Source organism: Chanos chanos, chromosome 12, assembly GCF_902362185.1.
Source record: "Chanos chanos chromosome 12, fChaCha1.1, whole genome shotgun sequence".
Classification (NCBI taxonomy): Eukaryota; Metazoa; Chordata; class Actinopteri; order Gonorynchiformes; family Chanidae; genus Chanos; species Chanos chanos.
This window is the reverse complement of record NC_044506.1, coordinates 10,434,735-10,504,450: the sequence shown is the minus strand read 5'-3', so window position 1 is coordinate 10,504,450 and position 69,716 is coordinate 10,434,735. Positions and strand designations below refer to the sequence as shown.

Genomic DNA, 69,716 nt, shown 5'->3' with positions numbered 1-69,716 from the left:
CATGACATTAAAAAATACACCAAGGCTGCATTAAACATCATAGACGCATGAAAACGCACATCACAATGAATTTCGCTTAGTCGTCTGCTTTCAGAAACATGCCTTCTGACGCAGCACAAACTGCAAGATCCCAACAACTAGAGGCTGATAAGAAATTACTCTAGGATGGTGAATTTGAATCTGTAAATTTTATCAGAGGCAACAGGCAAGAATGGCAGCGTTCACTTACACGAGGGAAAACCGTTCGGGTGCAACCTTTCCTCTAATGTACCATAAGCGACAAAAACCCACAGCCTGTTTCCTGGTTAACGTTCAAATCTTAAGTCATTCTTATTTTTCAATTCTCTATTCCTTTTCCTTTTTTTTTTTTTGTCTCCGGGACACAGATTTGAGGGCGAGGCGGACTTCTTAATTAGCACTTACAGTGTGATAACAGTGCTCTGATGTGGCAGGATCTGCTCCACAGTGCACATACCTCTTCTCATTGTCCCTCAAATCACACAGGCAACCATTACCATCTCCTCCAATCCCTCCTTTTTTCTCATGCAAAAGGGAATTAGAGCTCAAATTAGCAGTTTGCAAAGCGCTCGTTCGTGTACCCGTGTGGCACCTACATTTGCATCTAGCCAACGTACAGAACCACATTCCCTTGAATGGGGATACTCAGACAATTGTAGTGTTCTTGGCATGCCTTTGAGACAAAAGGTTTGAAATCACAAAGATACCGAAATTAATATTTGAAATAAAAATATTTTGTGAAACACATGACTTTCAAAAAGTTTGAAATACTCTCAAACCACTCCGGGGTTTTCTGTTGTTGTTGTTGTTGTTGTTGTTGTTTTCTTCTAATCATGGAGAATCTAGGCCAGCTGAAACACTGCAGAATGCATTAAGCATTGTTCGCTTCAGGTCACAGATGTTCTGTGGTCATTGGTAATTTTTGACCCCCTCGGTGTGAGAAATGAGTGGATATCTAACAAATGTTCTGCTCGTTCTGAAACACTGGTTTGCCAACCTGGTGTACAGGAGTGCCACTGAAATGCTTGTAAATGTTGTTGAGGAAGATGTGGAATAATCAGTGCAAGGGAAATTACTTTTTTTTTTTTAGCACTCAGACATTGTTCACAGAATGTCAGAGTGTATTCATACTGGCCTTGATTCAGTCCCAGCTCCCACACAGATTCAAACACACATGCATACAAAAAGCCTGAAACTTTCTCACTGAGAGAGAAGCAGAGAGAGAGAGAGAGAGAGAGAGATGGACAGACAGACAGACAGGGTGCATTTGCCTTCAGATTTTTCTCTAGGGAATGATTGATAACCTTTAAGTTTTGTTGGAGGAGGTGTTAGACTGTTCTCAGTCTTCCCCCCACACCGAGCCTTGAATGTGAATGTGTCACTAAGCTATATGTTTTATTTACCGGTTTGTTCCCCCCTCATGAATATTCTAAAAAACATTATTATCCATAATCACTATCATCAGCAAATATCATGTTTCTAAAAATACTGATAATATTTCAGTCAATGATGAAACACTACCTGCAAATGAAACCTTAATACCTGTTTATTCTATTTCAATATGATTCAGTATTTACTCTGACTGCTTGTTATGGTTTGGGGGTCAGTCACACCTTACTGTCAGTCTTTTTCATGGTGCTTTGGGTTTACCAACAGTTCAGGAAAATCACATGTAAGTGTTCATAATATTATGAAGATTTTGTTTAATTATACAGCATAATAGAAATGTTAACAATGTAGACATAGATTTTTAACTCTATGCTTTTACAGCATTTGTAACTTATTCTTTTAAACAGAATTTGCTGCTTAATAGCGAACTTAGAGACTGCGACTTTGGTAATGTAACCCATAATTACACAGAAACATTTTATGCTCAGACTGGAAAAAAGGGAAAAAAAGAATAATGATTATACAAAGTAGAATAATGATATACATATGTAATGTGTGGATATGTGTTCACGTCATTGTGTGTGTGTGTGTGTGTGTGTGTGTGTGTGTGTGTGTGTGTGAGTGTGTGCAGACGCGCGCCTCTGTGCTCTAAAGGCAAATTCTTTTAAGACATATATGACACATTTTATTTCTATAGGATAATTTGAGAGTTCCTAAATTTTGAGTACTTTCAGTAGTTTCACGATACACGATACACAGAAAATATTAAACCTGATATCAATTGCCCTGTTACACGGCTGAGGCATGCTCTCTTAATAACACTGGTACGTCAAAAGATTTTTTTTTTATTTTACGAGGAAATTTGGATGTCAACCAATATCAACATAAAACGGTGTGGTTGTTCCTGTTGCTTTAAATAACGGGCGTGGTTTACTGAGTATTACCCGCCTTTTATGCAAATGACAAACACTCTTTCCCGGACAATATTGTGCAGTAGTCGGTTAAGTGTTCATAACGAGGCTGAGCCACGACGTGGGTTGGGAAGACTTAACGCTCTTTTCCTACATAACAGTGCAGTCTTATTCTCAAAATTCCAGACTGAGATTTAGCTCCCGTCTGAATACATGTCAGTGAATAGTTGTGTGAATTTTAGTTCGAAACGACTTAATGACGAATGATATCGCACATATTTGAGTGCAAAAAGGATATTTGCTGAAGGAAAAATATCTTTGCTGAAGGAGAACTTCTCTGATTTTGGGGGGCGTGAGTTCATTCATGGATAAACGGACACTGGAGGAGTCTAATTCAACTGAATTTAACAAACAGAGCTCAACACTTAACTGAACACACCATTGAATAATAGTGTTGAATATCGACATACATCCATGCTGTGTAAGATCGTGACCGTTTGCAGCATATTACGGTAAGTGAAAAGCGTACGAACTTCACTTCAAGAAAAGATTTTTATTTTTAGTTGTCCGTCTTTCATTTTGCTCTTAATTTCACCTCTTGTGAGGAAGGAACTAACCCTCAAGTACTACACCGGTGCAGAGTAGGCTGTCACGGTGCGTTACAACGTAGTGTTATGTAATGCAACTATATTGCGAAACTTCAAGTTTCCTATTCTCGCATTGTAGAAGTTAGTTGATATGTTAATTGAGTGTGTTTGCTTCAGTACCAGTCTACTCATTATGCTGGTTGCAATTAACTGTATACATGGCCAAATTATTAGTATTCTGAAACGGGATTAAGCGATTTCAAAATGACCACTCAGAGTATTATTAAACATGTTGTGTACAACATGGCTTTATCTGGTCTAACCTGTTTAATATTTGAAAATTTGCTCATGCATATATGGTTTGTAGTCTGCGATATCGCTATAGCTTGGTCAGCGGTCTATCATGCATTAGGTTTAAAAATAGATTCGCTGATTGCTATTGTAGTACTTTGATATTGTGAAGCAGTTGATCGGCTGATCTTGGATGTAATTAGATGCTTTCTTTACATCCCTCTTTAGATCGTGTTATCTGTAACCAGTTTGCACACCTAAGTTACGCTTTAAGAACACAGACAAATGCCGGGCATCAATTCAAACGCGTCGCGATGCGAGAGCTGGGAGATGGAGGAATATGACCACTATCAGCATTATTTCTACGACGACCATAACCCGGACGAGGATTTCTTTAAGTCTACGGCACCGAGCGAGGACATTTGGAAGAAATTCGAGCTGGTGCCAACCCCGCCCATGTCGCCTATCAGGACACTAGAAAGTACCGGTGGAGTAAAGTATCCATCGCTAGGGGACAAACTAGAGTGGGTGTCCCAGTTTTTGGGCCAGGACGAGGAGCAGGAGGGACACTGTAAACTCAACGCGGATGAGAATTTTGGAAACCTAAGCTCCATTATCATCCAGGACTGCATGTGGAGCAGTTTCTCGGCCAGTCAGCAGCTGGAGAAAGTTGTCAGTGAGCGGCTATCTTACACGGGCCAGTCGAAACTTCCCCTCGCACTACAAAGTGGCTCTACCCACTCCAGCAAAGCGCAGTGCGTCCCCGTGGACGCGCCTGTTCTCAACAGCTTGGCGACAGATTGTGTGGACCCGGCGGCTGTCCTTACCTTCCCCCTCAGTAGCAGCTGCAAGAAGCAGGTGTCTTCGGGGTCAGAGTCTCGCACCGACTCATCTGGTAAGTATTCGGTGGTCAGTCAAAATTTAACTCGTGTGAGAGACACTGTAAAGCGAGCAGTGTTCGTCAGTAAAACTGCCGAAAGCGTAACGTAACAGCGAAAAGTGTAAAAGATTACTTCCCATTTGTCACTCTTAACTGGCCGTGGTCCAGGTCCAGTAAACACTGTTTCCAGTTCGCCTGCAGAAGGCAAGGTGAGGTTTTCTCAAGCAGATGTTTAATTTAGATAAAAATGTATTCCAGTACGAATTTCACATCAGTAACCCTCTCGATGCTTGCAGTAGCATCAAGTCTTTTTGTGATTATTTGTGATCATTAACCCTTTTCAACACATATTGTATTCGACATAGCTCGATGTTTTTGTTGCTTTTAAACTGTGCCTTCGTCAATACCAGACATGCCAAAAGTTAATGTTCCGCTGACGCTAAGTTGACCTGTCACAGTGGTCTGTAGTGTGTTAGGATTGTTACAATGCGGACTTGTTGCAGTGCCGCGGTTCCACATTCCTCAACTGATTCAGCACAAATTGTCTCAGTTATGGGCGGGTCTAAAGATGATTAGCTGCATTAGACACCAATAAGTACAGGGACTGGGTTCGTCGAGTGTCTGGGTTGGCTAGAAATGCCACAGATGCGGTACATTTCAATCAGACAATAAAGAGCCTGGGAACGCAGCTTGGTACAGATTTGTTTATTAAAAAGTATATGTAGGGAAAGTGTATCTCGTATTGATTCAGAAATCTAGTTGTTTTAAGTTGGTTGGAAGAACAAGGACGTCGTAACATTAGTGCGAATTGTTTGATAAACGGATAAAACGTTCTGTATTGTATTAATTATTCAGAATATTAAAAGATGTTCTTTATTGTCCACCTTTGAATCATTCACCCATGCTAAATTCAAAGCCACGTTCTGTCTATTTGCACTTCTAAGGGGGAACCAGATTAAAAGGGAAATAATTACTTTCCACTTTCTTTCATCGTAGTACAGAAAGACAAAGAAGCTCAACTTTTAAAGAAACTCTAGAAAACTGCCATTTTATTGCTCTCTGTATACTAGAATGCAGACCAGTTAATTGGGATGAAACACTTGAGCTAAGTGCATTACACTGTTCTATATGTGAATATGCTTTGAACACACTTAAGGTATTCAAAGTGCTTTCAGATTTTCAGGCAGTTAACTGATCAAGAACAAAGTCTTTAAAAAAAACTTGGCTGAAGGATGGTGACTTAAAGTAAAACATTAAAAGGTTATTGTATGCCCCTCCCTATTCACTTGATGTAAGCTGTTATGTGCACCTCTCAGGAATCTGAAGAGAGGGAATTTCCACGTGGAGAGCAGAACAGATTCTGCTTTTTTTCTTTTCTTTTTTTTTTTTTCTCAGAGGCTTCTCAGAGGTCATTGTTACAGAACAAATTCTCCAAGCATCTCGTGGAAGATCCTTGCATAACTGGCTACTACTGCATTAAGTGCTTGAAATGGAATCTTTGACATGCATTTGCTCTCTGCATTGACCTTCTAATCAAATTGTTGGCTCTGAATCCAGAACAAATGTGGGATTTTATCCTTGCAGAATCAATGATGCAGACTGTGTTCAATGTCAAATGAGAAAGCTAGTCATTATCAATCTTTTTTTTTTGTTTTTGTTTTTGAATTGTTCATGCATTAAGACGTAACGTGTTTTAAGTGATGACCAGAAGTGATGCAGGACTTCATTCTTGGCCATTTTTGTAGATAATTCATGTGTTAAATGTGTGGTTGATGTCAGTCATTGATGTGCTGCCTTGCTTTTTTGCAGATGATGAGGAGATTGACGTGGTGACGGTGGAACACAAGCAGAACAAGCCGAGACTGGTGAGCGCCCGCAAGCCTGTCACCATCACGGTCCGCGCTGATCCGTATGATCCCTGCATGAAGCGTTTTCACATCTCAATCCACCAGCAACAGCATAACTATGCGGCCCCCTCCCCAGACAGCTACCTCGAGCCGGAGCCCCCACGCAAGAAGGTACGACAGGAGCCGCTGCAGCCACGACCTGGATCCACTCCCCAGACCCCCGAGAGTAAACCCAACGTGGCTACCCCCATGGCCCCCGCCGTTTCTCCAACCATGGCCGCCCCCTCTCACCACTGTCCCAAATCCCAGCCCGCCAGTCCGCAGAGCTCAGACTGTGAGGACACGGACAAACGCAAGACCCACAACTTCTTGGAGCGGAAGAGACGCAACGACCTACGCTCTCGCTTCTTGGCGTTGCGTGACGAAATCCCGGGCCTCGTTGACTGTCCAAAGACACCCAAAGTTGTGATTCTTACCAAGGCGACAGAGTATCTGCGCCTGTTGCACGCCAGCGACAAGCAAAAGGCACAAGAGAAGAAGCAACTCAAGAGCCGACAGCAGCAGCTGCTGCGGAGATTAGCGGACCTAAAGCGCACCTAAAGACAGGCAAAGCTCCGTATTGGCAGCCAAGTCAAAAACCTTAAAAAGAACTGTTTTAAAAAGAGCCAAATGTTTTGCTTAAACATGGACATTAAGGGCCTAGGCTCTTTTTGATTTATCATAGAGCTAATTGTTCTTTCATTATTTGCACAGTCCTCTCTGCAATGATGCAGAGGCAAAAAATTCAGACAGAGACCCTATTTACATTTTCATGACAAGACCATCCCCTTGGGACATTACTGGCATTGAAAAATAGCATCATGAAGATCTAGTACCCACCTTTTCATTCACCTGTATAAAAACTATTCTAAACATTCGTGTGTATTTAGGTGGGTAGTGGGTACTTATTATGATATTACATTAGCATGCCAGCTAGGCATTGTTTGGAATGTAGTGATGACATGCACGTATAATTGACCTAACTAATTAGCATTTAGGTTTTGTGTGAAAAAATGATCTGAATTAATACATTTGACAAAACCTGATTAAATCTTTCATTAAATAGAGCCGCTGTGCTGTTGAAAGTATTCAAAGTTACTTAACAATATCTTCAATTCAAGGTTGTTTTCCTGCATCACATTTGCCAGCTTTGGAGTTTAACAGATTGGGATTTAGATTGCTGTTGTTTTGTTACTTTTCTAAACATTTCATATTTGTTGGTGAACAAATATGTTACCCTTTCAGCAAATATTTGAAACAGTGTCTAATGCAGCCTTTTGTTGTATATAAAGTGTCATGTATTCATGGATGTTTGTATATAATAGCCCTGCTGTATAGAACCTAATGTAAAAAGATATCTATATATATATATATATATCTATATATATACTTTCTGTTAAATCAGCATTGTTGATGGACTTTTTCTATTTTTCCCTTATGTCTGAAACTTGGCAAATAAACTCTCAAGGGGATCTAAAAACTTATATTTTTGTTAAAAAAAAGTTCAAAAAAATTCAAATAAAATAACACTCTTAAAGGTAACTTTCAATCACTAGCCACTTTGTGATGCTGTTTTCACTGCCTGCACGCTTGCGTTATCGTGGGCTTTTTTTGTTTGTTTGTTTGATTGTTTGTTTGGGTTTTTTGTGTTCCTTGTAATATGAATAATGTCTTTTTTATAACCTATATTTTCGATGTGATTTCATACTTCATTTGTAAGAGAATGGTTTCTCTAAGGCCATTGAAAGTAGTCCTTCTGGTGGCATTTTCTTTATAACTCAGACCATTTTTATCTCCCACTTCTGTATTCCTTAGTTTCATGTAGGCAAATGTTTGTGTCATCTGCATTCCAGTCCAGTGGCTCCAGCATTTATTTCCATGTCTTGTTCCAAAAGAATTCTTCTCTCACCAATGTTAAAATAATAGTGATTCCCATAGTCACCAATAGTGACTCCTCGAATTCTGCTCTTCCCACCCCATCCCCACTCCACGGTCCTAATATATAATTAGTTATCTGTAGCTTAACCTCATCATACATCGATAAGGGCATCTTTTATGTGTCTTAAAAAGTTAGGACTTAGTCTGAAAAGTTGGGATTATATCACCGGCCCCACGTAGTCCTTCCTAATTACTGCAATCACTTCTTGCTCATGGGGTGATACCTTATTGTATCGCCAATATTGGGTTATAGAAGTATATTAACAAAACCAGATTTAGTTAACATGTTAGAGGGCTATCAGTCTCTTGACTATTTACTCTATTACTAAAAGCTTTAAACATTTGCCACATATTTTCTCTACTTTTCTTCATTCTGCAGTCAGTGCATGCCACCAGTAAGACGCATCACTAATGCTTCAGGAATGAAAAGTCCCCTTTGTTTTGGTTTCGTTTTTTTTTTTTTTTTAAATCCGTTTTTTAGCATTTTGTTCTGTTTTTGGCTTTGTCATAGCCACTGTGGTCTGACGTTGAAGATAGTGTCAGCATTAATTAAGCACTTTGTTTTCCAGTACCTCATAAGCCTATATATTGAAAAATCAGGCTAACAACAAATAAATTCAGTTGAAATATCACAGTTTGTCTTCTTCGTTGCTCTTGTAGTTTGTAACCCCCCCCAAACCAGAAAAAACTTCACAGGAGCAGATATTGGATGCCTCAGTGTGCATAGTAAATAATGCTCAAAATAATTCACTCTAAAGCACATAGACATTTGTCATGTCTACTGTTGTAAAGACACGATTAATGTGTAAAATGTGTAGTTGTCACAACACATAACAATCATAACAATACTGATAATAGAACAGAACTTTCATTAAGGCTGTTTTTTAATGCTGACAACAACAATTCTTGTAACTGACTTGCAGAGACCTCATCATACAGATTTGCTTACTCAATAGATCAATTATTCATTTTGCTCATGGAAAGAGAGCACCATTTCTTACTTGCTTGCTCTAAAGTGATGGGAGACAAGATATTAATAAAACATCTTCATCCAAAATGGGAGTAGAGACTTGCTATATCTAAAGCCGTGCGGTTTTATGCCTCCCTCTAGTTGAGAACACATGAATATTATCCCTTTTTGGTGTGCTGGGGTACAGGATTGGCTATTTTTGGTATGCAAGTATTTTATTTCATCACACCTGTATGAGTGAGTGTGAACTCTCATGAATTGCTTTTCATACATTGGCTGTCTCCACGGAGACATGTCCCCTCGCCATGGCAACTGGCATCTCCTTTTTCCGTGGCGTAGATCATTCAGTTTCCATAGCGACGGAAACCGAATTTTTCAAACCTATGTCTTCCGGGAGGTCATATCGTTTTAAAAGTTAGCAACAGAACATAGTATAAAAATAAACGATCTCACCCCAAAGCTAGTTACCAAGATACAAGACCCATGCAGTAGAGCATGTTAGATTTTAACGTCATAAACCAAATCACATAAGAGCGAGGTTACATGTCTGCTTCATAAAATTAACTGCTCTGTGTGAGAAATATTCATCACCTCAATACATATTCTTTGAAAGTATATGGATTTAACTTCTTAGTCTCACACAATTTTGCTTTCTAAACAGTGTCTGAAATGTAGTTCATCATCTATAATATTTTTTCAATGTTTATTTATTGGAAAAATTCACTGTGTATCTAACTAACCAGACATGGTTTTTGTTACTATGGGAACAGCAAGACGTTGCTAAGTTACAGAACCCGCCTCTCCTCCGCTCTGACTCCGCATGCTCAGAGCGGTTCAGAAACCTGCAAGGTTGTCATCATGGCGGCCACCACTCTAGGCGTGCAGCGTGCATTGAGAAAAGGAATCGCACCTTCTATAGTCGTGATTTTAGGGGCTACTGGTACTGGGAAGTCGAAACTAGCCATCGAGATTGGTAAAAGACTGAAAGGTGAAATAATAAGCGCCGATTCCATGCAGGTAAGAAACATTAAATCGCTGCATGAACGCAGCAACTAAGGAGAGCACGTGAAAGGCCATAGCATACATAGGGGTTTAGTTACTTTGGGATTAAGTGTCAAACAGTTCTTTTATTTGTTTCAGCCATAGTTTACAGCAAATACATAACTCCAAATTTCGAAAATAAATGGGTTCTAAATTTCTCTCGCTTATCTAATCATATCTTAGAAAAAGCTAGTGAACCGACTTGCACCTCAGCTAGCTTAAGTATTCTGAAATAATTGTTCTCACAGTGAAATCCAAGTACTTTATTGGTTAGTTAAAAGGCAAAGTCTCTTTAATTGCCTTTCATTTGTGATCGTGGTTATAGAACTGCATTTGTCCTTACTGACAGATTATCACGGACCACCATCTTGCCCGTCGCCATTTTTGATGGTGTTTCCAAAATGTCTTGTTTCGTAACTGGCACTCGGATATCAAGCCCAGCGCGTAATGTTAATCAGTGCATATTTAAATAGATAATAACCCTCAAACACAGTACCACCTTTCACTCCGTCAACCCTCCGTGATGCTAGCATGACAGGATTTTTCGTAATGGAGTAGTCTCTCTCCCTTTTGATCGAAACATCAGAATAAAAAATCAGGTTATCCGGAGATGAAGTGATTTAGGCACGTGGACATTCCATCATGTATGCCATCTGCATTATGTTACCGGGGGAAAGGGTGTTGCAGATATACCCATGCGAAGACGTATTGTCATCGCTATAGCTTTACTCTAGCAGAACCGCAAATTGTACCATTTATCACCATTCCGCCATGCCAGGCTACAACCTGCTAGAATCATTCGTGGGTTTTTTTTGTAGCTTTTAATCATTTTTCTTTTGCAACAAATAGTTTTTGAGCACATTTTAGTATGTTAGAAGTTGAAAGAGGGTGACTGAAAGGCAGGAATATCGAACAGCGTGTGTGAGAAGTACTACCAGTAAAAGTTTAACTGTAATGCAGTGCAGGACATTGCCCTCATGCCAGTCTTGCTGTGTTACTGATTAGAGGAATTGTCATTGTCTTAAAGAATTGTCATTTTGCAGCATATAGCAGTCCAGTAGCCTCAGGGGGCTGGAGTCAGAGCACTCAACCAGGCTGGTATTATCAGGCCTGGCCAGCACTAGGGCACACAGCTCAATAAGATATATGTAAATAACTTCCTAAGCAAAGGAACAATGTGGATGAACAAGGGATACTGTGAATACCTAAAGCTGATAGCTTCATACAGGTGTGCTTCCAGAGTTATTTAAACAGTTAACCTCCCACCATTCTAAGAGTCATGTTTAAAAATTCTAAGCAGGCTGTGGCATTTATTGTTATGGACAGTAAAGGAAGAGGTCTCATTGACGTTCACTTATGATTATCAGAGGCTTAAGAAATGAAGAGTGCTTAACCTGCTGTTGTTTCACAAAGAACAGGGACCATACTGGTATGGAAAACTGAAGGAGAGGTCTGGTCGGCTTTGGTCCGCTGAGGTCAAAAGCACATTCTCCTCAGCCGTGGCGGCAGTGCAGTAGTTTGAGATGCTGTTGTGAATAACATAGCAGAAAATATCAGTGCAACGCAGGAACAACCTCTTTCAGGAGTAGCCCTGAGAATAATGTTTGCAGAGAGAGAGAATTTGATTATGTTACAGTAAATAAACTCCATCACAGATAAGAAAAAGGAAGTTTATGAGTAAATTGATGCATGAACGGTGTACAATAAACAAACAAACAAATAAACAAAAGGCATGTCATCAAAGGAGTCGTCCTTTACTGCCTTCTCGACGAGCAAACAAATGCATAGCGCATGACACAGAGAGGCCTGCAAACCCAAATGCCTGCTTCTCATGGTGAAGGGTTCCTGAAGCTCTCTGAAAGAGTGACCCTGTTTTCATGGTTTAGAGGCCTGCAAACCCAAATGCCTGCTTCTCATGGTGAAGGGTCCCTGAAGCTCTCCGAAAGAGTGACCCTGTTTTTCATGGTTTAGTTTCACCTAAGCAAACTTTCATGTAAACATTTCTATTCTGATAACTGTGATAACAGTGTGCCCATACACAAGGCACAGGTGGTTGTTAAATAAACTGGTGGGCGTGGAGATGACATAGTCCATAGGCTTTGGCTGGCTCAGTCACAAGACGTCAACCCGCACAAACACTTCTGTGGAAGTCTGGAGTGCTGCTTGAGACAGCGTTTTTTCACCACCGTCAGCAAAACACCAACTTATGGAATTTCTCATGGACCACCAGTGTTCCATTCCTCCAGCACAGTTCTACTAATGGAATCTTGTACTAAGACTCACGGAAGCTGTTCTACTGGCTTGTTTTGGTCAAATACGCTACCAGTATGTTGTATGTTGGTGTTGCTTTTATTTTGGCATGTAGTTGTTCCCTACGTGAAATTAATAGTGACTTAACATCAGAAGTCTATGGGAACTGGTTGAGTGTAGGGGTTGGCAGTTGTTTTTTTTTTAAATATCTGTGTATACTTCATACCAAAACATAGTACATCTAAATTAGCCTGTTATAGATTGATTTTTGAAATGATGGAAAAACATACCAAGTGGAATTCTTTCAGTGAACTGAATGACATATTATTGTTTGGAACCTTAAATTGATATTTAAGGCAGTGACATAGTTGTTGTGTTAGACCAACTGACATATCGCTGTCTGTTTGTTTCTATTATTATTATAATTATCACTAAATGTAATTATAACTGCTTTGATATTTTGAACAGTTATAAATACCGTGCAGCACTTGCAGTTGTTAATCATCTTCTGTCCCTTTTCCCTCCTCTTTAAATCTGTATGGTATAATACATTGTGTCTGACATTTGGATTATGAAATATGTAACCTTTTATGCTGTCTTCCTCCCCACACTACAGTAACACGTTCTGTCATTCAGCGACCCTGAAAATCTGTTACACCTTTGAGGTTTTCTCTGTGGCTGTCACCTGGTGGAGTTAACGAGGTCACGCTAATAGGGTCCCTGTCCACGGTTTTCCACAGAACAACCGTCTTCTGTCAGACAGAGCAGCGAGCTCTTGTGCTTGTGTATATGAGAGACAGAGAGTTAGTGCGTGTCAGTCAGTTACTCACTCACTTACTCACTCATGCACTCTGTGTGTGGTATATGCACTTAAATGTGCATTTGTTGAAGAGGAAAGTGTGAGTATGTTTATGGAAAAGGGAGCCGGATTTGTGTTGGGCAATTGTTGCATTCTCTATGGCAGGGACGCCTTAGGGAGGGCACTATTGTCATGATGAATTGGTTCCCACACTAAGCATTGTATTTGGAAATCCCCATTGGTTGTCTCTGGTATTCATGCGTTGCGCAGCTTGCAGAAGACATTATTTACATTTTGAATGCAGGCACTGTATAAACGCGGAGCAAAAGAAACATAGTGATTGGTGGAGTGACTAGTTGTGACTGTGGAACTGTTAAATTAGAGCATTTTTATAATCACAGATTGGACAGGCTGGCTCTCATGAACTAGCCATTAGAGTAGGTCATGTCACCAGGGGTCAGAGGTTAGAGTTCAAAGGATGTTTGGGGTGTGGGGGTGGGGGGCATGGGAACTCCGGAGAGTGGGCGGTTTGTAACTTTTCAGGACCCGGTCCAGAGAGAGGAGGGAGAGATTTTGGATGGTGCACATATCCCTGTTTTCACATGGGGTCCTGGAGGTCCCAAGGGCCAATTTAATGGGTCATTCGCAACAGAGAAAGACTGGATGACTTTAACTCACAAAGGTTTTTTTTTTTTTTTTCTTTTTTTAAGGCCTTTTTGTGAGACGGTGTGACTATTTGTGGAGGTTTACTGATGCATGGCCAGTTTTAATGACTTGTTGCTGGTGTCAACTTTGAATGAGTTAAAAAAAACAAAAAAAAAACCCAAAAAGAAAAATTAGGACAACTGCTGACCCCACAGCACAGACGGAACAGAGTCTAAACATTGTTGCCAGTGAAACATGTCAGCAAGCCTCCCAGTTATGGGCCTGGCTATGTCTGTGTTTAGCCTGTGCTAACAGTGGTCTGTTATGTTCATAAATAAATACTCCTGTACAAACACGCATAATTTTGAATTATGCTGTTTTAATGTCATTAAAAGAAACTAACGTACATTCGACTTGTTTTCCTTGGTTGTAGACACGTGTGATGTGTTTACTTTTATGAGTTTATATTCATCGATTCTTTTTTGATGGTTTCCACCTCTGCCTGCTTAACGTAATTAAAATCATCTCAGTTTTATACGAGAGGATAAAATTTCAGAGTAGCTGTGGTCACGACCTGTGTGTATCTCTGACCCTGATCACACGGAGAGGGAAGATGCTTTTTCTCTGGGTTTACACTTTCTCTCACTCTTTTTCCTCTCTCACTCTCTCACTCTGGCTGGGTAGCCAATCCATGTAACCTACAGTCATTTTTTTTATTGCCTAGCACTTAGTTCCTCATCTTAAACTGTTGAGTGCTTGGAAAAATTGAGTCAATTTGCGTGGAGATTATGTGGACATCACTGTGAAGCCGTAACGACCGCGTTAAATTTGCACACAGTCAACTCAAAGTAAGACTCTCCTTATCTAGCCAGTCAACTTCAGAGTTGAGTCATATTCATAAACCTTAATGCAGGAGAAATGACGGTATTTAATTTAAGAAGTTTTTCTCGATCCCATCTGTGTCATTAATATGATTTGTGGCGGTCTTTCTCGGTGTTAAAATGAAACTGTGCCCATGTGGTCTGCCTGACAAACGGGGAGGCCAGAAATATAATATGCGTACACGAGCTGAAGATAATGCTAATTCAAAGAGAATCATTTATTAGCCTGATTTGAATACTCTGTTGGACGTAGTCCTCTAAAGGATATCTGAGGGTTTTGCTCATTTTCACAGCACTCTTACCAGATAACATACCGCACTTGAATTCATTCTCTCTCTCTCTCTCTCTCTCTCTCTCTCTCTCTCTCTAAGAGCTCTCTCACCTCTGTCACTGCTCCAGATTAATAGTGTGAAGCTTTTCAAGAGGAGCTTTGAGAGTGGAGCTTGTGAAACCTTCTGGGGGCTTCTGGGGTCTTGTGCTGTTCCATCCAGTTACCATTACAAACCTCTTTTCACTTGTATCGCAAATCTCCACCGCACCTCAGTGTCTTTTCAAAATTCTCCTGTTAGCAAAGCTTGGCCAATATTTCCCTGACTTTCATCAGAGGGTTAGTCTTGGCCTTGTTTTCGGACCAACTGTGTTTAACTCTTACGCTAGACTCAAAATTATCATCAACCTTCTCAGAGTTTATGTGAAGAACATCTTTAATCTGTAACTCAATACTGAACCTCCCTTTTTCCTCATACTTATCAATGTCAGAAGCTCTTAATCAAGAATCATACAGTTAGTACAGCATCGGCTCTCATTTTTATGATTATTAGCATAATCTGACAAGGGGCTGACAGTTTTTTCTACATTGGATCAAACGTTTGATGCTATTTTCTTTTCCACCGTTAGCCCTGTGTACTCTTAAGCAGTTGAGTTCTATTAATGTTGGAGAGGGGGAGAAAATTCAATTGTGTCTGTCTGTCTGGTGCTGTGTGACTGGCGTCAGCGCACATGCCTGGTGTGACGTCTGTGTCTGTACCAGAGCACGATCAAAGCCCAGATAAAGATTTTCTCTGGTAATTCCCATAGACCAGTCCCTGGAAGGTAATGTCAAGCCGTAAATATGTAACGGCTGAAGGTGAATTTTCTGCTCTTCTCTTTGGACAAATTTTCAGTTCTTGTTCGTGTTGTCACAGGCTTCATGCCTGTGTGGTCTCAACGGTTCTGGTCCTATTCATTGAGATGAGATTATTTTATTTGCATGTCAATTCTAGAGTTCAGAATTAGTGGTTTCTCATCTTTAATTAGGGTTTCAGTGTATGATTCCAGTGAGTTAAAACAGATCTTGGATCAACACTGAAGCCTTAAACCACACCCTCTCACCCCCACATCAGTAAGATGCCCGGACTGCAGTAGAAAGACTCATTGCTAAATAAAGAACATACTCATATACTCACCGATACAATAGCGTGAAGGTCGTATGGTGAAGGGTACCAGATCTAATTCTGTCCATTGGGCTGTTTTCCATACTGTTGCGCTCCTTGTATTCCTGGGGTCCTCCAGTGTTCCTAGCTTTCTAAGGAAAGCCTTAAAAGGAGTTGCAGAAATGGGTGAGGTGTGGGTGGGGTGGTGTGTGGTGTGTGCTGTGGTTCAGGCAACAAAGGCATGCTTGCATAACGATGAATGGAATGGAAGAGCAGTTTGGGGGAGGGGGGGGGGGCATCCTGAATGATTTATTATTCTGGACTCACTGGGCCATTCCCATCGGAAATGGACAGAGAGGTGGATGGATGGATGGATGGATGGCTGGATGGCTGGCTGGCTGTACAGTTGCAGAGGTGCTCTGGTGTGTCTTGGGAGTTAGAGTGATCGGAGTCCCATTAAAAAAAAAAAAAAAAAAGAAAGGAAAAAAAAAAAAAAAGCTTCGTGCCTCTGGGTTTGCTACACACAGAAGGTCATATTGAGGACGTCTCATGTCTCTTCCTTTCGCCCCCTCCCCTTTTCTCTCTCCCCCTACTCTTTTTCCCATCTCTTTCCTGTTTCCTCTCAGCCATGCCCCCCCCCGTTCTCCTTGTCCATTTCCTTTTTCCCCCCCTTGTTTCTTAATTTTAGACCATTCTTTTTCTTTTTTCCCTTTTGTTCTCCTAGTCATCGTTCAACGCCTCAGTTTTTCCATCCTCACGTCTTTCTCATCCTCTCTCAGTCTGGTTCTTCTCCTGTTCCTTTATTGGCCCTTTCTTTCCCTTCTCTTACCATTTTCATCCTTCTCTCTCTCTGTCTCTCTCTCTCTCTCTCTCTCTCTCTCTGCCCCTCCCTCTGGTGTGCTGTCTGTTGGGTGTGGGGAGCAGCTGTCTCGTGCATGGCCTGAGGTACAGTGGAGATCAGTGAAGGCAGGCGGGTGGGCAGGCTATGGTAGCCCGACACAGAAACCATTGTCTGGGGGCTTGTCTGGGTGTGGGGAGACAAAGTGGTGGGGGCAGCCTTGGTCAGCCCAGCTTCCCCCTTTCCCTCTTCTCTCCTCTTCTCTTCTCTTCTCTCCTCTCCTCTTCTCTTCTTCTCCTCTCTTCTCTCTGTCACAAAACACATATTCAAATAGGGAGAGCAGGTCCTGCTTTTCGAAGCCGTGCTCTCTAAACACACAGACTTGCTCTCTTTTGTGTCCCTCCCTCTCTCCCCACACCCTTTCTTTTTGTTTGGGGTAATAGCACGCATGGTGAGCCACGCATGAATTCTCACGCTTTGCTTCGGTTCAGCTATAAAAGAACTACGCAAGGGAGGGGAATTGAACATTTTAACATAACATTATTCTCTTTCTATTGGTATGAAAATCTGTCATTTGTTTTGAAGAAAACACAGATGAAACCCATTGGTCATTTTAGTTCTCTGCTCCCTCTCTTTCACTCGCTCATGCTCGCTCTCTCTCTCTCTCTCTCTCTCTCTCTTTCCCCATCCCCTCTCAGAGGACGACTTGTCCTCATTAATAAAGAGTTTCAATTAGATTCCGAGCTGCACTGGTGCATATTCTCTCTCTCTCTCTCACACACACACACTTTCTCACACACACACACACACACACACACACACACACAGTGAGAGGTGTGAAGCTGCTTGGGATGTGCTGCATGTAATTCAAAGGTGACAAATGATGGAGGAGATCAAGCATTAACAGCTTGAGCTCTTGTTGCCAAGAGAGAAGGAAAACACAAGACGTTGACCGAAACGCCTCACGCGCGCTGTCGAAGAGGAGAGGGATCCGAAAAGAACAGAACGAGTGGTAGGAAGTGAAGAGTGGGGGATAAGAAAGGGGGTGGGGACAACTTTGAGTAAGAGTAGAAGGAGCTGGAGCCAAAGAAAGAGCAGGAGAAAAAAAGAATGGAGGAGAAGAAGGAGACAGAAGATGAACGAGGGAGCAGGTGGGGAGACGGAGAGCGTTCGGATGAAAGGGACTGAACAAATGAATGGAAATCTTAGTTCAAAAAAAAAAAAGTGAGGGAGCGGCAGTTGTGTGAGAGGAGGGAAGGGGAGAAGCTGGTACAGACTCTTCTGAATGGGGAGAAGGGAGGAGTGGGGGGGGGGGCGCGCGTGGAGAACAAAACCCGTTAATGCAGACTGCACTTGAGGAGCGTGGCCTCAAAGAAGAGCCACATGACCAGGGAAAGTATTCACAGAACAACTCTTATCTGTCTGTCTGCCCAGAGAACAACACACACACACACACACACACACTGGTAATCTCTGCTCTGCCTCTCTCTCTCTCTCTCTCTCTCTCCCCCTCTCTCTCATTCTCTCTCATTCATAGTTAGTTGTCAGACTGGGCATTCTCTCATTGACACATTCACTCTCACATTTTGAGATGCCTTTCTGATTGGCTGTTCTGTTGCCACCAAATTTAGGTAAAAGGGGGGGGGGGGGGGGGGGGGGGGGGGGGGCACTCCTTATTGTCACCGGGGGGGAGGCCGCACATCCGTCCATTCCTCTCCCTCTGAGGCAGAGACTGGCTCAAGTGTCACAGTACGTTGTCTGTCTCCAGTGTCAAACTTAAATATTATTCCCTTCTGGCCTGTCAACATAGTCTGGGTGATGGTTTGGATGTGTCATCTCTACATTGTCACACACACACACACACGCAGACGCAGCCCAAGCCTTGCCACACTCAAGCGCTTGGTCTCATTCTCTCTGTCACCTCAGATCACTGGAGATTAGCATGCTATGCCCTTGTTCCTGAGTTCAACTGCGCGTCTCTCAGCACGCCGTCGCCTCATTTCACGTGTTCACGTTCTGCCACCGAAGTCAGAGCCATGAAACGGCATTGATTTTTTTTTTTTATGGTCATGTAACCAAAACCCCAAAGTATCTGTTGAGCTGAAATGACCAAAAAAAAAAAAGAGGCATCTATTATGAGCTCGCAATCGTTGACCTTTGCTGCTCCGCTCTGGTCGACCGTGTCCGATTACGGAGGTTCGGAGGAGACTTCCGACGTGACTCTCGACGTGTTCTCCCCCAGATGATGATGGGCCACATTGAACAGTAGCCCTGAACTTGTGAGCGATGATTTGACCAGACAGGAAGCAAACCCCGCACGCTGCTCCGTTCCCAGCGAGAAATGGAAATGCGGACACGGAGGCAGATTTATCGATTTTTTTTTTTTTTAGCCTGTGATTTGCTCTCTCTGTCTCTTTGTCCCCTTTTTGTCTGCAGACGAATAGAGCATCTGTCATTTTGTTGAATTCCTACTTTAAATTGTTTATTGACGTCACCACAGCGTTTATTAGATAATTAAAATTTAATAGCTTTATAGTTAACGGTTTTATTATCTTTATGTGAATTTTATGTGGTTTTCGAGTTCAGTTTTTGGCCTTTCCAGGATGGAGGAGAGGGTTTAACAAAATAAACGCCAGATTATTGGGCTGGCACCATTTTTTTTTTTTGGGAGGGGGTTTATTTTTCAAGATATATAAAAAAAAAAAAAGGAACTGTTTGTGGCTGAGGGTTTATATCACTGACGTAACAAAGTCGAGCTATTGCTTCCAGGTTCTCACGTCTCTTACAAATAAAACAGCAAAGCCTTGCTTTTTTTCCGGTGGACAGCACATCCGAACATGGACTGATGTAGCTTGCTGTCAGGAGCTATCGATTAGGCTTTGGCTTTTTAATTGCGTTTAACTGAACAGTGCTTAATGACAGGAATAGAGGAGAAAGTCAGGCTTTTGATCACCTCTCTATTTTAGTGCTGATCCTGCTCTTTTTTTTTTTCTTTTTTTTCTTTTTTTTTTTTTTTTTTTGACTGACACGGATGTCCTGCAGAGAGAGAGAGAGAGAGAAGGAGGGTAGGGATATTAATAATTTAAACGCGGATGGTTTTTGCCTACCGAAACGGGCACGCAACCTGGTGGTGTGTTAACCCAGTTGAAAAAAACTCCCTCTTTCACACCGAGAAGAGTGGAGGCCTCTCTAACATACCGTGACATTCCTCAGATGGGCATGGGACCCGACAGAGGCCCCGATTCTGGCCGTTAACACTCAAACGCCACATACCGAGTCCGGGGTACCCGCCGCGGTCTGGTCGCCACGCCGTGGGCTGGGTTCAGTTGGGTGGACGACCCATTTGAGCTCGTATGTCATCTCGCTCGATAAATTGCCCCAGGTTTTTTTTTATTTTTATGGAGAACCATTATCAGTCAGGCTACATTTCGTGGTTGTTTGCGTTGTCGATAATTCTGCAGAGCAGGTAGATCGAGAAACCTCTGCAGAGATGTCGTTGAGAATAATACACTTTTCTCTTACATGCACCAGAGGCTCAATTACATTGACCTGAATTTACCTTTCCATAAAGGTTTCTGTATCCTTTCCGTCCGGTCGCTGATTGGTTGTCTCGCCCCACAGGTGTACAAAGGACTGGATATCATCACCAATAAGGTGACGGAGGAGGAGCAAGCACAATGTCGACATCACATGATCAGCTTTGTGGATCCTCTGGTGAGCAGTTACACTGTGGTGGACTTCAGGAACAAAGCTTTGTCCCTCATATCCTTTTTTCTCTTCTTTTCTCTCATTACAGAAGAGAGTGAAACTTTAGAGTCTTCGAAGTTTAATGAAATTATGTAAGCCTGCTCTTTGTGTTCTTGCCTTTCACGCATCCCCTGTGTTTTGGGTTGTGAGTAACTGATGTTCCCCCCCAAACCATACTGTTTACTCTAAACATTTAATTTTAAAAACCACCCAGAAGGCTGTGTCCATGTCCTTTCGTCAATATTGCATGTATGTTTTAAAGGGTTGTAAGTAGTCTCACTCTCACACTCTCCTAACCCGCTGTGAGTGTGAATAATTAACGTTGTTAGTTCTACCTTTCATGTACACATAATCCTTACCTTTAACCGCATTCACTATAAGGAAAACTATTTCTTTACCCTCAAAAGGTTTCGGATCAAAATGCTTTGGTTTCCCCTTTGCTTTTGTCTTAAGAAGATTCCGTGCTCATTTCAAATGAGAAATGCTGACATCTCTGTGTGGGTTGTGGATGCACCTCTTTGAAAAGCTTTTGCCATGTTTGCTCTAAATTTTTGGGACAGGACTAGACTTGCGTCCGTGTGTGTGTGTGTGTGTGTGCGCGCGCGTTTGTGTGTCCAGAGCTGTTGCTGAGTGTCCTCGTTTTCCCTGCCTCCTCCTGCAGATGCTGGAGATGAGAGCTGATCGCTGGAGAGGATATTAATAGATTTTGGAGGCGCTCAGCGTGATAGCAGGGCGGGGCCTGCTCTGTCTGATACAGGAGGTTTGGCGAAGAGCTGCACTGGCAGGTTCATATTGTACACTTGTATAGTCTGGCCTCGCAGGTGTAACGCACTCTAGAGTGCAGGGGGGTTCACCAGCTCTAGCAAATGGAGCAGAACAGTGATGATGCCCTCCCTCAGATATGAGCTGAGTTCCAGGAACAGTCCGTAGCGAAAGAGAGTGGACGTTTACGGTAACAGGGCGATTTACGGCTGACGTCTCCGTTCACGGAGAGATTTAGCATCATCTTCTGCTACCTCTTTTCTTTTCTCCTTTTTCTTTATCTCCAGTGCCATCTCTCCACTGCCCTTCGCTTCTGTCTTCCACCTCGTTTTTCTCTCTCTCTCTCTCTCTCTCTCTCTCTCTTTCTCTCTCTCACTTTATCTGTCTTTACTTTCTTTTTTTTTCGCCTTTATCTCTCTGTCTTTCTGTCCCCCTCTTTTCCGTTTTCTGCACCTCTCTCCCTAGAGAGGACGAAGTGACGCAGGGTGGGGACGGACGTTGTGCTTGTGGTGTGTGTGTGTGTGTGTGTGTGTGTGTGAGAGAGAGAGAGAGAGAGAGACGGGGAGGGAGAGGGATGGGTGGGGGTGGAGAGGAAGTGGGTAGGCACTGATGAGTCTTGTCAGAGCAGTTATCTAATTACTCCAGGGAGGTGGGCAGGGAGGGGCGCTGATGCTCTCTATGATAATCTCCACAGTTGTTCTGGGTTGGACAGATGTAATTCTTAGCACAGAACCATCAAGGGCTATCAGGTTGATTTCCGTCTCTCTGTCTCTTGCTCTCTCTCACACTCACACACACACACACACAGCCTGCATACTGATGTTAGACTTTTGTGGTAATGATGGATTCATTCACTTACCCAGTGCAGACAGTTTCAGTTATAGATATGTGAAGATGAGTTGAACACCATTTCTGTTGCCTGTCTTAATGGTGGTCATTTAATGGTCATTACAATCTTTCATTTCCATGAAAAGAATTGATGGCACATAAAGCCTGCATTAAAATATGGAGAAAATAAATTGGTTTTATTGCATCTGCTATTTTCTCCTCCCGTATTGTAATATTTTGTTTGACTGGTTCTCTTAAGGTAATGCAAGGCTTTTTGCATTTTGGGGAAAAAAAACAAAACAAAACTCTTTTGTCTGATCCTTAATACAACACATTGAAGACATGCATCACCGTGAACGACTACCCATCATTGTCGGAGGCACCAACTACTACATTGAGTCCCTTTTGTGGAAGGTGCTTGTGGACACTGGGGTAAATACGACTCTGTTTATGTGACTAACACCCTCTTTAGAAAAAGCCTATTCATTAGTGAAGCAAATGAACAAACTGACTCATCTCTCTTGAATTTGATGGAGTTTTGAAAAAGGCTGTTAAGAGCTGACCGAAATGAATGAACTCATTTTCCTCTGCTGTTCGTCACGCATCTAAAACAAGTTCTCGGTACCTAGCCACACGGCCTTCGTTTTGGGATGAGTGGTGGACCTTTGGTTTTGTGTGTGTGCTGTAGCAGGAGAACGCAGGAGAGCGAGAGAGGAGCAGTTCTCCTGACTCCAAGGCTGAGCTGGAGAAACTCGGGGGACCTGAGCTCCACCGGCGACTGACGCAAGTGGATCCTGACATGGCCGCCATGTTACATCCTCACGACGCGCGGAAGATTGCAAGGTACCCTTTTGTTTTACCGCCCTGCCCTCGCCGGTGCCACCGTTCATTACGCAGCGCAGCGTACGATTTTTCATCCTCTGGGATACAGTGTCTCTGCTTAAACACACGCACACAGGCTCTCCGGACAGGAATTAGTCAAGATAATAAAGTCATCTCAGCATGGGTACTGTTACTATACACAACATATTTATTACAAAACGTCATTACCATGCAATACTGAAAGGTTGACAGAATTACAACTTTACACATGAACTGTTTCATAACTGTATTTTATACTCCGATTACTCTGTGGTATTTATAGTTACGGTTAAGCCTGCTTTCTGAAGTTGTCTTGAAACAGCAAAAAAGCCAGATGAGGGTCTGTTCTCTCTCTTTCCTTCTCTCCATTTCTTCCCCATTTCTCTGTCTCTTAAAAGGGGGTTGTCCATCCTTTTTATTTACAATGTCTGTTTAAAACTGTGTCCAAAAGAGCATTGCACTTTAGTCTTATCCAAACACAGAGACAGTGCAGAGAAGTCTATAGTCCACATACAGTGACTGAGTGTAGTGTCAGTGGGTTTATGTTTATTTGCATCCCTCTCGTGCTCTGCTGATGCAGCATGTCTGTGTGGAGGGGTACAGTACTCTGACACAAAGCATATTTATGTCTTACAGGTCTAACACTGACTGTACTGTAATGCCCTACAGCTGTGGAACACTCAGTTGGCGCATATTCTTTAATGCTTTGCTTTTTTTTTTTTTTTTTTTTTCCCCCTACCTATTCTTAGTAGGCAGTTGATTTACCCTTACATGAGTGTACTTATTATAAGCTTGAATCTGTGCGATGCTGTTTCGGTACATGTTATGGTAAAAATTTTGGCACCAGTTGATCCTAATCTGTCTTTCCACCTGTCGGAGAGGACTGCCCTGTCAGCAGGCCGTCATTCTGCTCTCCGATTGGTGTTTGATCCGTATCAGGGGACTAATTAACACGTCTTATCTGGCCCGTCAGCCTGGCACTGTACGCTGGTCTAATTGATGCCTGCCTGCGCGCCGTAGTTCAGGCTGGTTTATCTGCTCCTTATTCATAATTTGCTCTGCTTTTGTGAGAATGGCTCTGTGATTTTTCTAGGCTGTTCTTTCTGCTAGAATCTCCAAAACTCTTATTGTTGAGCTTATCAGCTACTCTTGTTACTTTTAGAAAAGAGTAGGTTTAGATTTTTGGTTTCCAGTTCTGTTAGGGAAGGGATTTGGCTGAGTTGATTGGGAGCAGTTGAGATGCATCACATTTCCAACTCCCAGCTGTAGAGCGAAAGTCCTTTGTCTTCTCTTCAGCCTGTCCTCCTGTTACGAAAACTGATAAAGAGCATGTTAATTGTTTATATGTAACATCTTGTGTAACGTTTCTCTGGTTTTGCAATTTTACTTTGTACTCACGTTCAAACAAACCTTCCATTGTCTCATGTCTTTGCATGGCTGTAAAAGAGTCTGAACTCCTCTGAATTCCTGATTTGGAAATTTTTGGCCTGCAGAAGTAGATATTACCCAACCGCCGTCCAACCTGAATAACTAGAAAAGCAGTCGTATCGCACGCGGACAGTTATCAGTTAAACCTCGAACCACACCTCACCTCAACTCCATGTGAAGCTCATATTTGCTTTGGGTCTCACACTTACTTGTTGGTAATATCAGTGTTTACCTCTAGGAGTCTCCAGATTTATCAGGAAACGGGAGTCCCCCACAGTCAGCTTTTGGAGGAGCAGAGAGGCCAGGAGGGCAGCGATGGTCTTGGAGGTCCTCTGCGGTTCCCAGACCCCTGCATCTTCTGGCTGCATTCTGACATGGATGGTATGATACTCGTATGTGTACAGCCAGGGTCACATGGCCGTAAATCCAGATCATAAGAAATCAACCCATTTATATCCATTAAAAACAACACCGACACGCCCTACAATAGATTACAGTAGATCTCACTATATATTTGTTCTTTTTCCCTGCCTGACTCTTGGCACACTATTAATGGAACAAAGCAAGGACCAGTTGAGAGGCTTCCATACAAAAGCACAGGTGTTTTTCAGGCACAGCTGTGACTCGTGACTTCATAAGTCTTGTTTTATATTAAAGAGCACGAACATAAGCTTCCACGATGTGTATGAGTGAGAGGTCTGTGATTTAAGTTTGGATATTTGGTACGTGCTTCAGTGAGGCCATGTGAATGTGTTTCAAGTAAGGCATTTAGAGTCCATCAGGGTTAGAAGTGGGCACAGTGCATGGACACTGCTTTAGACCCTCAGCGGTGTCATGACTGAAAGCCCCTCAGAGTCGCACTGTCTCTTTTCAAGAGCCTTGATCACAACAATAGAATCTTTTATGTCTCCATTATTACCCCCTTAATCCATCACCCTTTATACTCAGCCCTGGATGAGAGGCTGGACAAACGTGTGGACGAGATGCTGTCTTTAGGACTGATTGATGAGCTGAAGGATTTTCACCAACGCTACAATGAAAAGAAGATCGAGGAGAATAGGTGAGTCTCTTCATGACTGGACTGCCCAGCCATTCCTGTTGTTAAGGTTAAGTTTTGGGGAAACTCATAATTTAGTTTACTCAGACTCTCCAGATTCAGCTTGATTAGTCAACACAAGGTGTGCTGTGCTTTAGACCTTAAGGACTGGATTGTGAAATAATGCTTTAATAATCGAGCACAGTGAGAGGCCAGTAAAAGCGTTACTGATTGTAAAGAGTGTTCTTTGACACACATTAACTTATCTGCTTGAACAGAGACATCTAATAGAGAGTTACAAGCCTCAAGTTATAACAGCAAGACCTTACAGAGACATAAAAGGAAAAAGATAGCTTATATAACTTATATAAGAACTGGTAAGTTTTGGGGTCCACAAGCACTGTACAACCAGATTTTCTAATAATTCTCCTACCGTTAATTTCTTTTCTTAACTTAGATAGTTTTGGTACCACATAGAAGTGCCTTTTTCCTCCTCCTAAATCTTAACCAGCAGGAAAAAGACTAATGCCTTTTGCCCCTAATACTTCAGGAGTTGTTTCTCTGTCTGATCTCCAGAGCATGTCTCAACTTGATGTGAACTCTATGTTTGTGGTTTAGGAAAAGAAGGAAAGATCGAGGAACTTTTGAATGTCAGCGCTGTTTCCTAAAAAGTCACTTTTTTTTTTTTTTTTTTTTTTCAAATCTGCCAAGCTACCACACAAAACGCATTTGAGAAATACTCGCAGTTTATCTTAAAGTAAAATAAACAACCTCTTACAAATTTAGCGTTCGTATTTTTAAAGCAATAATTTTCCATGTTTGTATTTCCTCAAAGTCGTGTCTGTGTAAGCGCTAAAGTCCAGACTCATCTCTGCCTGTAGTCTGTCTTCCTCAGGCTTAGTCTGGAAAGGTTCTTTAGATGAAACTGTCTGCTGTGTTTTGAGTCGGTGCTCAGTGCTGGTTAACTTTGAGTGGATAGAGGAACGTGAGACGGCAAAGCCAGCCATTGGGAAGTAACAGCAGACCAATCCAGACAAGAAAGTGCTGGAATGGGACATGCAGTTAAGCGTCTGAACATTTGAAGACTCGTTCACACATTCCCTCTCGTTAACTTATGAGTAAGGTGTGCTGTTCTGTAGGGGCATTCAAGGTAGCGAGAAGTAATTTGGAGAAAAATTTAGCCTCTCAGTGGGTTTTTTGTTTTCAGCGCATTTCTTGCACAAAATAACCGACACTCTAAAATTTACAGTTTATGACTGGGTACAGCATGTACCCAAAGTAATATGACTTTCACCTCTTACGTTTTGTTTTTCTGTGCATGGGTGTGTTTTGCAACGGTGTGCCGCTGCCAATCATATGAGTGAATGATTTTCAGCTATGTCACTTTCCAGATTAGCTGTGAGATTATAAATACCTGACTACATACAACTTAACTGGAATGCTTTGTCACTCAGAACCTACATTAACCAAAGTACAAATAACAATGGAAAGTTACTACAGTACATTGATGTGCTTTATAATGCAAATGAATTTCACTTTACTGGGGGGCTGTCTTGTATATTTGAATAGGGTTGGTTTGTGTATCTAAATGAGTGGTGTTATGGAATGATGTTAATTAGAGTTAATGAAGAGAAGGTTCTGGTGTTGCTGGTTGCCTGTGCAGTAGTATGGGCAGTTGGGCTGCATTGCGGTGTTGACTGTGATCTATGGGGATGTGCTGATGTTGATGACACAGCGCAGTCTGAGGTCTGGCCGGGATGGGCGGGGCTGCAGGGAATTGATGCGTTGATGGCTGACTGCCCAGTCGTTCTGTCGCGACGAACACCCAACCCCCCCCCCCCCCAACCCCTCAACCCCGGCCCCACCTATCCCCCACCCCCCCTACACATCAGCTGTTGTCCTGCTCTGGCTACGGCCAACGCCTCACCATACTCATCCACGCAAACCGACCACCCAAGCACTTCCCCCCCCCCCCCCCCCCCCTCTGTCTTTTCCTCCCCTCTCCTCGCTCGCCATCCTTTCCTCCCCTTTCTGTCTGCGTCTGTCTCTCTTCCGCTGTCCGTCTTGTCTTACGCAGAGAGCGATCCCAAGGTGACGAGGTCAAACTCTGCCTCTCTCTTCTTTCCTCTTCTTTTTCATCTTCTCTTCCTCTCCCTTTCTCTCTCGACTGAGAAAGACATCGTATTTGCCCCCACAGCCATGGTCTGTGCCGCTCTGGTGTGTCACAGCAAACCGAATATCTTACCTACGCCCCAGTCCATCCTTTCCCCAGCTGCCCTTTCTCTCTGGCAGCCTCAGAGTCAGCTTCTTGGCCCTGCACTGCCCTTTTCCCGGGGATAAACTGCGTCCTGGCTCTGTGGAATGAAAAAGGCATAATAGGGCAATAACCAGATCTTTGTCACATTTAGTAAGAATTGTGTCTGTCCGGATCAGCAGTGAATTATGCTCTGGATTTTATGAGTCTGCCATACTGAAATATTTCATATTACCAAAAAAGATGTTATAGCATTGTTAACTTCAGAAGATGCATACCATCCTTTTCCTGTCGTTGTAATTCATAAAAATATGCACGTAATTTTGACATGGTCATTACTACGTTTCTTATTTAAGATTTGAATTGAACTGGCATGAAAGTCAGGTGGTTGCCTTATTCTGGACCAGTCTGAAACAGGCATCCTGAGGTATTGATCCTTATGTATCTATGTCCCACTCTGTGTCTTACAGCCAGGACTACCAGCACGGCATCTTCCAGTCTATCGGCTTTAAGGAATTTCACGAATACCTCACGGCAGGGAACACTGTCAGTGCAGAGGAGCTTGAAAAGTTGAAAAATAAAGGTGAGATCTGCTCAATTCCAAATTTAACTGGTCTCACTGAGTCCCATTGTCCCTTCTTTAGAATTTTAAAGAATTGACACTCTTTTAGCAGGAGTTGTTCAATAGGGCCATTTGGTGGCTATTGTTTTGCTTGAAAGGAAACGTCCATTCTCTTGAGAGAGTTCATCAGGTTTTCATGACTGTAGATGACTCTCTGGTGTTTGCTGTGTGAAAAGCTGTGCAGAAAAGCTGTGTGTCTCTATAGCAGTAAAACTGATTGGTAGTTTTCAAACTAGGACAAACCACATATGTTAAAAATAGTGGAGGCCCTAGTATGCACCCTTGGGGGACTCCATAAGTCACAAAAGATATCTCGAATCTCCCAGTTACAGATTTAATATCAGTTGCGAATACTTTTTTACTTACGATAGTTATCTAAACTGTGAACGACTTGTTTTCATTCACTGAATAAAACAGACTAATGCTGAAACTTTTACACAGAGGAAATCCCAGCTGTTTCCTTCCCTCGTGTAACACTAAATGAAGGGCTCTCTTAATGTTACATCTGTGTACTGTAAACTGTGGCGTTACATTTGTAGAGCCCCTCAGACTTTAACTTCCCCCCCCCCCTTAAGACAGCTGTAAAACGCATGCTGATTGAGCCGTAGTGCCTCTGACTGTTGGGGCAGCTGCTGGCAAAGGAGCCACCTTGGCTTTAGTCAGATGGTTCTGTTACTTGGACCAACGTCAAAACCAATTACTGGGCAGCTAAGCACAAAGCCATAGCTCTGCTGCTACCGATGCAGGAGTGGCTCTGAGCTGGGCCAGTTTGAAATAGTACTGATTATTGTTTTGTCAAGTGGACCAAAAGAAAAAAACCTGTAATTTTACTTGTACAATGTTTTTACTATGATCGACTTCATACAACGGTTTTAAGCTTGCAGTGGTTGCGTGCTTGATGCATATGGTGGGGATATTGCTTCTGGTGTTTAAACTCCAAACAAAGATACGCAGGTCCAGTCTGCTCAAACACACCTAAATACACACCATGCCCTGCAACCCCCCCCCCCCCCCCCCCCGCCTCGCCGCAGCAGTAAAAGGATATGAGGTATGGTAGGAAGCGGCGAGAAAAGGGAAGAGAGGAAGGCAACTCAGGCCAAGCGGCTTTCAATGGAGATGTCAAACTACCGCTTCCTCCTGTCGTTAAGAATCTGCCGTTCTGTTTACTGCAGCGTTCTCCTCCTTTGATTCTCAGGGTCACTGTGCTGAATAAATGTTAGGTCGTCTACCTCTCTGGATCGTACGCACACGCATATTTATTCTCTGTCATCATCCTCTGCTCGTTCTCGATTTTTATTTTTCCCCGCCTTGTCTTTTGATTTATTTTAGACTCTTTTGTTAGTTGACTATAATGCTGATAGGTCATTTAAATTGATGAATGGTTTTGATTGTTTCACTATAAGATTGGGGGGGAAAAGGAAGCTAAAAAAAAATACTTTTCCTCGTCGTTCCTTTGTCTTCTCAGGTGTGGAGGCCCTCAAGCAGGCGACCAAACGCTATGCCCGAAAACAGAACAAATGGGTCCGAAACCGCTTCCTGAAGAGTAAGTGGAGCGCTCGCCGTGAGCCGAGCGGCAAACAGGAAAAGCTTTTCCAGTTTTAGAGTGTGACGCTGCTTCCTCTCTCTCTTCTCGTCTTGTGTTTGAGCGTTTAATTGTGTGTGAAAAGTCAACCAGCGCCAAAGTCTGTCCAAATGCACCAGCTGGTTACTGTGGTGTCATCAAAGACAGAGGAGCTGTATGTTTCTAATGCCTCACTAGTGTTAGTCATGCTCGCCTTTTTTCCACTGCTCTCTCGTTTGCTTTTCTCAGTCACTCTGTACAAGAGTTCCATGCGTCAGTGCACCGTGTGTGTGCTTTCGCATGTGATGGAACACTTTCAGCACTTGATATGTTGTCATGCATCCCTTGAGGTGACTGAGGGCTGATGTGTGTGTGTGTGTGTGTGTGTGTGTGTGTGTGTGTGTGCCTGCCTGCCTGCCTGCCTGTGTGTTTGTTTCCATTAATCTCCTCTCTGTATGGTCCGACGGCTAGGTAATCATGACTGCCTTTAACGAGATGGGAGTCACACAGACCATTAAACATACAAACAAGGTGGTAGAGCAAGTTTGACACTCTTTTTCTCTCGCGCTCTCTCTCTCTCTCTCTCTCTCTCTCTCATATTCTCACTCTGTCTCTCTTTTCTACACTCCGTGTGTGTGTGTGTGTGTGTGTTGAAAATCACAGACAGCCTCAACATTCCACTGCTCAGACATGAGTATTTATTGACCTTGGTTGGTTGATAGAAGGTTGTGTTGCTATAAAGGAGGGACAGTGAGACATGGCTTGTCTGTACCATGTGTGCTCCTGCTTGTACAACAAAAGCCATCAAGCTCCTCAGTCACCAGCACGTGTGTGTTTGTTTGTTTGTTTTTGTGTATGCGTGATGTCAGAGTGTGAATTCTCAGTTTGGCCAGCAACTTAGGATGAGGGTAGAAGGAGACTTGAAGCACTTGTGTCAAAGGAAGTGATCAGGGCTTTGTTTGGAAGCAAATAGGGAGCTTAAAGAAGTGTGTGTGTCAGCAGCCGTGTCCATTTCACTTCCCCCTCATGTCCACCTCCTCCTCTTACCCCTCCACTCCACGCTCCATCCTTTCCTGCTCTTCACACTCTTCCTGTAACAGCGCAGCATCCTGCGGGACCCCTTTGATCTATCTAAACCCTCATCCCCCCCCCCCTTCCCTCAACCCGCCCCCCCCCCCCCCCCCCCCCGACTCCCTTTTCTGCTCAAGGGCTAGATCATCTCCCAGCCACCCACCCCTCCGTAATAGTGTCCCACCACAATGAGCAGAGTGTGTGTCTCGGGTTTCCAGTGCAAGACCACCGCCATCACCCCTCCCCACCCCAAGTCTTTATTGTGTCCCAGCATGGCCCTGGGGCTTCTGACCGCTAAACCATAATAGCCACAGTACTGAAGAAGCCCTGTATTCCTCTGCCAGCCCATCACCCCCCCCCCCCACCCCACAACTCCCTCCTGCCTATCAGCAATCCAGTTAGCACAAAAGAGATTAGGTGGAAACAGTGCTTAAACCTCATTAAGTGCAGGTCTGCCTCACGCCATATGGACCGGGGTCCTGTGCGGGAGCAGAACCCGTTTGTAAAGCGATCCCCCCCCTCACAAGGGCCTGCCAAAACAGAGCATCATCTGCGGTCCTGAAGGTTTGACTTTTTTTTTTCCCCCCTTTTCAAAGTAAGTAAAGGAGAACGCGCCACAGTTTGGTTTCTTTCTTTGAAGAAATCGTCCGTGAACTTCGCTCGGTTATTTTCTCACTCGGCCGACCTTAAAATAGAAAAGCACGCTTTTTTAAAAAGGTTTCACTCATGACCTCAGTGTCTGATGAAGACCTCCTGACAGCACCTAAAAAAAAAAAAGGCAGGCTCCACACAGTAGTTTACTAAGTACCCCTTCAGCATAATTACATCAGCAGCTTTTTGGAATCCACCTCTACCGCGCCTCTTTCGTCCACACTTAGCTCCGCTGTACGGTACTAAGCGCCACAGAGTCATAAGCTAGCACTTAGCGTGACCCGTTACTTTATTTCAAGAAGGTCAATAGTCCAGCAAAAGCCCGTGCTATTGTAGGTCAGTACTGTGTTGTCCTCATTAGACCTTTTCCCTACTTTTTTTTTTCCCTTCCTCTCCCTCCTTTCTTCCCTACTTTGATGGACTCTTGGCCTGCTTTTAGCTTGACTAAGCTCCTGACGCTGTCTCCAAGTTCACTATCCCACCTTGGACACCCCCACCCCCCCTCCACACCCCCCTTTCCTCGCAAGGCCTCGTGGGGCCCTCAGCTGACTAGTCTAATCCGCATGGCATTAGCCGCTTGCCTGGAATTCAGCCTGGTGGCGGGTGACCAGAGCAGAGCCTTTTGGGAATAAGGAGATCCAGGGTCATGCGCACTTAGCTGTGACTCATGGTCCTCCAGACCTGTAGGGGTGTGTAGTTGCTGTGGCAGATTAATCTGCGACGGTAATGGAAAAAAAGTCACCTGAGGTTCAGCTCCACCAAATCTTGCTTTTACTCCAGTACTTTTAGCCCTAATCCTTTTTTGTTTTACAAAAAAGTTCTTATTTTGTACTAAATCAGCTTTCACCCTAAATTTAATCACTACACAATGTACAAATCTGTGTTCATTGGAAAGGAGCCGTTTGTAGCTTCTTTTGAATTTTCCAGAACAAATGAACAGATTTTGGTCTTGAATGGCTCATTCAGATTAAACATGTTTGGTCCTGCATTCTCCCTTTGTTCCCTGCACGGAAAACTAACATCAGCGGCAGCCCCAAAGTCAAATTAGGTGAGAACACCCAAAAATGGCACTGGATAAAGACCTTCTTTAAGTTAAACATTGGTGTCTTGAGTGTTAACGCAGTTGTTAATAGATGTTGTTGTCAACTGGTTAAAAGGCCACACCTGACTGACTTCCCTGATCTCTGTATCCCCCAGGCATCAGTTGCCTTGAGGATTCTAGTCTGGCTGGGTGGCATTCTCTCTCTCTCTCTCTCTTTCTTACCCACTCTCTCACCCATGCTCTCTCTCTCTGTCTTACCCACTCTCACTCTCTCTCTCTCTCTCTCTCTCTCTCTCTCCAGTAGAGACACAGAAAGCTCAGAAGTTTTGCATGGGTTGTGTCTTCCGTGTCTGTTAGTGTTTGATTGCAAGTTGGGTGTGATATGTGTGTGTGTTGACACATACGTCTGCGCATATGCCTGCGCTCCGGGTTACATTTTACCAGGGCATGATGGTTACACAATTTTTTTTTCTCCTCTTTCTCTGAACTGTCACTGTCTGTAAGTCTATTGAGTTGTCCCCCCCCCCCCCCCCCCCCTTTTTGGTTGAGGATGGGGGTGGGGTGGGGGGTGTCAATGGGACAGGGCAGTTTATTGAGGCCTTAAGGCCTGGCCCCATGTGACTCCATACACAGCTGCCTGTATGAAGACCAAGCGGTCACAGAATGCCTTGCTTGTGACTTTGAATGGATGGCTTTCGCTGACTGGTCTGAGGATAACTGTTGCACTTTATACTTTACAGTCATTTATTGAATCTAATTGGACGTTTGCCCTTGCTCCTCCTCAATCCACCGGAGGCAGCTATGTGTGTGGTTTGTGTGTGTTTCTGTGGTTTGTGTGTTTGTCTGTGAGTGTGTGTGTGTGTGTGTGTGTGTGTGTGTGTGTGTGTGTGTCGCTGCAGGCCTGAATGTGCGCTTGGGGTGGGTTTTCTCCCCCCTTTCGCCTCTGGGGAGTCCCGAGTCAATTCAAATCGGATGAAATGGAGGTGAAAAATCTGCTGTGGATGGCGAATGTTTTCTCCCATCAGCGTCAAACTGCCTATTGAGCTGTAGTGCTGACAGACAGGCGTCTGATTGGGCAGTATTAATGTTGAGACAAGACCTTTCATTAGCTGTTGCCTCAGTAGCTGTGGCAACCGCCCACAGGATATCCATAAGGATAGCTCCAGTAAAGGAGTGGGGCGGGGGGGGGGGGGGGGGGGGGGGGCTCTTGATTGTTAAATAACGTCCGCCTGTCTTTTTATGGACTGCTGAGGGAGGAAACCTTAGAAGGATGCTCGACAGGTGCAGCTTCGGTCAAGCACAACACACAGACGTGTCGTGTCCCCTTACACCTCACGTTGACTCCTTTCTCTCCAGAAACATAGCACTCCTTCGCGCACACCCTATGGACGAGATGCATCTAGTATGCTTTTAAAGGGGTGCTCAGTCAGCTGCCTGTCTGTGTGTGTGAGTGTATTTTTGGCTGGCTGGCTTGATTATTGCTCTGTGTTTAATGAGCCTGTGTATGAGGAGACAGTATGTTTTCCATTGGGAGCCACAAGTTTTTGGTTTTTTTTTTCTTTAAGTAAGTGAAGGATGTGAGGGCGACAGAGACAAGAGACAGCTGTAGAGGTGCCGTGTGGAGCTTGACCAAGCAGCCCTGCAGCACGCACACACACAGACACACACGCACACACACACACACAGACACGCACAGACACACGCACACACGCACGCACACACGCACACACACAGGCACGCACACACAGGCACACACACACACACTCTTGGGTGAGAGGGTGTACAGTAATGAAGAGCAGCTGTGAGCTATGCGACAGGTGCGCTGTATGGAAATGTGGGCTTGCATACACACACACACACACTCAGTGACTCTTTTTTTTTTTTTTTAAACACAAGCACCAGCAGGTGTACCAGCATTGTGCTTTGTTATGGCTCCATCAGTGTGGAAAAGATCTAAGCCGGTGGCAGTTGGTTAACAGAGGTCTCTGAGGTAAAGGGGGGGGGGGGGGGGGGGGGGGGTGCAGCCGCTGGTCTGCTTGCCGCAGGCTCTGTGGAGTGGCCCGACCTTTTTGTGGAGGACACTTTAGATGCCTGCGGTCAGAAAGACTTGTTCTTTACCCTCCTCTCGTGCTCTTTTGACTATTCACGGGGCGGGAGGATTATTTGACTTAGATTTCACTGAGATTTGGAGCAAAGGAGAGACAGACCCATCCAGCATCTGTCAGCCCCTCAAGGATGGGCCGTCACCCCATCCCTCCGCTCGGGACCTTAATGTCCCATAGAAGGAGTGAAGGTGAAAAGAAAGTGGAAGAAAAGAGAGGTGAAAGAGAAGAGCTGTCCCACTCCACACATGGCACAGGTACACCAGGTGCTGTTGTGTTCGCCCACCTGCCCACCTGCTTGTCTGAAGAGTGTAAAAGGAGACAATTAGAGAACAGGAGCTGAATAGAGAAGTCTGGTCTTTGATTAAACATGGAGGCTGGCAAGAGAAAAACAGGGGTCACATGAAGGCGTGACATGTTTTAGAGAGGCCAGGTGGTTTGTTGTGTGTGTGTGTGTGTTTGTGTGTATGTTTAAGTTTGAATTAGAAAGATATTTAAAAGAAAGTTCTGCTTTCCACCTTTCTGTATATGCCATCTGTATATGCCCAAAGTAAACAAAAACTGAACAAGAAGGAACTATTTGCTTAAACTGAGAAGTAAGAGCGCATTCCTTTATCTTTGGTATATTTTATATGGCATTTAGCCACTGTTGTCTAAAGTAACCGTTGTGTTTACTAGGTCAAGTTCAAACTTCAGCTGGTTTCCCTGAGGTTAAGATTCCATGATGGGAATTAATTTTTGCATAGAAATTTGCATGTGAATCTTGTGACTTCTCATATTTGTAAGAATTTGTTTAAAATGAAGAGTTGTCCTCTGGTTAAAGCACAACCAGTTCTGTAAACAAAGCCCTGCAGCAGGAAAATTCAGCGTTTGAGGGTTTTGTGACATCCCTATCACATTTGTTCATTATCAGGCCTCTTTTTCATTTATGAGTTCCGGGCATCTGTTTATTAATTTCGAAGCTCTGCTCCCCCTAAAACACACTTGCCTCCTGATCGCCCGCGGACTTCCCGCCAGCTTTGAGAGGTGTGTTGGGGTGATGTTCCAAAAGATTTGCATAGATTTCATCACCAACGCACAGGTTCACCACTTTTTTTTTTTTTTTTTTTTTTTTGGTCTTCTTTTCTGTGGCATACTTTTTGGAGGCGGGATCTGCCTTGACAGACGTTGCTTTATATTGTTACCTCTGATTTTCAGATGATTTGACTTGCTGATTTTTTTTTTTTTCTTATCTGTGATTATCTGTAACAGATGGCCTATTGAGGTTTTGGTTCATAACAACAATGTGTTTGGTATAGTGTAAGAGACTTTGTTGACCTCTATGGTTAATCTTAATTTTTTAACAAGGAATCGTATAAATATGATGAGTAATACTTTGATGAACAACTCTTCTTCAGACACCCCATTGTGTAGTAACACTGCATCTGTAACTCTTTAAATCTGGTTCCTGCCCTTTGTTGAAACCCGTATTACCAGAGAGGCTGCACTCAAAGAGAGAATTCACTTTACCTTCATTAAAAAAGTGGTGTTTTTTAATAATAATCCTGATCCACTTTAAAATAGTCCTGATCCCCTTTAGACCGTCTACAATGTGAAGAGATATGGCTTGTGTTCTTATCGAGTAGCTTTATACTGTGATAACTAAGGCTAGTTACAGTACACAGCAGCTGATATGAGCTGTTAGAATTCTCTTCTTTTCACTTCACACTGTGTTTGGAGAAGATTAAATAATAAATGATTTGACCAATTGGAGCAGTTGTACTTAATAGGATTATCACAAGGAGGGAGGGAAGATTTTTGGCAGGCATGAAGAGACTAGTGAAGATATTGTTTTTTAGGCTAATAACTTTTTCGAGTACAGGGAGATAACTGTAGTCCTGTTGTAAAGGGCAGGGAGTAAACAGAAGCTCTTTATTGCCTTCTGAAAGGGTTACTTCGACCCAAGGGCACGACCCCCAGTTTAATAACTACAAATTCTCTCCATAAAAAACAAATCACGTTAGCCCGCCTTCGGAAAACAAAAGACGTCGCCGTCATATGCTTTGGCCGGTTGGCCCGCGTCTGTTCGGCGGCGTCCGTCCGGATACACCTGTGTTTCAGTCTGGCTTTCCGCTCTGGACGTTCGCGCGTGCATCTCCTTTATTGTTAGTGGATCAATAAGAGCAATGGAGCTTGCTGCGGGCAGACGGTCCCGCTACTGCTGACTCAGTCAGAATACTCAAAGAGATTACTGAGCCACTGTGAGTCAGCAGCTCCGCTCCGCTCCTGGCCCTGTCCACACAGCATTACACAGCTCACACGCTACAACAGCTTTAGATTTTACACAGACAATATTGTACGTTCTGCCTTTACCATTATGTACTGAAAAAAAACAAAAAAAATACCAGGGCTGGTGTTAAAGCACTTTTTTTTTTTTTTAAGAGTTATTTAATCGAGCCCTTAACAAAAACCGTAACGGCGACTGGATCGGCGTCTCTAATTAGATCCGTAATGGCCGTCTCTGTTTCACGTCGGGAGCCGGCTGCGGTTCTCGTTGTTACAAAACGCTTACGTCGAACACATCGCCATGGGTGTGCTGATGTTTTCCCCGCTAACAGCGGTTTTGCTTTTAACGTCTGTCGGCCGCACCCTCGCGCACAAGTTTAGACCTTGGCCTTCTAACACCCACACAAACGCTCTTCATATTCTCACTGTGTTCTTTGTGCTATCCATCAGGACCTGGAGCCAACGTTCCCGTTGTTTACGGCCTAGACGTGACAGACGTTTCAAGTTGGGAGAAGACGGTACTCACTCCTGCCCTAGAGATACTTGGCTGTCTGCAAAAGGTTTGTTTTTGGTTGTTGTTTTTTTTGTCTCTCACTATACTCTGATGTATGTGCAGCTGTAAAATTGTGAAAGAACAGTCTTTATCTTTGCAAGTAAACACTGTCTTTTATTAACAGCTTAAGGGGCAATACTGTATTAAAGACGGATGCAGTTGTGCAGTCTCTAAAAGCAATACTCGTTTCTCACGAGAATGTTCTGGATGGTGTCTTTTACTGTGCGCTCGCAACTGGCAGCGTCATTTGTCGTGCTAACTGAAAGGTTGAAAAGGGCCATTTTTTGTGTACGCGGGATTTTTATTTTATTTTGATCTTTGAACAGTACCTTAAACTTGTCATTGTATGCCAGTCAAGAACAATACGATGCTTACCTTCACCATAATAGCTTTGGAAGCTGCTAAAGTGGCTATGTCACGGAGGGAAGCTCATCATATCTTACCCTTATTTGACACTGTCCCAGGGAAAACCGCCATCTCAAGAGCCAATCAGATTGGAGGGGGCGGGGTTTCGTAACAAGCGGACCCGTCACACTTGTGAGCTGTGTGATAAAGTCATCATCGGTGACCTGGAGTGGACAGGTGGGCTGTCCTGTTTATTTCACCCTGGCCAATCATTTCACTTAGCATGTCTGACTAAAATAACATCCTTCTCTCTGTCTCCAGCACATCTCAAGTCGAAAAACCACCTGCATCACATACGAAAGAAGAGGAAAGCAGAGGAGGCCTTGAAGCATCACCAGGACAACACAACATTATCACTGCCTGACCAGAGTGCCTCAGATGATGGGCAAGATGCATAACACTAGCTCCTGGCTTTGACATGGCCTACATGGAGCCAAGAACAAAGGGACAGTAACCATGAACTGAAACATGATCTGATGCCTGTATTTTTAAGATTTGCAATAAGCCAAAGGATTTGTCCTGTCAGTGTCCGATAGTGATGTGTCATCATGGCACGTCTTTAAAAGATCATTTGCACTAGGCTCTGGCATTGACATTTTGATTTTACATTGATAGTACAGATCATTGTATCACTACAGATAAAAAAAATTATAATGAATTAAGTTAGGGACCAGTCAGCTGCTCTGTTTCGTTCTAGAATCCTGAGCCAGTCTGAAAAACAGGGTCTATTCAGCTGCTGTGCAGTTTGGAAAAAATGTTCTCTCAGATTCCACGAATCCACAAGACGCGGATATGCAAATAACACATGTGATATTCCGTATAGCTAATGGGGAACTGAAATAATGCCTTCTCTCTGAAATAGTATCTACTCATTTAATCTAACTGCTGGATTAATGATAAACCAGATTTGGACAAACAAATTGCCACCCGTCGGCTTTAAACCAGACCGTCAACAGTTTTCCTTTTCGCTGGATGTGGATGTATTTTTGCAACTGGACCCGGAGACTGAGGATTTTGTTTTGCTCAGCGCTCTACAAAGACAAGAAGCTGTGATTCAGTGACTGTAGTGATGCTCAGTGAACAGAAGTATAGTTTTTTTTTCTCAAGGAGGATTGATCTTTGTGCCTTTGCAGTTGTCTGTTTTCAGGACCTGAAGACTTTAGAACTGCATTTGTTTTGTGTTTTATTACCTGGAGTTGGATGCATAGTGTAAATGATGAGGTTCGTCGTTATTCTAATAACAGGATTTATTTGATTATGCAAATCAAATGCTCCCTTATGCAATAAGGCTTGCCTGTCTCGTAGATGCACCAGTTCTATTCAGTTTTGGTTTAATTAAACCTTTTACCTTCATCGTATTGTCCTTCAGTTGTAATATGATCGCAACAATCACTTGACTTGTTTGTGCTGCCATTTCTCAACACAGGAACAGCTGCTCATCAGCTCCTGTCATCAAACTGCCTTAACTTTCACTTACTCTCCCCTCTGTTCCCCTCTTTCTTTTCTCTCTCTCTCTCTCTCTCTCTCTCTCTCTCTCTCTCTCACACACACACACTTGCTCTTCTTCCTCTCATTAATGCTCTGGCTCAGACCTGGACTTTGAGTGGCAGTTTGCAACATGCATACATAACCTCCTCAGCTCTCTCTAACCCTGTCTTGCTCTAAATTTACATCAGTCACACAATAGCTGGAAGGGAGTGTGTTTACATCTGTGTGAGTCTGCATGTATTTAAGTGGCTGCTCTACATTTGCACTGATCTGGGTCAGAGCTGCTTTTAGAGAGTGCTTGTGATCCTTCCAAGAGCAGTGCTGATAGATGACACCTCCCTTCCCTGTATTTTATATATATTTTTACAGCTGTTGTATACATACTCATCTGTTTGACATCACTAGGAGTCCAAAGCATGACAGGAAGTCAGCTGAGCTTCCTCTGAACAGATAACATTCAAATCTTAACACAGGGCACAAACAAGGGCATACATGAAGTGGATGAGTACTGTAGGAAAAAAACGGGATCTTTGCCCTTATGTCATTGACCTGTTTTGTTGGAACAAGTGTTTATAACATGATGTAAGTCACTGACAAAATCTGATTTTGTATTGTTCTGTTTTATAAAAAAAAAAAAAGATCCATAATTACGTCTCATTCTACAGCCTTCATTTTAAACTGACTGTGACTCCCACAAAAGGATTTGTCTGCTGTTTAGTTACGAGATCATTTACGTAATGCAAAAATCGTGATACCGCGCTGACTTTATTTCTCCTTAGAATGGCAAGCGTTGACTGAGAAATTATGTCAGTGGACCAATGACTGCTCCGCATTTTGGTTTGTTTTTGTTAAGCGTCCTTTTTCGGGTCTGCTTGTTATGAAAGTGCATTTGTTTACCTCGTGCTTTGTCGATGAGCCTCTCAGGAGCTGCTTGGCTTTGGCGCGCGCTCCCTCGCTGTGCTGAATCATGCCTGTGATAATGGGGAAAGCATGCCAGAGTGCTTTAATGACATAAGTTTACCCGCTCTTAGAAGTAGAGAATTGGGTCATGCTAGTAGGCAGTCACAAGGCTGATTAGTGCGTGCTACGTCGTGATTTTTCGCTTTATCCGGCGCTTGTTCAGAAGACCCTGGCGCTAGAGAATCGCTTGTCAACACAATCATAACGTCACACCAAGAAGCAAACGTTTTTGCGTACCCCTCTGCCTCGAAAACCCGGTGTTAGCGGACAGAGAAATAAGTGTCTTTTGGGGGTGTATGTGTCATAATTGTGTGTGTGTATTTTATATTTGTATTGCTGACACAGTTTGTTCGTAAGAGTAATTTGTCTCCCGTTTAGCTATTTCTGAGGAGTTCAGAGGCTTGCCGATGTGCCGATGGTGTGTACTATATAAATGGATATGTTGAAATAGTGCTGCAGCATTTGTTCCTGATTTGTCTTGAGCTGTTAACAGTCAACACTAAGAGTTCCTTATCCTCCTCCATCCTTAACCAGTCATTAAACTAGTCTGTGTGAAGTCATCTAACCCTTACGCGGACTAGAGTGCCTCATTACTAGACACATTTCGACACTCCAACGGATATTTGTACTGAAACTCAGACGAACGAAAGTAGGACGTCTTCACCGCATGGATATAAATAGGTGATGTATAGAGAGGATCTGAACTGTTCAAATATTGAAATGATGTAAGAATTACATAACGGCCGGGCCACATGATTCTGTTAGTGTAAACATTTCTTTCTCGTTTGTTACGTCTTAAACGTATTTTTGATATCTTACAGGTGTTCGGTGCTCCACGAATGTCGGAATGTAGCGCAGTTTCAGACGTTTTCCAGTGAAAGATCGTGATTGCGGGAGACGATTTGAGTTGAGGTCAGCCGGTTTAAGCATGGGTGAAACTCGGTCAAGTTTTCTGCAGCGTTCCCGTTAAGTCTCTCTCTCTCTCTCTCTCTCTCTCTCTCTCTCTCTCTCTCTCTCTCTCTCTCTCTCTCTCTCGTCTGAGGAGAAGAGTGGGGTTTAAGAGAAGACAGGAAAGGTCTCCTAGGCCCAAGCAATGGCTCTTAAACTCGCCTGTCAAATCTCCAGATAATCCTAATCCCATTAGACAAAACACCCAGCCATCTGCTACCGTCGAGACAGAGCCAGGCTAATATACACGCACACAGACGCCCAGGCACGAACCTCATGCAACACAACCATGAGTATAAACAAAATGACTTTACCACACACCACCAGTGCAACTGTATAGACCACATCCTATTTTATGACTGGCGAAACAGCAATAACACAGACACCTCTTGTAACGTACTCATAAACCAAAGGAACATTTCTTTGCTGAACATTTCAGAGAACCTTTTTGATACTGCTACAAGCATAGATAGTCATGAATTATTGTCTTTCATTTGTTTTTTGATTGTATTCGTGAGGAAATGGTGCTTAAATTATTTCCAGCAGGGGGTTTTTTTGGAGGGGGGAGTTCGTCAACATTTATGAGATTTTTAGAAGTTTTTACTGAGCTGCTGGTTGCTGTGTGTGGGGAAACAATAGATTGTGTGGTGAAGGCAATGTTTTAGTTAGATTCATAGAAAAGAGTAGACGGGGTGGCTGTTGTTAAGACAGTCTGTCTGTACCAGATAACGGTTTCTTATCGGTGTGTGTGTGTGTTACTGAAGGATTTTAGCACTACTGTCATCTTTGTCTTTTTAAACAAAGTTTATGTTTGGACATACAGATGAGACATTATCTCACTCAGTTCTTCTTTGAGACATTGAGACACCAGATTTTTGGAGTTGACCGGAGAAACAATGTAGATGTGAACAATGGGACACACACACACACTCACGCGCGCACACAGCAGTTTAGTAACTGAATTTTTGCAATCGTACACGAAGGTCAGGTTGACTGTTTGTGAGTATTAGAAACCACGAGAGCAGAATTCTTGGAATTCTCCACTGTGCTAACCAAAATTCCTGGCAGCAATAAATTCATTTGTTTAGTCTCCTTAAAATGTCTATTGTACTTTTCTTACTGTCTTTGTTTTGACTCTCGGACTGGATGGTGGGGTTTTCCGTCAGGGACAAGTGTTTATGTTGTAGAGTGTTGTCTAAGTGTGGAAACTTCAGCAGAATTGAACAAAACAGCAACGTTACACAACAGAAGCTAAACCTTTTCAGCATCAGGCACACAGAGTTCTGTGGTACGTGGTGGAATATGCTGGAAAAAATGCTTTGATCCTCATTGACATCTCTGCAATTCACTAATCCATTCCTCCTTTCCCATAGCCCTCCCCCCTAAAAAAAAAAAAAAGTGTGTGTTTGATGCACTTGTCTTCAGTCTACACCACACGCGCAGTTATTGAAACCTCTGCAGTGTGTGATTCACACCATCTCGTTTTCCTTTATGTGTATGAGGAGGGGGCTGGAACCATAAGTGGCTCGTGCGTTTCCCCTGTTTGATTTGGACGCCAGCCTACCCTCGCTGCGCTCTGGCCTGGCTCGACCTCAGGTCCCTCTGCCCTGCCCTTGGGCTGAGTAGACCAATGTTTTATATTGCTATCTGAACTCTGGTATTGTATCGGAGTAGAGAAGGCTGACCCATGCAACAATCTTTTCGTCGTTAAAATCAGTCACTGACTAATAATGTCAGAAAAATTTGTTTCTTGCCTTTCCTTTAGTAGAAAATCACAATACATCACTTGGTGAGTAAGTACGAGCGCGGATAAAATGCAGAGCCTGAATTCCGTGAATTTCTTTCTAAAAATATCAGTTCTTAGGAAAGGAAGAAGTTATCGTGGTTCTGAAATGTGATTTTCATTCCTGTTCTGTTGTGCTGAAGTCACATTTGCTTGAGAGTTGCCCTCCACAGCAGAACAGAAAGTTTTTTTTTGTTTTTTTTTTTTGTAGAGCCCCAGACTGACATGACCCACAACACACACACACTTTCACACAAAAATCTCACGTATCTCACGTCTCACGATTCTTTTGCTACACCTTTATTCTCTTCCAACTTCCAACGTCATCAGCTATTAAACAGCACCTTGGGCTCCAGCAGTGGCCTATCCCAAGCATGTCTCCAGAGCATCATGTTCTTGCTCTTTCTGCTGTCACGCTCACAGTTTTCCATTTTGTTTATGACACTTTGTCCCTCTCTCTCTCTCTCTCTCTCTCTCTGTTTGAATAACACATACTTTTGTCCTCATGCCCCCCCCCCCCCACCCAAAACACACACACGCACGCACGCACGCACACAACCCTGTCAGGAGCAAAGCTGTGTCATGGTTCTTGTTTGTCAGACATTCTCAGGCGTGTTGTGCACTATCGTCGCTCCAGCCCTGGACAGGAGTCTGGCCCAGGCATCCGGTTTGGCGCGTGACTCTCAGACAGTAGCGAGCGACAGATATACGACGGCTCTGTTTCCTGGCCTGTATCTGTCTACTGGAGTCCCAGCAGCTATTGTCAAAAAAAAAAACCCATGTATGTTTGCATGGCCTAATCACTGACTGAACACAGCTCCTATTTGCATAACCCTGATTGTAGCCACAGAGCAACGGCTAACTGGCTTCCCAAGAACTAACACCACACCCTGTTTGAGAGGGGGAGTGTGTGTGTGTGTGTGTGTGTGTGTGGTGCTGCAGTATGCTGATCGTAACTGAGGAAGAGAGGGGACACTGTTAGAGAGAGAGGGGAAAAAACACTTTTATGTAACAGCTTTTTTTTTTTTTTTCTTTGCAAACACAATGCTTTAATAACACCTGTGAGGAGCATAAACTCTTTCCCTCCTCCGTCCCTCGACCTCTGTTTTCTCTCTCTCTGTGTCGGGCAGTATTGTTGGAGCGGCGGAAAAGATTGTAGATCTAGCTAATGAGAACGGCGTACTGGAGAGCTGTTTTCCAACAACCTCTGTGAAGCAAACACCTGTGAAATATACTAGTGATTGAAAACAGAAGTGAGGCATGTTCAACAGGATGCAACAGCGTTTTTTCTTCTCTTTTACTCTCACTGTGCCAGCTGGCTTAGCATTAGACATTTCCATCTCATATATATATATATATATATACACACAGTGATAGACTTGATGTGTACACACTGATGTGCACTTTTTTTTTCTTCTCTCTCTCTCTCTATCTCTCCACCGCTTTCCTTTTTCTTATGACTAGCATGAGATGTAACAGTAAAGAGTGACTCAGGATGTGAATAAATGACCTACTTTCTGGTGATGGGCGACTCTTCCCACATCAGAAGGATGAGAAGCAAAAGCTGTAGTCATACTTTCCTTAACACCCCCCCCCCCCACCGCCCCACCCCCCCACCCCCCCACCCCATGGGAACGCACACAACCATTAAAAAAAAAAGTTCGATACTTGTAGTTAACGTCCGTTTCAGTATCCTACACGTTCATACGTGGAGTGAATAGATACAGGTGAGAGAGAGAGAGATGGTGATTGCTCTTTCAGGGCACTTCTCAGTTGTTCATATATGTGTCGCTGCTTTTCTTTTTTCTTTTCTTTTTTTTTTCCTTTTTTCTCCCCATTCTGACACGCCAGATTCAACTCGTCAGCTCATTATCAAGCCCTTAATTAGCTTGAAGCAGGTGCGCTCGAGCAAAGAGAGAGACCAAAGAAAAAGTTGCGGAGTTATAGATCTCCAGGAGTAGAATGGGGGAAAAAACGATTAATAAGCTACTCCACTCTGGTTTAAATTTACACTGTTTACAACGCCACGGCGTGCTCGTTTAGACTGAATCTGGTGCTAATGTGGAAGGGTGATGTAAGTGAGCTGATTAGAAATGATAGGGGTTTAGATTTGTTTGTAAGAACTTACTCTGGTGTTTGTTGACCGTGTTCATATTGCTGTTCTGCTATTCTGTCAGTATTATGTAAAGCAGTAAATGGTGGTGGATGTGATGGAGCAGTGCAGACTGCTGAGACTACTGTAGACAGGAGTCAATATGCAGCTTAAGTCTCCATGCTTGACAGCGTGTCACTGACACAGACACAAACTCCTGAAAAAATGAAAGACCCTCAGGATATGTCTGAGCTCCTGACCTCACAGTAAGGGTATTAGTGTGTGTGTGAGTGTGAGTGTGTGTATACGTGTGAAGATGAGAAAGTGAAACTTAATACAGTTGGCCTCTTCGTTGTTGGTTTTTTTTTGTGTGTGTGTGTTTTGTGTCTTTCACTGAGTCAAAGTGTTTTAGGGTGTGTGTTTGCACAGCTTTAAGACTGTTAGTTCATGTCATATCCTGTAAATGTATTTTTACTTGCACACGTTAAGTTGCATGGGAGTGTGTGCATGTATGTGTGTTTGGTGTTATTTAGTGTTCCAACACACATGAGTGTGTGTATGAGCATGGAGATCCAGGATGTGTGTGTGTGTGTGTTTCTATGGCAGGGAGAGTGTTTCATTGCTGCAGATTTCCTGCCTTGTTATGTAACACGGGGGCCGTGCTGGGGTTTTTTTTCTCTCTCTCTCTCTCTCTCTTTTCCTTTCCCCCCCCCTGTTGCTTTGCTTGTTCTGACGCTCCTCACCTCTCCACCACATCTTCCTGTTTTTACAACGGCCCACTAAACCCTTTCCCAGGGACAGGAAGTGGGGCAGCAAGAAGGCGCTTGGTATGGGAGACCCCCTCTTTCACATTCAGTATCCCCCCCCCCCCTCACACACACACCCCCCCCCACACCCCCAACCCCCCTTAATTTAATCCGAGTTCTGGAGTTCACCCATTTTCCCCTGGGTTTATTCATTCTGTGGCAGAGTATATATGTAGTATGTGGATGCAGAGAGTGAGAGACTAACTGAGCCCTGGTCTCACTCAGGTCTCAGCGTTTGGCGTACCTAACAGGATTTGACCTACATTGGTCTCTATTGTTCTTTGTGATGGACAGGCAGAGTGGAGGAGTACCTGTTCTCCAGATGAAGTCATTCTGCACTGTGAGCGCTAAGCACTGGTTGAGAGAAAGCATAAAAACATTTTTATATTTATATGTGTGTATAATAGACAGATAGATATGGATGTACTTGTATGGTATGGTGGTAAAGTTTGGGTAATGTTAGAAAAGGATCATTAGAATGAAAGCAGGGCGTTATGGATGGGGGAAGGGTAGAAGAGACTTAGGGATTGAGGTGTGTGTGTGTGTGTTGGTATTGAATAACTGATGGATGAGGTAAGGCAGGTGCGGTGGGTGGAGTAGCTCTTTAATGATTGGCCCTGGGGCCCAGACAGGGAGCTGTGGGAAACAGAGTGGAGAGAGAGAGAGAGAGAGAGAGAGAGAATCCAGTCTTTTTCCCTCTGCTCTAGCTCTACTGTACAGCCTCAGCACTCACTGCTCAACTTGCATTCACTTCATACCACAGCCAGGCTATTTATAAAAGATCTCTCTCTCTCTCTCTCTCTCTCTCCCTCTCCCTCCCTCCCTCTCTCTCTCTCTCTCTCCCTCTCCCTCTCTCTCCCTCTGTCACTCTGTAGAAAACACTTTATCCCTGGGAGAAGGCTGGCCGGTTCACTAAGTTCAGTTGCTTGTTTGCATGAAGGAAATGATTTATGGAAGTTTATTGTAGGAAATGTGTGTAGTGTCCTTTATTTGAACACACTGTTTTTTAAGGCAAGTGTTAAGTGTTTGCTAAGTGTTTTGTGCCTGTTGTATTGTTAACGTCGCTTTGTTGTAAGTGCAGCGTGCTCACAGCATCTTAGATAACAGCTCTGCAGAACCTTCATTGTCTGCCCCCCCCCCCTCTCCTCCTCTCCTCTCTGCTCAGTCTATATGGTCATCTATCTCTCCGTCTGGCTATCTCGCGCCAAAACCTGGGGCGGCTCCCCCCCCTCGTCACTCCAGCCCCTCCCTCTCCAGAGTCAGCAAGTCTCCTTATTTGTGTGTCGGTGTGAGAGTGAGTGAGTGTGTGTGTGTGTGTGTTTGTCTGTGTGTGTGTGTGTTCTCGTTATGTATTTCTGTATTCTTACGAGTGCATCCTGATTCTTATAAGAGTGACTGTGTGTGTTTGTCTCTGTTAATGTTTCTGCTGGTTGCTTGGGGACGGTGGAGCCGGCTGGCAGCTGTTCGCCGTGGGAGACGGGGGGGAGGGAGTGGCCAGCGCCAGGCTACTGCACTCTTGCTGCAGTTTAGCGCGCTGTTTTTCCCGCCATTGGAGCAGGCTTGGGGGAGGGGCCTCCACACAAAGAGAGAGGAGCGGTGGCTTTCCCGCCAAATGCCTTGCATGCAAATGAGCGGGGAGGTGGGGCTACCGATCCAGTTTGCCGGAGTTAACTCTTTGTGCGCCGCAGCTGTGTCTGACCTGCAGGCTTTCTCAAGTCTCCTTACACAAGCTTTCGGGCCCACCTTACATTCCCGGTTATGTAACTTAAAGAAACTCCAGGCCCTAAAGAACTCTGAGAACATGCAGAACAGCTGTTTCTCCCCCCTTGGATACACACACACACCCTCGCCAAGTAACAAAGAACTTGCTCATAGTTTCTGTAATGTTTCTGGCTGAATGTTTGCGGCTGCAATTAGAAACTAGACTGCCTAGTTTTCACATTTTTATGAATTTAAAAGGGTTATGTTTTAAGTTTGCACAATACACACTTTTTACATTAGTGTTGTATTTATTTGAATAAAAATCTTAATGTGTTAAACTGCACAATGACAACTGTTCATGGCTCGATTTTATTCAAACTCAGTGTAAAACACACTTCTCCATGGAGTTGTGCCTGTTTGTGTCTGTGAGTATGTCTATGTGTGTGTTTTAGGTTAGTCTGAAAATGTCTTTGTGGTTAATGAGTAATCTCTTTTTTTCTGCATCACCTTAAGCTGTGCCTCTTCCTCTCTGCAATATCAGTTCCTTTGGGTTAGACGCCTGGGGGGGGTTTTGTCACGCGAAACCCCCTCCATACACACACACACACACACACACACACAAAATCTACTTATGTCATGCTGGGTTGTCTGGAGGGCTTTCCAGCAGGTTAAGGAAATGGGCTCGTTTCTTGAAAGTTACCATTTGCATTTTTTCTTTTTCATTTCTTTTTTTTTTTTTTTTTTTTTTGCATTTGTTCCTGTGAGCACATTCTATCATCAACTTTGTAGTGGGTATCAGTTGGTTTTGAAGGATGCATTTATCAGACACAGAGCTGAAGGCAGTTTTAGGTTGAACGCTGAATCTGTGTGAGAGGTAGCCCTAAGGTAAATTTTCACTTTAGTAAATGAAAAAAGTGAAGGAGTTATTGAAAGAAAGCACAGTATTGTTAGTCTGACCATGAGTGATTGGTGGTTGGACTTCAGGATGCTCAGAAACAGTTGCACACTTAATTTTCCATAACTGGGACACAGGCTACAGAGAGTTTAAACAGTTAAAAATATATCTGTCAGCAGCGTTGTCGAGGCTTAGCTCTGACAATAGAAGGAGAGAGAAAACACAAGGTGTGCTTAATGATACAGGTGGTAAGGGAGTGTGTATTTGTAGGGGAGAGAGAGGAGGGAAACTGATAAAGTAGGCTAATCCAGCATTTGTCAAATGGTACAATCATGCAAGCATGCTCACAAGCCTGTATACAGCAGCCGTTTCAATAGAGATTATGAGGCATTGTTGTAAACCAAAGATTAACAGGCAAATCAACCAGTAACCGTCTCTGGTCTGGGATGTTTACTGGTTAGATAACCCTACCACAACCTATTGCATTCTCCTTCCCCTGTGTCCCCCACTTCCTTGTTTTCTCCCCTCTCTCTCTCTCTCTCTCTCTCTCTCTCTCTCTCTCTCTCCCCCTCTCCCTCTCTCTCATTCTCTCTCTCTCTCTCTCTCCCTCTCCTTCTCTCTCTCTCTCTCTCCCTCTAAACCGTCCTTACACTTTGGATGGTTTGTTTGCCTTGGCCCCTGCACCTGTTAACCGTCCCACAGCTCCTAGCCTTACCTGGTAACTTCCCAAAAAATCTCTCTTGGCTGCCTGAGTCCGGTCAAACGTGAGTCATCAACTGTAAGGGGAATGTTGTTTTTTCTTATGAGCCTGAAACCTCCTGCTTCACCTGCAAACAAGCTGTTTCTTCCCAATCACTTTGTCTGTCAAAGTCACGTCCCTACAGGTTTTGGGCTGGCTAATTTTCCAGAGTCGGCTGAATTTGACATGTAGGAGACGAAACCTTGTATTGATAGTTCTAAACGAAAGTTAAATTGATCTTAAAAGTTTAATAATATGCGTGATTTGCTCTCTGTGAGTAATATGGTGCGTTTATACGTAAAGGCTGCAAAGAGCTTCCAGTGTAAGATTTTAAAAAAAAAGATAATAATAAAAATCTGTCCTTGAGGCATTTGTGGCAATAATAATATAGACTGTAATGTATGCTTTGTTAAGTATAGTACAGACTGGCTGTCTCTCTCACTTTCTCTTTTCTTTTTTTCCCTTTCAGGAAGAAATGGACTTGCCTTCCATTTGTGCCCAGTCTCTGGTTTAGCTCTACGTTGTTTTCAAAAAGTAATTATACAGTTATTCACATCTCCTGTGTCTTCCTGCTTTGTTGTATTTAACAAAACACACAAGTTTTTCCTCCCAATTTCCTCCCCATTTCCTTGCTTTTTTAAAAAATTTATTTCAGCCATTCTGTCAAGTAACTGACAACACAATAAAACGCTTGGTTTGTCTTTTTATGACAATGACTTATTCCAGTGAATAACAGTTGAAATGAGGTCATTTTCTGAGAAGAAATGCTACGGTCTTTGGAGGACCCCTGGAGGGCTGCGCTCTCAACACAGGCCTAATGCAATTATGTATGCTTTTCTTTATCTTGTGCTGCCCTCTACTGGTCAAATGTATTTTACCACAATGTCTTGTGCAGTGAGGCACAAAACGGAGACAAAATACATTCGAAAACAGGACAGAGAACTTTGTGTTTAAAAGTGCACTATAATTCTGGATGTTATTTCATGTAACTGACCTACATGGGGCTATTTTGTGTTTTTTCTGTTATCTATCTGAGACTTTGACCTCAGGTTTCAGCGTTGCCTCAAGAATAATGAGGCCATCTTATGACAGCCACACCAATGTTTACACTACTAATACAGTTTATGTACATTTCATTATTAGTTAAAATGGTTTTTTCCCCTCAACAAAAGAAACGTTGTACTTTGGACATCAACGCTTCCTCGTTCCGATGAAAAAAAATAATAAAAAAATTAATGGCAGCGTTTTTAGATAAACTGTGCCACTACTCTTCAGTTTGCTTTTACATTCTATTAATAAAGTCCTACTCTTGAATTTCTGTTGTGCAATGTGTTGTGCAATCAGCATTTTGAGAAAAAGCGATATCGAGGACGCAGCGGCCAGATGTTGAATGTAATAAATGACAAGTTTTATTGTTGCACAAAAATGTACAAAATAACAAGCAAATGGACAGCACCCCCACACCCTCACAACCCACCCTCCACTGAATCCGCCAATATGAAGTCTGGAGATCTGGAACCTATGTCTACTGCAAGTCCAGTGGGCCAAGCCAAAACGCATGGTTTTCTGAGAGACGACACATCCAATTCAGATTCACCGAACAATTAAAAATGAATAAAAACACCGTATTTACACAATCTCGTCAGAACTTTTACAGCATGCCATCTATATATTTATACAGAATATGCTCGTGAAAACATACCCTTGTATAGAAAATATAAGATCAAATTAAATTAGACTAAAGGCTATAGACATCCAAAGTACAGCACTGCTTTTTGTTGCCTTTTTAATCTTTTAAATAATTTATTCGCTTTTTTTTTTTTTTCAAATACTCACTCATTTAATGACGTCATATTTCTTCTTTTTTTATTTTATTTTATGTTTTTTTTTTTTGATTTGCCTCATACTAAAAGAAAGGATCTCTAGCTGTTCATAAGCACATTTATTTTTGTAGGCCTCACAAGTGCCTGATGGAAAATCCTCTGCTTGCTCACTTATATACACCAAGTCTCTTTGAGTGAACCCTATGTGCTGTCCCATGGCTTTTTTTCTTTTCTTATTTTTCTTTTTTTTTTTTTTGTCTGTCTGGATGAGTGTGTGTGTGTGTGTGTGTGTGTGTAAGAAATTGTTTTAGAGGAAATGCTGCTCCCCACTTTGTGGCTTTGTGAGTAACCTTTTGTTCTTGTGTGTACAGAATAACGGTTTAACTTTTATTTTCATTCATTTTAAAAGGCATTGTCACAAGTATATTTGGCAATTATGTTCTCTGCTGTTGACGAGTAGGAAACTTATCCCACAACATTAATGTGTCTTCTGGACGAATAGAACTTCTGGGTGATGTGATTGGACGGAGTGCATGTATGCCCCTCCCTCACAAGCATACTGATAGCCAATGGCCAGCTGTCAGAATGAAAGGCCCTGAATGAGAAGCAGTGGTGTAATAAGCAGTTATGGCACTGGGCAGATTGTGTAGCTTCCCTAATGCTGTTTCATGATTCAGGATCATTGGGAATTCAGAAGAACAGAAGGATCTCTAAGACTTTGCTGTCTGAAGATATGTACACTCTAATAACCTACTTCACATCTGTCACATGGTTTGATATTGTTCATTTTTCATTGGTCAGAACTTCAGGTCCAAAATGACTGAATGGCTGTTTTTTGCAGTGAATACTCTGGGAGAGTATTGCTGGTACAGCTATAGTGAATAAGTCTAACAAAACCTTTCATTTTGTTACAAAACTATCCTGTGCTTTTTTTTTTCTTTTGAGTATATACAGCAATAGGTCATGTAAATTAATCTTTTACAGTTTTCTTAGTGGTTCTACTCTGTAGAGAAATGAATTTCGATTACATATGTGATTGCCAAAATGATGCCTTTAAACCAAGATCCTGTTAAAGAAAAAAAAAATTGAATTGCTCAGAGAACCACAATAACCAGAACGCATTTGATGAAGCATGTCGGTAGAGACACCAAGTCGGACTAGACACCTTTTAGAGCCACTTTTAAAACTGGTATAATTAATCGGGGTTGTTTGTTAGTCTGTGAGTGCAAAAAAGTTCTCCAGATCTACTGTGATGAATCTTATTTTTCTTTTCTTTTCTTTTTTTTTTTCTTCTGTCTAAACCTACATTTGCTAATATATATTTTCATTTTATTTGAAGTCTTATGTGTTCTCATCTGGTAGTTTGTGGTTTTGCCCCCATTTTCTGAACTTAAATATATATATTTATATATCTATAATCTTTTTTTTTTTCTTCCAGTTTTTACAAAATGAGAGACGTGGACAGTTGACAATATATATATATTTTTCTTATGCTTTTTTTTTTTCTATTTTCAGGATATTGACTTTGAAATCATTTTGCATTTCTATTCTTGTAAACAAACAGGTCTCTGAGGTTGGGTCACCCAAGACTGCTAGCCACTGGCGTTTGTTTCCCCAAAAGTCTCTTCACTTTCCTGTCTGTATTCCCTCTTTCTGTCATTCTCTCCCTCTTCTCCTCTTCTCCTCCTGCACCTCCCTCCTTCACTGAAGCAGAGCCCTGATTTGTTTGGAGGTGCTGTCATCGTTTAGGTGTCGTGTCGTATACCTGCATGATGCAAACAGTACGATGATTGGATCAGAATGATGTCATTTTAAACTGTAAAAAAGTTTTCCATTAAACAGCTCTTTTTTTGTCCCTAATTCAATTTGTTGACTTGGTTTTAAAGAAATGAAGACTTGTCCCATTCAGTCCCAAACAGATGATTAAAAAATGTACGTGATTAACTGAAAGCACTTCACAGGTCGCGTATAATTACTCTTATGCTGTGTGTCTTTCACTATCATTCTCAGAATTTAGTGTCTGATCATATATGAAGTATGCAGTAAAAAAAAAAAAAAGGGGGGGGGGGACTCCACTCTGTTCATCTGTTTTTGATCGATCGTAACCCTGTGAAAAGAAATTATTTGTATTTGTTGCTATGGATTATATATGGCTTGGTTTATGGTTCACCTACTCACCTCAGTGCGTTCAGCAGTCCCTCCACGCTGTTTGAAGGCTGCTCTTTCAACACCTTGATGCAGCCCTTCATCTGGACAACACACACACACACAGACGGAGGAAAAACTTTACAGAAAGGTCAACCATCTGTGGTCCACAACCCCCCACTGTGGCCATACAGACACACTTAAAAACACACACCCATTAGGTATTCCACACACAGTCGAACATAGACACACACACACACACACACACACACAAGTATGACTGCCGTGAACACACGCTATATTGTCAGACTGAGGGCTTATAGGGGGGTTCTTACATCAATCTTGGAGGTCTTGGCGAAGGCACCCACAGGATGGACATGGTCATAGAGGATAATAACCCCCACCATTACACGCATGCAGAATAACATGGTGTCCGTGTTGGTGAAGCGGCAACGGTACTCTCTGGTGTGAAACAGACAAACACACATCAGCTCTGCTTTATTAAGGTGACTACACACTACGGTTACGGTACTATAGCAGCTGGACTTAGAGAGAGAGAGAGAGAGAGAGAGAGAGAGAAAACTAACGAATGCTTCAAATGTTTTCTGGCAACAACATAATGTATGTAAAATGTTCCAAGTGATAATCTGAAGGAACATGGAATAAGAAGTGAATTTATAGGGGTAAGGGAGGAGAAAGACTCACGGGGTCTCCAGCATGACACGGCACACACACGCCATGGTACTTAAGCAGTCGGTGGTGTCCTCAATTGGCAATGTCTTGTTCTGTAACACGTTGCGGTATTAATGCAGTACCAATCACATGCCCTAGAGGGTGCCAACAACCCTTTTTTTTTTTTTTTTTTTTTTTTACATTTTTGAAGATGTCATTCTCTAGGTAAGTCTTGTGAAACTAAATTAATTAAAAGCAGTCCAAGAGTTTAAAGCAGTCTGCTCCATGTACCATCAGCCTCAGCCCAACAAAAGAAAACTGCCCTTTGGTGTTGTGTTTCAATAAACAGATCACAGCAGCAAGTTAGAGTCATTATTTGAACCATATGTTTTCATGGCTGACATAATAGTCCAGACAGTTCTGCACATTTCAGGTGTGTCCCTGATAAAACGTGACTTTTACTCAAGTATTTAGCTCATTAAGACAATGATAAATATCTGACCCGATGAATCGGGTGAGTTAGAGCAGGAACAGATCTCAGAGGAACACGTATTGACCAGTATTTATCATATCTTGAAAAAACTGGTTAATTTACTGTCATCTCCTTTATTTTTGATGGCTGAAATGAGCATCAGCTATAACAACAATTATAGTTTTTCCAGTGCAGAACATAAGTGATCCCATTAGGAGTAGTCAGTCATACGCAAAACTCCTGAGTAATACTCATGCTGGTATTTAGCTCATATTTGCATAAAGGAAATAAGAAAAAAAGCTTTCCACTGCAGGGGGCTGCTTGCAACTGAAATGTGTTAAGTGCTATAATTGTATTAGAGTGCTTTGCATCTTAAATGGGCTGTTTTGCAGAACAAAAGAGTTTAGATGAACTCTGTTTGCAGAAATGCATTAAATTAGCTCAGTAACACTGTAAGGCAAGCTGAGTAACCTAGCGTACGTATCACAAGACAACACAAATTTTCAACTCTATCGTCTTACCTCTGACACAAATTTAGTGGTGGCGTTACTGAGAGTTTTCAGCATGGGCGTGGCTTCAGCATAGAACAGGGACATTCGATTGGCCATCTCATTATTGACCTCATTCTCTGCCTCCAACTGCAAAAGATGTGGAAAAATATTTTACTCATTCCAAATTTTTGTGTACTCAACACATTTATGAGTGAATATGGTTGTGAATGATCTGAAATGTTAGTGGATCTGCTGGTTTTAATATATTGGTGGACTTTGCCCTGCTAATCAGATTAGAAGACTCAAGGGACAGTTCTGTGATACATCAAAGCTCTTTGATGTGGTTTCTCCACATTGCTTTTAAACAGGTGACAGTTTGCATAGCGCTGATAAGGTGTCTAGGACCACACCTGCTGGTTGTTCAGTCGATTCCTGCTTATTGTCCTCCTGTAGTAACTGAAGTCATTCTGAATGGCTGGATTTGTCATCTGTAGGAAACATGAGAAATAGGTATGACTGAAATAAGTTACATTTTAATATCAAAAGATGAATGTTGAATGAGGTCAAGCTTTAAAAAATAACCACATATTTTCTATGTTCAGCATAGTGTGTGTGTTCAGCGTAGTGTGTCTGTCTTCCTCTCCACTCACCTTTAACTCATCAAAACTGAGTGTAAAGTGCAGGATTTCGGCAAACTGCTTAGCCAGCGCCTGCTCCCTCTCCAGGTGTTGCATGGGAGCATATGGAGGGCTCGTCAGCGCCTCCAACAGGCTGCGCAGGGCATTCTCTGTAGATAAGACATGGATCAAAACATCCGTTCATTTCATGTCTCCTGGGCATTTGGAAGATTCCTGTCCTACTGTCAGTCCTTTACTCTTCTGACAAACATCATTTTGACACTTCTCCGCTGCATTCATTCATTCATTCATTCATTCATTCATTCATTCAATCAATAAGCATCTCATTCACAATTTCATTTTCATAAAATGGTGGATTACAAACAATGTTACAAAATTCTGTTACTTGTGCATCCATGCAGATCAATATGCACCGCTGAATCTCTATTCAGTATCCATAGATACCACTGACATCAGCCTTCAGACCACCTAAGACACCTCACTCTACAAGCATATGATGACTATAATGCTAGTATAAACCTGTGGTTTCTTTCTGGTTGCCAGGAAACAAAATTGCGTGTCTGAATCCACCGCTGTTTAAACTAGACTGCCTTAATTCACGATGTCCGTTTGTGGCGGCTCTGTTGAATGCTAAGCATCGACGGTACCAGTCTAATGATTTAAAATAACCTGTTCCAGGTTATGGGTTAGTTCCATGTAAAAGGAGAGATTGCGCTAATGCCGCCCAGCTCTTGTTCATGTCTGCTCTGCTTACAAATGGAGCTTGTGAGCCTAACCATCACGATCTATTAATGTCATTAGCATGCTCTGGCATGTCTCCAGAGAAACTATCCCTTCCCCTCATGAAATATGCAGCAGCATTTCTATAAATAAAAAGCTGATATGTTTTATCTTGAAGACTGCTGGGAAATTTGACTCTGGTCAGTTAGCAAGGGATTGGATCTGCAGTGTTGGAGGAAGAGTATCGGGATGTAGCGTAATACGTGTATAAATACATATAATATTTTGACGGTCATTGTTTTACAGAGTTGATGTCTTTTTGGTTTCTCCTGAGTCAGATGTCTATATATGAGGATCTTATTGAAGCATTAGCGATGCGGTTACAGGACTGTGACTCTCACGAAGTCAGCAGGGGCAAGGCGTGGGGCGCATCCGATTGACTATCACGAGCTTAAACTGCTGAGCTCTCACCATGCTCTCACCAGTCAGTTCAGTTTCCATGGAGATTTCTCTGCGAGGTCAGTCGCAGAGGAGGAGAGGTACCGGGAAACAGCTGCCTGCGTGCCTTCAAGCGTATCGCTGAAGATACGTTCCCCGTGCCCACAAATTCTACTGCCCTCTTCAAATCTCTCGTTTTACCCCTTATGCGAACTCACGTTCCCCGCTGTTCAGCCCCAAAAGCAGCCTCATTTTACCCCTTATGCGAACTCACGTTCCCCGCTGTTCAGCCCCAAAATCAGCCCCAAAAGCAGCGGTTCCCTTACCCAGTCGGAGTGAAAACTCGTAGAATCTCTTCAGTTTGGCCACCAGGGGGCACACTGCATTCCAGGCCTTCTCCTGCAGCTGTAGGTCACCTGGGTTCTGAATGGCCTGAAAAAAAAGTCACCAAAATAGAGCCTTGAGACCAATTACACATGACTAACCGCTCTTCATTTGTCCAAGCGTCACAATTAAGAAAAGATTGCTTATGCTCTACAGGACACCCTCAACATCAGCTGTTTTCCACCCACAAATGTAGCTTTTTTGATCTATTGAATCTCAGAGTGTGCACAGCTGAGTCAGCCCCACACACCCACTGCACCAAGTGTTTGCAGCTCTCAGAGAGAGAGAGAGAGAGAGAGAGAGCATGTGTCATGTAAAACCAAGCCTTTACAGAGGTGTTATCTCCTGAGCTGTGTCTCGAGAGAGAAAATATGAACAGTAATTTTCCAGCAATGTTCTGACGAAGACTGTCCTTGAAACACCCCAGCAGTGCCTTCTTACCTCTCTTATTTCTTGACCCGCCCCGTTGTAAGACTGTAACTCTGCTAGTATCCCATGAGCCTCTTCCAGCACTGCGCTAACCTGATTCCATACGGCCGTCTCTGCCTCTGTTGGTTGGGCATCTGAAGAATGACGGGTAAAGGAAGAAAAGGTTTAGCGCTACAGAATCAAACTGTCACCCTAAAACTTCGGCAGAAGTGGGAACAAATCAAAGACAACCCGAGTTTCTTGAGCTTATGGGTCCTCAGGCTCCGTAGCTTCTGTGTCACCTCTGTCACACTAAGGTTCACAAATCTTTTCCTGTTGATACCAACAATTGAATCTTACGGTGAATCTAGAGGGTTTTACAACTGTTTGTTACAATGTTAGTCAAAAAGAACAAATCACCCCCCCCCCACCCCACCCCAAAAAAACCCCAGCAAGATCTAACATAAGCCTCATCCTCTGTGCTTGAAAAGAAAAGGGAGAGAGTGTGGAGTTCTCCAGTGCTGAACCTGACATGGCGGGGAATTCTGATTCCATGTTATGAGCTAATTTTGGACTTAATATCGTTAATATTATTATCGTCTCGGTCTTTGGCACAGTGAGAGAATGCTCTTTCCAAAAAGCTTTGGGGAGGGGATTTATCAAATCCGCGCAGATTAAACTGGCCGCGATGACGGCGATGCTGTACGGTATTTGGGGATTTGTAATGTGTCGGAGTGCGTTGGAGGATTTGTCCGGGCTGAAACAGTGCGTCTGGAGGGATGGCGCGCTCTCGGGAATGGTGATAGAGTTGATTCCATGCGGAATGACCGGGATTTAACTAAACAGAGGCTCGGGCTGGATGACGCTAATACGCGTCGGCTAATCAATCTGCTCTGTCCCGTCATTGTCTTTTTATCCGCATCGGCACTTAAGAATGGAAAAAAAGCAAACAAAGAATGGTAAGAGGAGGAAAGGCTCTCAAAATAAGAGGAACAGCTGGACTGGGAACAGTCCCTTTGCTAGGTTTGAAGATGTTCAGGTTTCTGTAACACCATCAAGCTCCTCTCTCTAGGCCTCCCTCAGGATGCAGTGGATCACTGAGAGTTTTGCTTTGAGACATAGAGTCTTCTTTATTTTAATGAGCCCATCCACTTTGCTGGATGAAGCTGAAGTGAAAAGAAATTGTATTCTGGGAACTGTAGTTGTTATCGCTATACTAGTGGGACTCAGTTCCTCCCAGTTTCCCAAAGCCCTTCTCCATTTCTATAAGAGGACTGCAGTTTGTCATTTTGACACTTAAAAAAAAACATAAGCGTAGAGTTTCATAGAGGCAGAATGACATTGGACAGCTGTCGTATTTATAAACTGTAATTACTGTTTTTATATGACTGTTATAGCTATGTTAGAAGTCTTCTCTTTTGAAACTTTGTGCACACCATCTGATCCTGTTTGGCAGAGTAATTGCATGTTTGTGGCTTATGGCCATAGTGCTATCAGCTGAGCAAACAAGCAGCAGTGTTTACCCCAGGCCTTACACACACACACACACACACACACACACACACACTCTAAAACTGAGTGTCATTGCCTCACAGCTCCTCCCAGTCATCTCACCTCAGGCTTTATTTTCCCACATGCCTGTGATCTTCAAAGAGGGTGTGCGTGTGTGTGTGTTTGTGTGTGTGTCAGGTAGATTGGTGGGGGGAAAAGCACTGACATTTCAGTGGTTTTTAAGGAATATATTTTTGTAACCGTGTACATCTGCGCTCACTTTACCTACACGCTGTTTAGAATGTCTGAATGTCATGCTAAAAAATTCTTTATACTAGTAAAAGCATAAAAGTGAAATGCAGTCCGTACAAGCTTGTAACTTTTCAGGGAACAATACTTTGATCACAGAAAAAAAACCTCCAGGCCCATGAAAAAAACCCTTTTACTTTGTGTAGATGTTCACGCTAAATTGCTGTACCAACCCCATCACTTGCAAGTCAAGGCAATTCTTTCTTGAATCTTAATGTATGAGATGTAGAAATTCCAACTACAAATATTAAAGTTAGTTCTCCTCAAAAGCTTTAGAGATCATACATCGTACATCAGTGTGACAGAGGTGACTATCAACCACAGGAGAAGCAGATGGTGCAAATCAGGAGCAGGCTGCTATCCCGTTTGCTTTAAAGAGGCTTTTTATCTCAAGCCCTCTCCATAGCAACGCTGTAAACTCTATCTCATGATCATTCCCCTCTTAACTTCAAATTCACAAATTGGTTTAGTAAAATTTGGAGCTAGGGTCAAATCAACTTTGTCTGAAAGCAAACTGAAAATGTTTCAACAGTTATACAGCTGGACCTCAGGGACCCCCCGGAGAGTGACCACGCTAAACACACACCGAGCTTAACACCAGGTAGGTTGTGAATCTGGTGTACCGCCAAACAGAGGGAGGGTATTTTAGTGGTTAAACAGTAGGAGTATTAGAAAAAAAAGGAAGAGTTAAAAGGTAAAGCCACGTGAGCAGAAAAGACACATTGTTAAGGAAGTGACAGCCTCTAATCCCAAGGCCTCAGTCTATTGTCAGGTTGGGTTAAATCCACACACACACACACACACGCTCCCTTTCACAGATGGACATGGGTAAACAAGAATGTAACAGGGGCCAGCCACACATGAACAAAACCACAAAAGACAAGGAAAGCGACTGGGCTTCTGGATGAAAACCGTCCTGTTTTTTTTTTTTTCTGTTTCCATCCCGGTCCAGTGACTTTAAAAATGCAAAGCGGTGTGGCATTCTCGAGATGGCATTCGGACAAATGAAATCTCAAAAAGCAATTTTCATAGATTTGATTCGATATCAAATAGGAAAAACCACAAAACCGACTGATTGACAGTAGTTTTCGAGCTACTGAAAACTCTTGAATGGAACGCCATCTGTTAATGCACAAATAGTAGAATAATAAAAAACTAAAACTAAAATAAAATAAAAACGAAAGGGAAAAAAAAGGAGGAAATGAAAAAAAAAAAGGTCAGAGGACAGTGGATGATAGGGAACAATGACATAAAAAGGGAAAGAAACCAAAAACAAAATAAGAAGCTGATGATCTCACGTTCAAAGTCAAGGAAAACTATTGGGCCATGCTCAAGTTCGGCGCAAGCCAGCACTTTCAGGAGATTTCCCATGATCCCCCTGGAACAGAGAGAAGGGAGAAGCATGTGGGTGATGAGGGGATGGGGCAGATGTGTGTGGGTGCGTGTATGATGTGTGCGTGCATGATCATGTGTGTGTGTGTGTGTGTGTGTGTGTGTGTGTGTGTGTGGACATGTGTGGAGGACATACGGGTGAGAGGTCGGGCATAGGAAACTGATGGAAGGATCCAGATAGTGTTGTTGCAGCCTGGAGACTTGTGGCTTCCTTTAGGGGTGATGTTGACATTGTATTACATTCACAGAGAAACTCTTTTTTTTTCTTCTCATCCTCTCTCAGCTGTGAAGCATTTTGATTTTGGGATTTAAGGAATTCCCAATTAATTAAAGGAAGTCCAGAAAAGAGATATAAATATTTGCTTTGCTTCAGAGCATTGCTATTTGCGATCATTAACGCTACCACGTTACGCATGTGATTTGGGAACACTGCCAATTTCTAATTGGCGAGTAAGAAAAGAAGAGTTTCTGTAAATGCCGCCGTACTCCCAAATGCCCTCAGAGTTGACTTTCCTACTGTCCCTCCGCCATCCACAACACCTCCACCACTGATCTTACACACACACACACACACACACGCACATAAACACAAACACAAACACACACACGCACGCACACACACATATACACCTCACCCCAGTAAACACTTACTTTCAAAGTCCAGGAAAAAATGTGGACAGTTCTCTAAATCCTTGCCAAGGACCTTAATCAGGTTCCCCATGACCGGCAAACCTAGGCAAGGAAGACAACAAATACATACAGTACAGAGCAAGACAATTTCTCCTCTTCCTCATTAGACGCGCCAGCGATTATGCGCGTCCGCAAGACACCAAAACTGGAAGGAGGAACAGGACTCTTTACCCGGTGTGTTTAAAAGCATGACGATAGTGGAATATCTGTTTCAGCTGTGTGATTTGGAGCTGGAAGAGAATTGCGCTGTTGAGTTGTTTCTTGGCTTTAATGGAAGGTGTTGTTCCAGGCACGTTGTGTTTTATTATTTCTGTTAACATTTTTGTACTGAACGTGTAGATGGTTTTGTTGTGGACAATAAAAGGCAACCTTACGCCAGAGCCCTGGGCTCCTTTGGGCTAGTTTCACCTCCATGATGTAACTCTTAGCAAATGTCAGAGAGGGACTGTGTTGGAAAATTATAGAACTTGGGGAAAAAGCTATGTTTCCCTGTGTGCCCTTTGGCTAGAGTACTCTAGTGCACAGCTGTTTTCAGACTACAATGTGGCATAATGCAAGTCTCATTTTTGCTTAAAGACCAAAGCTTTGGTCTGTGAGATACTCTAATTCTTTCTGTCTGCTCAAGTTCAAAGCTTTAGGTCAGGATCAAGAACTGGGTTAAAACTCATCCTGGTATATAGCAGTAGAGGAGTATAAATATGTAAAAACTTCTGATTCATTATAAATTTCTTATTCACATTTGACGGTAAGGTCATATCCCTCATTCCATCCAAATTTGCACTGTTTGCAATTTTGTTATACTGTATACTTTGAGGTCAGATCTAGCATGTTTTGTTTTTTTTGTTCTTTTTTATTGTGAGCAGAATACTGCAAAGCATAGGAACACTACAAGGTTTAAACCACGCTACTGTACATTTTAATGTGACGGTGGTCATCGTTTTCAAAGGGCAGGTCACCTTCTGAGAAAATCACATAGGAACAGCAGAGCAGGAGACAATGGAGAGTTCAGTGAATGATATGACCGGAGTGCAGTGTGGAACTGTTTCATTGCCTACTCAACGGAATGACATGCCTCGGGGTGTTATTTATCCGCAGCCTTAAAAACGTGTTTACGAGACGTCACAGCCTTGCAAAGACTTAGCCTTGTTTTTTCTTTCTTTTCTTTTTTCACAGTTACTCAGTGTGTTATGTGTTGCATTGCAGCGTTAGCGAGAAGACTGATTATGCTGGGGGCGTGGGGAAGGGGCGGGTCCGGCAGCCATGGCTCTACACCACTGACGTTTGTACATCTAGCTCACCGATACCAACAAAACCAAGTTCAAATCCTTTAAATATATACGTATAGTCCTATAGGACTCCTTAGGAAGATGAGTATGTTATAGGGAGCTTGTACCTACCATAAAGCAGACTAATTATATTTGTTTAGCACATCTGTTTGACTGTTCAGGTCGAACATACATAACACAGAAGAAATATCGGCGTTTGTTGAGTCTTCATTGCCCTGTAGTATGAAACATGACGAGGGATGCGATGTCTAATTAAAGAGAGGACGTGACCTCACTTCGCTTTATATGAGCGAGACCCAGCTTGAGCATGTAAAGTCTTTTACGCAGTCAAACAGACGTGCAAAAAACAGACAGCGAATCCAGTAACAGAGCAAAATGGTAAAAGTACAGTCTATTAAAAGCAATCAAAGTCATACTGTGCGCAGCAGTTTAAAAAATTGAACACCAGCCTTGAGGTCGTGGTTATAAGCATGTTGGAGCGAAAACTACACGTGTGACACCATATCACACTGGAGAAAAAAAACCTGGATCCTTTGGCGTGAGGAAAGCTCAGGAGACCAGAGAACTGGAAGCAGCAGCTCCCATATGGCTCTATTAATATCACAGAAAAAAAAACAATCTATTCATTTTCTCCTGAGACTCTACTGTACACGCTGATATTATTTAACTAAGCTATTTTATCATAAACGGTAGTTTAGGGTATTCACATTTACCATCAAGTAAGATGACTAAGACTTGAATTTCATGAAGAGAAATGATCTTTAAACACCGATATCGACTTATATTTTTAGTGCCCAGCAAAGGTAAATGCCAGTTTGGCACATGGCTCTTAATGGTGATCCCGTTTTTGTTTTTTTTTGTTTTGGTTTTTTGTGGTTACGCAGAGCTCATTCACACAGAGCTAAAAGATGGCTTCTCACTCAGCTTGTTTATTACATCCTCTGATGGAGGAAAGCCTCATATCCCTAGTCTCCTGGCAACCACCAGTAGAGCCTTCTGTGGTTGGACTGCATGCCGCTCTCTCATTCTCTACATCAGTGCTTCCCATTAGCTGCTTGGTCGTAGAGCGACATGGCACTGATCACAGATCAGTGGTTGCCCCGTTTTTAGTTGTATTAGGACACCAGTCACCATACACTCTCCCTGTTCCCTTTTTACGGTTAAGCTACTGTGTATTCTGCTTTGTTTGTGCCTAAAGACGCACGTAGACGTCCTTCGCTGGTAGATAAGACGTGAGTTGTAATGAAACTACATGGCATGAATCAAGGACAGTGTTAGCCAAATTAGCCAGTATCTCTTCGCTGTCATCCCTTACCACATATATATATATATATATATATTTTAAAAAAAAGCTTTAGAGAATGACTTGTGTTTACATTAGTCTGTGCTGTTATCGCAATAAATCTCTCAGAAAGATGACCAATCACTCTCTATAGCTTTTACTTAGAAATAAATTCGGCGAGCTGACATCCATCACCGTCTGTCATCACCTACCGGCCACAAGCTCTCGCCTTCTTCTCCCTCCTTCTCTTTAATCCTCTATATCTCGTCTCTTTGTTTTCTTCTGTTTCACGCTTATCTTGTTTTTTTTTTTGTTTTTGTTTTTTCCGGAACGTCCCTCAGAATTCTCCTTCAGACCAGCTGAGCGTTAGGCCCCACGGCAGCACGAGGCAGAGGTCCTAGGGACTCTCTTGTCTTCTCTCGGTCTCTCTTCTGAGCCTCTCTCCTATCCTGCGCTCGACATCTCACTACTCTGTTTCACACTTCTCTTTTTCAGGCTTCTATTTAAAGACACGTTGTTTTTCTGCTTGCTTGAAGTTTTTTTTTTTTTTTCTGTGTGTGTGTGTGTGTGTGTGTGTGTGTGTGGTGCAATGTTTATATATAGAGGTAGGGAGGGCTAAAGAGCGAATGATAGTTGGCCAGGGGTTTAAAAGTTTTATGGACAGTATAGACTATTTATGCTGTTGGGCACCAGAAATTGACCGAGAATAAATCTGGTTTATCATTGGTATTTTCTTAAGTTCCTCAAAAATGTCCCCTGAAAAAAGAACCCGGTTCCGTATTCTTGTTTTTCTGTTTGCTAAGAGGGACATGGGAACGACCAGGTGATTTAAGCTTCTCTACCTTAAGTCAAAAATGTCTCTGTGTGTGTGTGTGTTTTTTTTTAATTCTTGAGTAAAAACAAACAAAAAAAAAGAAATGCAGAAAAGAAAAAAACACGAAACATTCATTGAAATCAAACATGACATTGCTGTGACAATCCAGTGTCTCAGTCCTGCTTAATGGCAAAGTGAAACAGCGGCGGTAACGAGGAGGAAGTGGGGCCGGTGGTTACTTGCTATCCGCCTGACAACTGATTGGTCAAAAGAATATGAAACTAGAGCAGAGGGTTGCACTTACAAACCCACTCTAGTCCCGTTTGTCTGCTCTGTTCCGCTTTCAATGGTTAATACTCAAGAAACACTAGCATTTCCAGTATGTTCAGTCAACTACAAGAATATCACACTCTTGGCAACAAACCTCCACAGGGTGAGGGTCTGAAGGGGTCGCTGCCGTGTATTCTGCATCGGCTTAAAATGATGAAACTCTGCAAGATCAAGAATCAGTGGATACGGCAATATATCTTTCTTATCTATCTTTCTTTTTCTCCATCTATTTTTCTATTCATTTCTGTTCCTTAGCTCTCTGATGCCATGTGGTAAGGTAACTGAAGTATGCGCATGACTGCATCTGGCCAGGTTTTCAGCTCATACCTCTGCTTGCAATATTCCTCAAAGTAGCACGTCACTGCATCAACCGAGGGCCTCTCTGTTCCTCTCACGGTTTACAGCATCAGCACCCACCACCTGAGAGTGAGAGAGAGAAAGAGTGAGAGAGAGAGAGAGAGAGAGAGAATCAATGTTTTAGAGATCAAAAAATGGAAAACTTGTTCTGAAAGAGCATAGAGAGGGGGGCCGGGGGGGGGGGGGTTGTGGATGGACAAAAAAAGGACTAAATATAGTGTCTGCTTTTGCCCTCTCACTGCTGCCTGCCTGCCTGCTGTGGTAGAGCGAGACAGTTTCTCTGAGTGGACAGGGTGGAGACCAGCTTAAGCCCAGAGGATCTGAATCTGCAGCAGGTGCAGAATCCTCTTCAGCTCAACACACACACACACACACACACACACACACACACACAGATACACACAGAAACACAAAGACAGAGACACACAGACACACACACACACACAGACACACACACACACGGGCTCAAATAATGCGGCGTGGGACTTAATACTGTTCAGTTATGCAGTGAGCATGGAGTGGGGGTGGTGGAAAATTGAGTTTGAGAACGGTTAAAATATGAATAATGATAAAGAATTTGTTGAGTCATGTACAGGAACAAAAGCAAAATATCAGCTCCCTTCACTGTAATGTGTGGAACAGTTTGTTCAGACTCATTTTTGGAATACTGTAGTTTTAATCAGTGAAATTGCATTTGAAATGAGCCATACTTTGCTTTGATTAATGACGACAATTTTAAGGTGTCCAAAATTAGTTTGAACAAAACAAACTTTGGCAAAGCTCACTGGAAAATGTACCATCTGTTAAATTGCAAAGTTTTCAGTCTAACCTCCCACTGTTACAGTGGAATGAAGCGCACACTGCTTAAAGGCTTTCATTCTCAGGGTGACGAGGCTAACTACTGACGTTGTAAATGGCTCTGTTGCGTCATTTAGTTGGGCAATGTACTTCAGGGGAAAAAAAGGAGTTTCCAAACTTACATAACACAGAAATAATTCCAAAATGCAGACATTAACTTTATTTTGTTGTTTTAATTTTAAAAGCCACAGCATAATCTTACCCTTGTTTACATCACTCTTAAGACAGCACAGAGGCAGCATATCTTCTGTTGCCAAATTGAATCAGAAAGAACGAACCCAAAAAAAAAAAAAGGGGGATTTGAGGCAGACCATTTTGCAATATAGATCAAATATAAATTCCTCTCACAGAACGCAGTACGTCATGAATCACAAATAAACGTACACTGGAACACTTTGAACACATGTCTCAGCCAGTCATTACATGTTCACATTATGTCAGTATATTCGGCTTTCATTCACGCCAGCTAGCGCACATGTACATGGAGTGGTCCTTTGTATAATTTCCTGTTTCTAATTTTCATTGTTCCACGTCAATCCCGCAGTCGTAAACTGGTTTGATGTACTGCAGGGAACAGTGAACGCCTGCAACTGCTCTAAAGCAACGAGCCACCAGACAAGGCGGGAAGACAATGAGGTGATTAACCTCTGGGAAGAGGAATCCTGGTTATATTTCATGGATGGGTCACAGTCCGATTCATCTCATAAGTGCCTGTGTCACTACAGTCTATAAATCTGTCCCCGCATGAAACACACGCATACACACACACACACACACACGCACGCGCGTGCACACACACACACACACACACACTCTTTCGCTCTTCTCTAAATAAGCAGTGCAGATGATGTTGAGGTTTGTGCATAATGCAGAGACGTCAAGCCCATAAATCTAACAAGAACATGCATCTCAACACGCCACCACACAAAGAGATGCGCTCTGGCCCGTAGCTTTATTACTGCACTGATGCCCTCTCCATTCAGTCCACTCTGACTGGACTCTAGTATTATCCCTGTCACAGACAAGCCACACAGTCTGATTACAGATCTCTCTCCCCCTGACTGGATCTCCTACGACAACCAATAGGAGGCATACCAGCACATGATTTCTGGATCTTTTTCTAACAGATGCTAAGACCCAAGATGATCGGTAAACAGTTTAGAAAAGTAATCATATCGCTTTACTTGTGACTCCCTCTACAGTTACCAACCACAGGCCTTTTAATGTTTGAGATGGGTAGTGTAGTATTTCTCTGCTATTAGATTCATTGATTGGGTATTGACTTTGCTGCAGTGCTGAGAGACTTCTGTCTTAATGGGTGTGCTGCAGGAGGGGTCAGCACAGGTCACCAAGGGTCACGAAGTGTTAACGGAAATGTTGTTTAGGTTGTCTTCGGTATTTAGTGAGTGAACTATTACTGCAGGCACACATACATATGAACAGAACTGCAAGAATTCATTTAGCATAATGATTTACAGGGAGAAGTTGAAAGTTTGAATAATAATTGTTGCAGAAGGCACGGCAAATCTTTATTCAATTAACCACTGCTAAGTGACTTGATTTTTGTACTCCGTCAAAGGCGAAGGAAAACCTTTAAACTAAAAGACTAGTTTCAAATAGATGCTTTTTCTTTTTATTTTTATTGCTGGCTGTACGCTACCTACCGTTTATTCATATTTTTTTCATGATGGAGCCATTGAACGAGCAACCATTTTATTTCACTGTTTACGGGCATGAGGCCAATGGCAGACTGAAGTGAAAAGAAAAGAGATCTTCAAAGTCATGTTTTCCTGAGGTGTGCTCTCCCCAAAATTGTCATCATCCAGAAAACATAAATCATATTTGGGAGACACATACCCATGTATCGCGCCTCTTTTGAAAGGCAGGATGAAAGAGGGAAGGAAAACAGCGAGAGGAACAGAGAGAGAAACAGGGGAGAACAAAAAGCCAGCACATGACAGCTTCTCCTTTTTCTTTTTTTTTTTTTTTCTTTTGACATAATCGTTCTTGTTAATTCTGGTCACTGTGGAAGTCTAATTATTCCACCTTTTCCTCTTTTTTCTTTTTTTAGATGTTCTCTACCCCCCCCCACCCCCCCATCCCCATCCCCCACCCCACCCCCCCCACCCCCCCTCCTTTCTCAGTGATGTGGGATTTTAGCGTGATAGCTAATGCTGGTCATACCATTAGCTTAGCATGGCAGAGAGCTTGCCTCGCGTGGAGCGGGAAGAAGATTCATATTGACAAAAGGCTCGTCTCTGGAGCCGATGGGAGGTGGCAGCGTCAGGACCAGCCAAGCCTCTGTGCCCCGGATTGACTGGGAATGTAATTCTACAGCTGACAAGGCTGGGATACCCAGACAACATCTCCCTCATCCGCTTCTCTGCTAACGCCGAGGCTGTGCAAGAGCCATGTGAGAGAGCTGGGAATGGAGGAAGCAAAAAAGGAGAAGGAGAGAGAGAAAGAGAGAGAGAGAGAGAGAGAGAGAGAGAGAGAGAGGGAAGGAAAGAAAAGGAAAAGGAAAAGGAGGGAACGAACGATGCTCCATTGCAACCCATCCCCCACACTCTCTCTCTCTCTCTCTTTCTATCCTTGGGTGGGAGAAAAAAAGACCCTAGAATACCACTGCATAAAAGGGCCAATCTGAAATTAGCATTGTGTTCTATGGCTCAAGGCTTGACAAAGGAACACAGAGAATAGCAAAAAGGACTCCTGGGTCTTAGGAGATTTTATCGCAAATAATTGAGCATTCGGAATATTTTTAACTTAATATGACAGCTTGTGATAAAAGAACGTGTCGAAATTTTTAAATGTTTCTGCAATGAAGCATACAGCAAACACTAACATTCGAAGAAGAAATAACAGAGCGTGCTTTGTCTATGGATAGAATTTCACAGCGCACTCAATGACCTATCACTAAAATCCACACTGCCTACTTTTTTTTTTTTCCATAGGAAATAATACTGCATTGTTTATAAATTATACACTGATTTTAACCTTGAGATGACTTCTCCTACGCTAAACGATTGTATTCTTGAAGAGCAGACTCCCTCTAAGATAACTATTACCTTTTTATGGGGAGCCATTTTGTCAGAGCAAACATGAAAGGAGCGTCATTAAGAGGAGAGACTGAACTGCTCACATGTGCTCCTGTGTTGTGGTTTCATTCCTTTCTCCCCTCGCCCCTCCTTCATTTTGACCGAGGGGTAAACAAAAGACCCTGACGCGTTAGCCCATGTTCTGCCTGCCGCGCAGTCTGACAGAAGCATTCCCGGCGAATCCTGTCAAGACCACCACACCGTTCGCCCGAGTCTCTGTCAGACCCTGTCTGCGTCTCCCCCCGTGTTTTTTTTATGCCCTCTCCCACTCTCGTCTCTAGG

The 69,716-nt window shown here is 42.9% G+C and overlaps 3 protein-coding genes across 5 annotated transcripts; 2 read left to right on the top strand and 1 right to left on the bottom strand.

Moving 5' to 3' along the window:
- Positions 1-3,481: 3,481 nt before the first annotated feature.
- On the top strand, positions 3,482-6,534 carry myclb (MYCL proto-oncogene, bHLH transcription factor b). Its single transcript, XM_030789299.1, has 2 exons — positions 3,482-4,091; positions 5,886-6,534. Exons 1-2 carry the CDS (start codon positions 3,482-3,484, stop codon positions 6,521-6,523), a joined length of 1,248 nt encoding a protein of 415 aa, XP_030645159.1. The 3' UTR covers positions 6,524-6,534.
- A 3,194-nt stretch (positions 6,535-9,728) lies between these two features.
- Positions 9,729-38,957, top strand: trit1 (tRNA isopentenyltransferase 1). The gene is made up of 11 exons (XM_030789098.1): positions 9,729-9,887; positions 20,358-20,498; positions 22,407-22,505; positions 22,762-22,916; positions 24,601-24,743; positions 25,311-25,422; positions 28,123-28,235; positions 29,740-29,817; positions 37,417-37,526; positions 37,984-38,101; positions 38,186-38,957. Exons 1-11 carry the CDS (start codon positions 9,729-9,731, stop codon positions 38,320-38,322), a joined length of 1,365 nt encoding a protein of 454 aa, XP_030644958.1. The 3' UTR covers positions 38,323-38,957.
- A 13,890-nt stretch (positions 38,958-52,847) lies between these two features.
- fam49al (family with sequence similarity 49 member A, like) lies at positions 52,848-64,249 on the bottom strand. 3 transcript variants are annotated; one of them, XM_030789053.1, is made up of 11 exons: positions 64,190-64,249; positions 60,626-60,705; positions 57,561-57,682; positions 57,062-57,167; positions 55,590-55,726; positions 55,350-55,427; positions 54,970-55,086; positions 54,010-54,089; positions 53,640-53,766; positions 53,338-53,408; positions 52,848-52,924 (listed from the first exon to the last, which is right to left on the bottom strand). In XM_030789053.1, the coding sequence occupies exons 2-11, from the start codon at positions 60,696-60,698 to the stop codon at positions 52,861-52,863; spliced, it is 975 nt and encodes a 324-aa protein (XP_030644913.1). In that variant the 5' UTR covers positions 60,699-60,705; positions 64,190-64,249; the 3' UTR covers positions 52,848-52,860. The 3 variants fall into 3 exon arrangements, with proteins under 3 accessions (XP_030644913.1, XP_030644915.1, XP_030644914.1); XM_030789055.1 differs by lacking the exons at positions 60,626-60,705; positions 64,190-64,249 and adding an exon at positions 61,371-61,443; XM_030789054.1 differs by lacking the exons at positions 53,640-53,766; positions 54,010-54,089; positions 60,626-60,705; positions 64,190-64,249 and adding an exon at positions 61,371-61,440.
- Between the last annotated feature and the right edge of the window lie 5,467 nt (positions 64,250-69,716).

What these genes read in the sequence shown, in the direction of transcription:
- myclb (XM_030789299.1), top strand. Translation starts at nt 3,482, where the DNA reads ATGCCGGGCATCAATTCAAACGCGTCGCGATGCGAGAGCTGGGAGATG. An exon ending in GTCTCGCACCGACTCATCTG is followed by an intron (nt 4,092 to 5,885) that starts GTAAGTATTCGG and finishes GCTTTTTTGCAG; the next exon opens with ATGATGAGGAGATTGACGTG.
- trit1 (XM_030789098.1), top strand. Translation starts at nt 9,729, where the DNA reads ATGGCGGCCACCACTCTAGGCGTGCAGCGTGCATTGAGAAAAGGAATC. An exon ending in GGAACAAAGCTTTGTCCCTC is followed by an intron (nt 20,499 to 22,406) that starts ATATCCTTTTTT and finishes TTAATACAACAC; the next exon opens with ATTGAAGACATGCATCACCG. An exon ending in AGGTGCTTGTGGACACTGGG is followed by an intron (nt 22,506 to 22,761) that starts GTAAATACGACT and finishes TGTGTGCTGTAG; the next exon opens with CAGGAGAACGCAGGAGAGCG.
- fam49al (XM_030789053.1), bottom strand. Translation starts at nt 60,698, where the DNA reads ATGGGAAATCTCCTGAAAGTGCTGGCTTGCGCCGAACTTGAGCATGGC. An exon ending in CGAGTTTTCACTCCGACTGG is followed by an intron (nt 55,727 to 57,061) that starts GTAAGGGAACCG and finishes TCTTATCTACAG; the next exon opens with AGAATGCCCTGCGCAGCCTG. An exon ending in GGACTGCTGAACGCACTGAG is followed by an intron (nt 52,925 to 53,337) that starts GTGAGTAGGTGA and finishes TGCATCATGCAG; the next exon opens with GTATACGACACGACACCTAA.